Source organism: Crocodylus siamensis, chromosome 13 (assembly GCF_052110815.1).
Source record: "Crocodylus siamensis isolate JL-2025a chromosome 13, ASM5211081v1, whole genome shotgun sequence".
Lineage (NCBI taxonomy): Eukaryota > Metazoa > Chordata > Crocodylia > Crocodylidae > Crocodylus > Crocodylus siamensis.
In genome coordinates this window covers 10,926,072-10,995,716 of record NC_143407.1, presented here as the reverse complement: position 1 = coordinate 10,995,716, position 69,645 = coordinate 10,926,072, and the positions used below count along the sequence as shown (strand labels likewise).

The 69,645-nt window shown below is 50.3% G+C and overlaps 2 protein-coding genes across 5 annotated transcripts in view; both read left to right on the top strand.

Moving 5' to 3' along the window:
* Positions 1-16,291: 16,291 nt before the first annotated feature.
* AHCYL1 (adenosylhomocysteinase like 1) lies at positions 16,292-61,652 on the top strand. 4 transcript variants are annotated; one of them, XM_090025810.1, is made up of 17 exons: positions 16,292-16,567; positions 39,587-39,695; positions 43,870-44,001; positions 44,620-44,720; positions 45,072-45,174; positions 45,860-45,954; positions 47,413-47,519; positions 47,817-47,933; positions 48,190-48,253; positions 49,703-49,791; positions 50,851-50,921; positions 51,947-52,041; positions 52,240-52,338; positions 55,842-55,910; positions 57,099-57,177; positions 58,648-58,768; positions 59,140-61,652. In XM_090025810.1, the coding sequence occupies exons 1-17, from the start codon at positions 16,460-16,462 to the stop codon at positions 59,144-59,146; spliced, it is 1,566 nt and encodes a 521-aa protein (XP_089881936.1). In that variant the 5' UTR covers positions 16,292-16,459; the 3' UTR covers positions 59,147-61,652. The 4 variants fall into 4 exon arrangements, with proteins under 4 accessions (XP_089881936.1, XP_089881934.1, XP_089881935.1 ...); XM_090025808.1 differs by having other exon boundaries at positions 43,855-44,001; XM_090025809.1 differs by having other exon boundaries at positions 39,584-39,695.
* A 3,292-nt stretch (positions 61,653-64,944) lies between these two features.
* STRIP1 (striatin interacting protein 1) overlaps positions 64,945-69,645 on the top strand; it is a 17,796-nt gene continuing 13,095 nt past the window's right edge. Inside the window, exons 1-4 of the mRNA XM_090025767.1 lie at positions 64,945-65,141; positions 66,550-66,619; positions 67,212-67,286; positions 68,231-68,365. Coding sequence (XP_089881893.1) covers positions 64,965-65,141; positions 66,550-66,619; positions 67,212-67,286; positions 68,231-68,365 — 457 coding nt within the window. The 5' untranslated portion in view covers positions 64,945-64,964. The remainder of the gene's footprint in view (positions 65,142-66,549; positions 66,620-67,211; positions 67,287-68,230; positions 68,366-69,645) is intronic.

The window sequence follows — 69,645 nt, the reverse complement described above, 5'->3', positions numbered from 1 at the left end:
GGGTGGCGGGGGCGGGTTGGGAGTGAGGGACCATGCTGAGGAAATGGAGTCATGCTGAGTAAAAATTTGGGAAGCACTGGCCTAGTGGCCCTGAATCTGAAACCCCAGCTCTGTAGCCCCACAACCCTCAAGGCTCTGCTGCTCCCATGACATGCCTGTGAAGTCAAAAGCCAGAAACTGCCCTGAGGTGGATGGGGAGTCACTTGGTTGGGCTGGATTCCCCTCTCTCACCTGGAGACAGATTTACAAGCATTTCAGCCTGATCATCTACTCACTCTCCCCAGAATAAAGCCACTGGGCCTGACTCCCCTTTCAATCACCCAGGTATAAATTGAGTTGTAAAGCAGGAGTGGTTCAGTTGGGCATGATTTCCCTCCCACTTACCTAGGTGTAAATTGGGATTGGTTGAGCCTGAGTGCCCTGTATATCAATCAGAAGCATCTCTGTCGAGGTTGGTAGCCTTATCCTGTTCTGAGTTCAAGGTGTGATAACAGGCAGGGTCTGCCATGTGGTGTCAGACCTGAGATCTGATGTTTTGTGGGGTGTGTTGTGGTCTGGGCTTTCTGTTAAGAGGCAGAAGAGAAGGGGAAGCTTGTGGAACAGGGTGGAGAGAGAGAGGGAGGGAGGATGTAGAAGGAATGAAAGGAACTGGAAAAAAGAGTGGGAGGAAGAGACAGGAACAGAGCGGGGGTGGGAGGGGAAGGTGGCAGAAGGGATCTGCAAGAGGAGCAGGGAGGGGCCCTGCCCTGACACCCATAAAATTCAGCTCTACCCCTATCCCCTCCTACTGCAATTCTCCTCCTTCCCATCTCTTCTCCCCTGGCTGCCTGCTAAAAGATGTCCTTGCGCAGCTGCACGCTGGCTTAGGAATGGGGTGGGCTGGAGCTCTCCTCACAAGGTCTGGTTGTGATTAGGCCTGGCGGACAAAGGCAACTGACCTCTGGTTTTCCATTTCCTCCGTGTGCAGCCTGTAGCTCTCGCTTTCTGCTGCTCTTGGGCTCGCTGGCTGCAGAAATGACAAACCTCCTTGCAAGGGGCAGGTAAGAGGCTGCAGCTTGCAGACATAACAGTGCTTCAAACATGGTAAAAGAGGGGACTTGACTGTCTTGGAGCCTGCTGGGGGACTAGAAGCTGCCAAGTATTTGGTGAACTCTCTAAAAGGTGCACCTCTACCTTGCCTTCTATCTAACAAACCCGTGCTTCTCAATTTGGTGCTTAAGGGTTGGGCTTGCCTTGCAGGAGACAAGGAACCGGTATATTACTCTTCTGAGTCAGCGAAGATCAGAAGCAGCAGCATCCTTCCTTGGACTACAGATAAGGAGATGAGATGGTGTGTCCCTAAATGACATGTTACTAGCCCCATTCCTGGCTGTGTTCAGCCCAGCCTCTACATTGTGGACATGTGAGCATATGTGCATAGACTGACAATGCATGGCCAGCTATCTGCTGACCAAGTCTGTATGCAGCTACACAAGTGTGTACCTAAGCAAGCATGAGTCCAAAAGAGAGCTGGTATGGAGGGGAGGAGAACCTCAGTAGCTGGCTGGTCAAGACACTTCTCCAGGAAGCAGGAGACCTAAGACTACCCTGCTCTAGGTAAAAGGGGCTCTGTAATAAGTAACAGGGGCTTCTTGATGGTGCTGCCTGTGATGCAGAGCCTGTCAACAGCTCTTAGGCCTCCAAACCAACAGCTCTGTGCCTGTCTACCACAGCCCTCTGCCCACCATGTTGCAAGGTTAGACCCTGGAAGGGTGCACAGAGGAGAAGCATTGGTGAGGCCACAGCTGGAGTACGGTGTCCAGTTCTGGGCACCGCACTTCAGGAAGGATGTGGATAAGCTTGAGAAGGCACAAAGAAGGGCCACCTGTATGGTTAGGAGCCTGGACGATGGGCCCTATGAAGAGAGACTCCAGGACCTGGGTCCATTCAGTCTGAGTAAGAGAAGGCTGTGAGAGGTGCCTTGATAGCGGCCTACAGGTACATCAGGGGTGAGTGTCAAGATCTAGGGGAGCAACTCTTCAGGGAGGCACCTCAAGGCACAAGCTAATAGAGGGGAAAATTTAGGTTGGATGTCAGAGAGAACTCTTTTTTTTTTTTTTCTGTAAGGGTTACCAGAATCTGCAACACACTCCTAGCAGAGGTGGTGCAGTTGCCATCCTTGGAGGTGTTCAAGGTGAGGCTGCATAAACACCTTGTTGAGCCTAATAACTTCCTGCCTGTGGCAGGGGACCAGACTTGATGATCTTGCAGGTCCCTTCTGGCCCTTCAGTTCTATGATTCTGCTCCAGTGGGAGCAAGTAGCCAGACTAGAAGCCAGGCCCTGCAACTGCCAGGGTTGAAGCCAGCTCCCTGGGCCACAGTCCCTCCAGCATGTTCCCTTCAACTGGACCTCATATATTCTCCCTATCTAAGTTGTTTGGGGACTGGTTTAGTCAGAAAGCTGGCGAGGGCAGCTGGGTAATGTGGCCTGGTGACAAAAGCACTGTGCCAGGAAGTTGGAGAACTGCAGATTCAAAGATGCTCTGGGCAAGGGTAGGGGCTAGAACCTGATGAAGCTGAAGGCAGATGGAAGTGACCACTTGCACCTGATCTGGCTCCTGGAAGTGCCTTACAGCTATGAACAAACAGAAGTGCATGGCTGCAGAGCACTTTAAAAGGGCCCAAACCCATGAAAATCTGAAGCTGCTTTCAGTAATTCATGTGCACCACCTCCCAGCCCTGGTGCTGTTTTCAGAATGGGGGGTGGGGAGTGGAGGAAGCTCCATCTGTGGTGTTGTTTGGTTTTTTTTGTTTTTTGTTTTTGTTTTTTCTCCCAGTCTGTATGGGGGGGGGGGGTGGATGGGAGCCCCCTTCCCATTCTGAAAACAGCCCCAAGACTGGGAGGGGCATTGCTAAGGGAGAGTGGCTGCAGGCTCAATGGCCAGCAGCTGGATTCCCCAACCCTTGAGGATCCAGCAGCAAATGTCTGGTGGGTCCAAGGGACTACTGTAACTCATAGCACTTCCTGTAAAGCGCTATGAATTACAACAGGAAGCTGTTCTTCTATCTGCACCTTGTGTTTCTTGCTTCCTGGATGCTCTAACCCAGTGGCTTTCAAGGTTTTTTTTTTTTTCATTTGTGGACCCCTTGTGGAAACTTCAAATGGAGGTGCAGACCCCTTTGAACTGTAAGTGTGTGTATTCACAACATTTTGATCACAATCATCTTTTATGCCCCTTGGGCATAATCTGTGGACCCCCAGGGGTCTGCAGGCCAGAGGCTGAAAACCACTGCCCTGGCCACTCAGTTACTGGGGCTATAACATGAGGACCTCCCTGCCTCCTCTGGTGTCTGTTGCCCAGTAGTCAAGGGTTTCTGTTGAGCTGCATGCTCAGCCTGAACACACAAGCTTGTGGGTTCACAATACAGGGGTAAGAGAATCTCAACCTGTATACATGCCAAAAAGGCCTCTTGTATGGCGTTTAGATACACAAAGGTGTGTAGGACTCCATCCTATGCGACTGCCCCAAAGCCATGTGGTGTCGTAGTAAAGACGGGAATCAAACCCAGGCCCCCTGAGCCCTGTGGAGTTCTTCACCCACAAATCAAGACACTCCTATTTGTAGCATGCAGAGCTATGGATGCTCGGCAGGTATGTGCAATGCATTTCAGCAGTATTTGGCCATGTCTTTGGGCTGGGGAGTGCACTCCACAGAGCGGTCACTTCTCCTTGAACTTAAACAGCAAAGCTCCCTGAGAGCAAAATAGCTCAGATGAACTGCTGCAAGGGGTCTGGACAAGACAGCTACCTAAGACACGGCCGCAAAGATGGTGAGTACGAAGGGAAGACTGAGTTAGTAAGGGCTATGCCTAGTGCAATAATTGGAGACGGTTGGGGTATTTGCATATGTAATGAAGGGAAGGAGCTTATGGGCTTTCTTAGCTGATGTTGGCAAGCCACAGGCAAAGAGTGTCTTTGGGACCTGGAGAGTACTAAAGGAACACTTCTCAGAGTGAGAGGGGGCTCTGGAGAGCTCTCCCACCTCTGGCTTGGCTCTGCTCTGGTTGGGTGCCAGTTCCTGTGGACCCTGCTCGCATTCCCTAACCAAGAGGCTTGGACCTCCCAGGACGAAGGACCCTTCCTGCTGATATGGCTGTGGGAGCAGATTGAGTTAAAACCCCAGTTCCTTATAAAGGACCCACTTCATTGTTTTCTCCACGGAGTGAGAAATAGAGCTCAGTTTAGACAGACCTGGTTTATCCTGGGAAACCTCTGCTCTAAGCTCTTCCATAAACTCACCACAACCCCAGCCAAAATGCTGACAGGGCAAAATCCTCCCGGAAAAGGTCCAGGAGTGGGTATTTTTTCACTAACCAGAGACTTATACTTTCTCACTTCTGTTCCAGCACTGTTGGTTCAGATCTGGCCAAGATCATCAGTGGCTCTTTGGAGGCCCATGTGAAATGATTTGGTGGTTTTGAGGCCAGGTTTTGACTGGTCACAAGCTGGCATCATGACCTACTGAAGAAGCGATGCTACCTTGACCCTTGATTCTAATTCCCAAATAACAGAGTTGGCCAAGCATGTTTTTTCTGAATGAGAACCGGGTTGTTTGAACGTCCCAGACTTTAATCTGGGATGAGAAGTTTAGCTGATTAAATGAAAAAGGGGCTTTGTCAGGATATATTTCTCTGCCTCCCTGCCCTCCCCCTTTTTTTACCAAAAATATTCCTTGAAAATAAACATTAAATAATGTTTCATTGTGTTTCTTTTAACAATCAAAAAAAAATGGTAATGGGAAATGTTTAAGAAGGAAAGCTCTAAAACTTCCTGTGGAAGAATAATTGGCATTTTTCAAGCCAGTCCATTTTCCTTGGATGGCACTGACTCTGGTGTGTTTAGTGGGTCACCACTTCCTGGCTTGTGAGATGGTCTCCCTGCTTTTCCCTGTGGCAGGTTAGGGTGTTATGCCTTTCAGTTGTGTCATGGTTGACTGTGTAGTTTTGCTAATAGGCAAGGTAAGGGATTTGTGTAGGATGGTTTGGATGGGGATGATCCTGCCTCTGTCAGGGGGTTGGACTAGATAACTTCTGGAGGTGCCTTTTCTAGTGACTTCATAGTTTGTAGGGTTGGAAGGGACCTCAGCAGATCATCTAGTCTGACCCCCTGCCATGGCAGGAAAGAGTACTGGGGTCAGATGACCCCAGCAAGATGTTCATCTAACCTCCTCTTAAACACCCCCAGGGTAGGAGCCTGCACCACTTCTCTTGGAAGCCGGTTCCAGGCCCTAGCCGCCCTGACTGTGAAGTAGCACCTCCTGATATCTAACCTAAACCTGCCCTCTGCCAGCTTGTGACGGTTATTCCTGGTCACTGCTGGCGGTGCTCGGGGGAACAGGGACTCCCCCAATGCCTGCTGATCCCCCCTGACTAGTTTATAACAGGCCACAAGATCCCCCCTCAGCCTTCTCTTTTGGAGGCTGAACAGGTTCAGGTCCCATAGCCCCTCATAGGGCCTGCCCTGTCGTCCCCTGATCATGCGAGTGGCCTCCTCTGGACCCTCTCCATGCTGTCCACATCCCTCTCGAAGTGCGGCACCCAGAACTGGACGCAGTACTCCAGCTGCGGCCTGACCAGTGCCGCATAGAGGGGGAGGATCACCTCCTTGGCCCTGCTCGAGATGCATCTGTGGATGCACGACAAGGTGCGGTTGGCCTTCCTGACCGCGTCCCCACACTGCCAGCCCATGCTCATCTTGGAGTCAGTGATGACCCCAGCTCCCTTTCCGCCTCCATGCTGACAAGAGGGGAGTTCCCTAACCTGTAGGTATGGTGCCGGTTGTTCCTCCCAAGGTGCATCACCTTGCACTTGTCTGTGTTGAAACCCATCCTATTCTCGTCCACCCACCCTTGTAACCTGTCGAGTTCTGATTGTAGCCTGTTTCATCCTTCCAGTGTGCCCACGTCCCCCCACATCTTAGTGTCAGCAGCAAATTTGAACAGGGTGCTTTTTATCCCCTCGTCCAAATCACTGATGAAGATGTTGAACAGTGCGGGCCCGAGGACCGAGCCCTGGGGTACCCCGCTGCCCACATCCTTCCAGGTTGAGAAGGACCCATCTACTACCACCCTCTGGGTGCGGCCCTCCAGCCAGTTGGCGACCCATTTGACTGTGTGGGTGTCTACACCACAGCCCCCCAGTTTCTTAATGAGAACGGGGTGAGAGACAGTGTCAAAAGCCTTCCGGAAGTCCAGGAAGACGATGTCCACTGTTACCCCTGCATCTAATGATCTGGTGATCTGATCGTAAAAGGCCACCAGGCTGGTCTGACAGGACCTGCCACTGATGAACCCGTGCTGGTTGCCCCTAAGCATGCAGTCCCCTGCTGGCCCCTCCTGGATGTGTGCCAGCATAATTTTCTCGAACAGCTTGCCTAGGATTGAGGTGAGACTAACCGACCTATAGTTTCCCGGGTCCTCCTTCCTGCCTTTTTTGAAGATGGGGACCACGTTGGCCCTCTTCCAGTCCTCCGGTACCTCTCCAGAGCACCACGAGTACTCGTAAAGCTGTGCCAGGGGACTGGCAATGACCTGGGCCAGTTCCTTTAGAACTCTAGGGTGGAGATCGTCCGGGCCGGCTGACTTGAATACGTCCAACCCCTCCAGAAGCTGCCTAACTAAATCCTCGCTGACCCGTGGCCCAGGTGTGCCTCCCCCGGGGCCCGAGGGGGGCCCAGCAGGGAGGTGGCTGTTCTGGTCCCTACTTAGGAAGACAGGGCAAAGAAATCATTAAACATGTTAGCTTTGCCATCTGGTGTGACGACCAAGTTACCCATGTCGTCCTGCAAGGGCCCCACATTACCCGGGACCTTCTTTTTTCCCCCTACGTATTTAAAAAAAGACTTCTTATTGTCCTTAATGTGGGAAGCTAGTCCCAGTTCTGTCTCTGCCTTGGCCTTCCTAACTACCCCCCTACATCCCCAAGCAACTACTGAATAGTCCTCCCTAGTGATGACCCCTTCTTTCCACTGAGTATAAGCCTCCTTTTTAGCAAGGAGACATTCCCGGATGCTTTTGGTGAGCCACGGAGGCTTGTGTGCTCTCCTGCTCCCTTTGATCCTCGTTGGGATTACCTTCCTTTGGGCTTGGAGGATCGTCTCCTTAAGGAGCGACCACTCTCCTTGGACACCTGGCTCCCCTCCCCCCCGGGACCTCAGCGCTTCTCCAACTATCCTCCTTAGCTCCTTGAAGTCCGCCCTCCTAAAATCTAGGGCCGATGCCTTACTGCATGCCTTTGCCACCTTGCGCTGGATGGTGAATCCCAGCAGGCGATGATCGCTGTCACCCAGGTGGTCGAGCACCCGCAGCCCCCGCACCAGGTCATCACCCATGGCTTCTCTGATTCTGTGCTGGTCTGGGCACATGATGGCATGAGCTGCACCTATGGGGGAGGATACAGCCCTGCAGACCCTCTACTGATCCTAGCCAGGAGGCCAGTGCTTCAGTAGCCCTCTCTCTTACCCTGATCTGAGGTGTGACCTTGGTATCTCCTGTTCTCTTCGCTGTAGTGTTGGAAATCCAGCTCTTCCCTGCTCTCAAGGAAGCCCTGCCTCCAGCTCAGACTCCACTCCCATCTGGCAGCCAGGTACCCACATAGCCCTATTAGTACTGGATCCAGGAATGGGGTAATGAAGGGATGTGGCTCACCCATGTTGGTTGTGCCACCCGAGCGTAGTGAGTTCCTGAGCTCAGTACCGGGTCAGGGTGGGTGCTGATTTCCTGGGAGCTCTCCAGCTCACCAGGGTGGGGTCTGGCTGGAGCCCTGCTTTTGCATGGCTCTAGGGTGAACACGTGCTGTTCATCCTTCCCTCTGCTGGGGAGGAGCAGCACTTACCCCCTAGGCTCCAAAGCTATATGAAAGCGGGGGCTCTGGGCAGACCCAGCGTTGCCAACCCTCGTGATTTTTTTGGTGCTGTTCTTAAAGTCTGCTTCAGGAATGTGAAAAACGTAGTGCGCTCTCAAAAGTGTTTCACCTTCCTGAAGCGCAGACTTTTTAAGAGCAATGCCAAAGAATCGTGAGAGTTGGCAATACTGCAAGACCCATGGCACTGGGCCAGAGGATACTAGGCACTGGGCCAGAGGATACTAGGAACTAGCTGCATTTCCTCATCGACCTCAGGTGAAACATGGCTTTAGTTTAACAGCAGGTGGGCAGGACTGAGAGGCAGGGCTCAGTGCAGGGTTTCTGTGGCTTTTTCCTAGCTGCCTCCGAGTATCTTGGCTGTCCTGGCTGAAGGCTCCCAATCAAAGGCCCTCTTTTGAGCACAAGGGGCCCTGTCGTGTCTGCCTCCAAACAGAACAAACACAGCCTGCGCCATCCTTCCTCCTCCTGTGTGCTGCTGAAGAACAATATCCAGTTGCTGCAGCAGTACCCTCGCCTGCTGGAAGCCTCATCAGCCACCCTGGAGAGCTGTGGCATTAATAACTCCTAGGAGATTATTAACTAGGGCATTCCTGATGGTAATCTCAGGGCATTTGCATCTCTGCAAAGAGAGAGCTGAGCACTTCGCAGCATTTTGCTCTTGCCAGTAGGCTGATTCGCCACCTCTGTGGTTCGAGTGATCATGTCACGATGGCATGCCCGCTATTGCGACACGGAGCACAGCGCCACTGTCACGCTGCAGCATGTGATGTCAAGTCTTGATGTGGCATCATCACAGCGTGAGGCAGTGATGTCGCGATAAAGTATTACGTCCCCATGAGGCAGGATGGAAGGTGGTCACATGGCAACTCGACATCACAACACGGCTGTGCAGAGTGCGACAATGAAACAAAACACAATGTCTCCAGGTCAAGAAAACAACTTTATGAGCCCTATTAAAATAACCGTACCCTTCGGACATGCCTAGCTTTGATATTTGTAAAGGTCTGAAAAGCAATTAAGTCATAGCATAAGGGCCAAAGGTGGTGTTACAGATTGCTGGAATGATCATTACCTAGTAATATGTTTAGTGCTTTAGAATCTGTTTTTTAAATCTATTTGGTTATTGGATCTGGATACATCAGATATAATTTAACAGCCACCAGCTAGCCAAACAGGACACAGTAACTTGGTAGCACTTCCTTCCTCAAAGGCGGTTGGTAGTTTGCAATGATTGCTACATCAGAACTGCAGTTTGTGGATAGGCACAACTCTCAGTGCAGGGGTGTAGGGCTGAATTGTCAGAAGAGCTCAGGATAAGGGGTTCACATGGGCTACTGAACACTAAAGGAAAGTTGCCTCTTCGGGTGCTTTGTATACAGTTTTTTGTCCCAGTATAACCGTAGATCTGGGCAGATGCAACGCTTGACACTAGTTTAACTGCACTGGGGTTGCAACATCCTGAACTTTGCTTAATCTGCTGGAGAATTAGCTCTGAAACATTCAGGAGTAAAGGCATTATTGGGGTAAGTCACACTTGTAGGTGTTGTCTGTCCATGTTCCTCCTGCAGTAGCTGCAAAAGTAGTGGTTCAGTGGAAGGGTTATGGGTTCAAGCAGTGTCCAAGGGAGCAATCGGAGAAGGCTGGCCGGCTAAAGGCATGAACCTGCTCCCATGTTGCCTGTCTCTGAAGTTCAATAATAGCTACAAGCTACTGGGATAGTAGCATATCTGTCCATTCCTGTTTCAGGGACAACTTGTTATTATACAAAACCTGTGTCATATGCAGTTGCCTGCATATGTCTGTCTGTACCCTGTATCATTTAAGGATACATTGTGGTTAATTTTTTGGATCGTGCTGGTACAACTGCTAGTGTGAGTACAGTCATAGTCATAGTCATTGAAAGCTCGGGCTGAAAGGGACATCTGGAGGCCATCTAGATCAATCAGCCTTCTACTCAAGCTAGGATCATCCCTATCCAAACCACACTAGGCAAGTGTTTGTCTAACTGTGTAAGCTTTGCAAGTGCCCCTTTCTAACAGCTACCAGTCGCAGTGCCCCAAAACACTAGCCATGCCCTTTGCTTCATTTGTGGTGCATTAGGGTATTAAACTGCAATGACCTTCCAATGGGAAGCAAGCTCTTTAACATCCTGCTGCATCCTTGGCCTCTCATATCCGCCTGGGGGCTCTTTCATTTTCTGTTCTGCATGAGGTCAAGTGTGACGAATGTGATGGTCCCTTAAGAAACTGCAGGAGGGTCAAACTCCCTTAGTCCCTGAGGCTGGATCCAGACCGAGGGGTTCCTTGCAGGCTGGATCTGGAAAGCGAGGAGCCTTATGGTATGGATCTGGATCTACCTCCAGGGTGGAGTGAGCAATCATGGTATTAATCACCAAGGATTCCTAGATCACATCCACCACTCTCCCTCTGCTGCCAATACACATCCCCAGTGGGACTTTGGACTCTGGGATTTGGTAGTAGGCCCCACCCCCAAATTCCTGGTTGTTCCAAGAGCCCCTTGGGCTGGATGACATGGCTGTATGAGCTACATCCAGCCCACAGGCTGTATCCGACACCCCTAAGGTATAGGGCCATGGTTTTCAACCTTTTTTCATTTGCAGACATTTTTGAATGGAGGTGCAGACCACTTTGGAAATTTCAAATGGAGGTGCAGACCCCTGTGAATTGTAAGTGTGGGTATTCACATACTTTTCAATGATCCTAATCCTCTTATGTGGACCTCTTAGACACAATCTATGCGCCCCCCCTCCCCCAGGGGTCTGTGAACACACGTTGAAAACCACTGGTATAATGAGTCATCAAAGGTGGTCATACAAGGAAGCTCAGAGCCCAGGCACCAAGCCATCTCCATTGCCGAGGAAGAAAAGCTCGGTAGGGAACAATTTTTCCTTCTCTAATGCTGGGTGGACTCTGCAGGGGTTAAACACCTCCTTGCCATCTTCCTTTGCTTCCCTTACTGGCCTTGCAGGGTTGGGATCCTTGTCCTTGGTTGAGCTTCTCCTAAATTTGCCTTTCTGTTGTATCCAGACCGCAGACGAGATCAGTCTCTACCAGTGGCTCTTTCTCACTTTCCTTTCACTGGCTCTAGCGTTCTTGTATGGGTGCTGTAGTTTCACCCTGCTCTGTTCAGACCTTCAAGCCAAGCACATTGGCCAATGGTAGTAAAACGCTGTAAGGAGGCTGGTTTTGGTGCTAGAGGTATTGCCTGACAAGGGGCTAAGAGAGGGATGGGGATGGATTAGGAGGGTTTGACCAAGGAATATCTGGCATGGAGTTGCCATGTGGGACAAAAGTACCATGCAATAGGAGTCCGTCCTGCCCAGTATCCTGTTTTGGACTCTGCTCCATGTCCTTATGTCTCCCATGGTGCCTTCTGCAGGGAGAGGCAGCAGGGGGTCCCTGTGAGCACCTATCCCAGTTCCTGTGCTGGGCGGCATGGGACAGTATGGTGGATCCTCTGGGTGCCCCTGCAGCCCAGGCTTCCGCATGGGAATTTACCATCTTGGCTGGGTCTGTGGATGTGTAACAAAGCCAGGGACACTTGGAAGGACTGTGCAATACATCTGGGGTGAGAGCACAGCTTCTGTGGTTTGTGCTTGAGCCAATCATATGGAGGTTATATAACGTCAAGTCCTGCTCTATGGCATGCCTTGGCGGGGGCGCAGCCACCAGCCTGCTGGCTGTCGGGCACGGGGCTGGGATCAGTAGCTAGGGCTGGGGGAGCTCAGTCTGGGGGTCCAGCTGGGCCTGCCCGGTGCCACTCATCTTAAGACTGGAGCTTCTCCCACTGCAAGTCTGACCTGCCTCTCTGATGTGCAGGCACTCTGCCCCAAAGCAGTTCAAGTTTTTTGTGCACCAAGAGCTCTGGCCCCTGCAAACATAAAGGGCATGGAAAGTGCAGGGGACCAGGCTTTGGAGCTGAGGTAGGGAAGCCTCTGTAAAGCAACTGCCACTGCTCAGCCAGCTGCCCCTTCCCCACAGCCTGCTCCCTCCCATCCTGTCTCTTTTCAGAATCCCACCCCCCTACTCAGCCCCATGGTCCTGTTCCCCCATAACTGCTCCAGCCACGGGAGGGGCTGTACAACAACACCTAGGAGGTGCCTGGGGTTTGAGGAGGGTCTGGCTGCCCGTCACTCCCCCAGCTGGGGTAGATCCAGCTCCCGGGCTGGATTCGCAGCACTTCTGTGCCTGTCGAAAGCAGGACTGCACCTCCCGGTTTCTCTGCTCAGCTACTCTTTGCCAGGAATATTTGGAAGGCCTCAGCAGCCCCTCCCAGCTCCAGCCAACAAAAGGGATTCAGGCAGCCACACTTCTGCCGGTTCCCTGCTGGTGCCTCGCAACTGGGATGTGAACCAGGCCTGATGACATTAACCCCATTTGTCATGGCAGCTCTCATGCCCGTGGCATGGCTGAGGCCAGCGTGCCCTGACCCTCATGGCTACCGCTCCCTGCCTTTTTCCATCGCCCCCAGAGTTTTAACGTTCCCCCTCCCTCCGGTTCACCTGCTTGCCCCCTCTCGGCTTCCCCCCACCCCTTCTCCAGACCACTCGGTCTTGCTTTCACTCCTGAAAAAGGGAGAAAGAGAAGTGGGCTCAGGGATGGCAGCACCTGTAAAGGCAGGGACCACTTCACTGTGCACCACTTAAAACTGCCCTGTGCATCCCTCCCAATTATCTCTTGGGCTGGGATCTAGGGTAGGTCTGTCGGCTTTAGTAGGGGGTCAGGAAATAGCTTCTACTGCTGGTTACTCCACCAATTGACTGCCAAGGGGGGTTCTTGCCCCTTCATCTGAAGAGGCAGCCACTTGAAGGAGGAGGGAGAGTTAGATGGACCATGGCTGTGGTGACTCCTGCGCACTTATATTTGGTAGAGTGCTGCTCTCTCTCCCCGCAAGAAGAGACCAGGAGAGAGGCCTTTGTTTCAGCTGCAAAAGGGACTTTCCATTGAGCAGTGTTTCCAGCTGCAAATGTGCACCAGTGATGAGTCAGCCTTCCTCTCCCCTTCCCTCGCTTAAAAAAAATAGCAAATCATGGGTTTGGCTGAAAATTCATGAATTTTAAAGCAAGAGACTGGGGGCTCTTTTCATGGGCTTTCTGATTTCTGAGCATTGAGGGTCCTATTGTGCGACCCTTGCCTGCAAGCAAAAAGCGAATGAGTTCCTAAAAAAAAAAAAAAAATTGTATAATCCCATGACTCCAGGAGCTGGAGCTTTAATGAAAACCCCAGAGGGTGTGTAACTCCTCAGAGTTGGCTATACCAATATTGTGAGGATCCTGCACCGCCTAGAGACCCTGGGGATGCAGGGGATCAGGGCAGGCTGCGCAGAAAGCCTGGTGCAAAGGATAACCCAGAAGAGAGGGAGCTAACTGTGAGAAGCTGTACGCGCCTGAAGCTGTACGCACCTGACTGCCAAAGTTCCTGCGATAACTATCTGGGTAGTCTGTGGTGCACTGGTTCTGAGAACAGAGCTCAGCAAATTTTCTTTGAAGTCCCCCTGTGGCTTCACACAGACTTGTGTAGATGGAGATAAAGTGGTTTTTAAAGGAGGGTGGTATAGACACACAATGATTATTGGAAAGAGTACAGGAAGCCTGTGCACAAGTGGGGGAGATGTGGTGTGCGTGCGCCCATGCATTACTAGGATTGGGTCTGCTAGAGAGGTGTCCATGTAACACAGCTCACCAACACTTACTGCAGACTTACTGATGGATGATGAATGACTGAGCAGGCTACTGGCACTCACTTCCTTTATTTGCCCTGCGTGTGTACATGCATGCACATATGATTATGCGTGTGTGTGTATCTATGCAGAGTTAGTGTGTTTGATGACACACGTATTTGCAGTGCCTATTGTGTGTGCATACATGTCAGTGGGCTAGGGCACATGTGGGGAGGCTGTAGTTGTGCAAGATGCACTTGTGTGTGTATGTGGGGGAGGGTTTGGATGTGTAAAGGGTTTTGTGCACGTGTATGCACAAGATGTATGCCAGTGTTTGTCTCTGTCTGCAGTGCATGTGGGGAGGCATGCGTGTGTATAAGCACAAGAATTTTGTGAGCTGTGTAATGTGTGGGGGGTGGGTTGTGTGTGCATGTGTGTGGAGTGTGCATGTGTCCATGTACAAGGTGCATCTGGGCATTTGTGTCTGTTACATTCCTACTTGTTCTGGGAGAGCCGTATGCTTGTTTGCAGGCATTAACCCTCACACCTTTCTCTGGGGGGACTGTCTAGCCCGTTACCCCTGCTGCACAGGTGATGAAGCAGACTTATAACAGCTCTCTCATTCCACCACCCGAAGGAAAAACAACTCCTTTACAGAAAGTTCTGCATCTCTGGAGGCCCAAGTGAGTAACCAAGAAGACACTGCTCCCTCTGCTAGGGGTCCTACTTGCCCATGGCTGGGTGGACTGGCTTGGGAGGAAGAGCTTAGCGAGGATGGTGGGGGAGCTCAAGGCAAAATGGAGTGGAATTGAAAGGGAAGAAGGCGTTTACCAGACCAGATCAGCCCCATCATATGCGTTGACTGGTTTTTCTTTCTCCTGGAGCTGTTCATCAGCCTCAAATCCTTCCAGAATCCTACTCTGAACAGCCAGCTCCAATCTCCCCTAGTGACCTGGTGAATCGCAGCAGCCTGTCCTTCTCTGCAGCCTTGGGCCTCCCTCTCCCTCCAACACCCAGCGGTTTGGCTTCTGCTTGAAGCCCTTTAGGTCCCCAATCGCTTAGCGCTGATGACATTTCACACTGCGCCGTAGGGGCTCTGAGTAGCGTTTTTGCTTTTGCAGAACTGAAACCTGACTGATGAGGTTTTTGCAAAACCACCCCCAACCCCAGCACCTGACCCAGGTCCCAGAGCAACGCTGAGGACTGCTGCAACCCAGGCTCGGTAGCAACAGCACACCGCAAGGGAAGCTGAAGGCCGAAGGGACTGTGGATCTCAGCAGCCCGCGGTGGGTCTGGAGGAGGAGAGCCACTGATACGGGGCTGAGCGCCGGGGAGCGCTCAGCTCAGAAGCAAGACCACATGGATGCAAGACCCTGCGGGGAGAAGCCCACACATCCCAGCACAAGGATCGCCAGGGCTGGGGCTGCCCTTGTCCCCAGGCCACAGCACAGGGGTGTCTGGGCTGCAGCCACCCTGAGCACGCAGGTCTAACCCGGTGGGCCGCGCTCCCCCTGGCGCCCGGCTGGCGCTGCCTGACAGCTGGACAGCGAGGAGCAACAGTGCCACCTGGGGGCTGCCCGGGACGTGCGCCCCTCCCGGCGCTGGTATGGCACCCACCCCCCAGGCCTTGTCCCAAGCTGGATGCCGTGGGGGCAGGCCTGTTTATCGCATAGGGATGGCAGGTCCAAGCCCTCTGCAAACTATACGCCCTCTCAGTCAAATGGAGGCCACGAGGCCTGATCACTGGGGGCAACATGTGGAACTGCCGGGCCGGGAGCGAAGGCCACAGGTGGATCCCGATGGGGGCGCGGAGCAGAGTCACGGCCCAGCGCCCCAAACACATCCAAGGAGCCTGCAGATGCCACCCATCTTTTTAAAAATTAATATATAACTATATATATATATTTAGGTATATATATACATCCTTTATCATAGACTTCCATCGCACCTTTTCTTTTTAAAACTACCTTAAGAAACCCACGCACCTGTTACAATAACTGCACCCGCTCCCCTGCGCACCCACCCTCTGCCCTGTCCTAATCCAAGCACAGTCCCTTAGTCCCGGCCCCGATTTGGGGTTTCCCTTCTCAGTTCGTTCCCAGTCCTTGTCGCTGTCGCTTGCACTGCTGCTGATCCTGTTGTTGTCCTCCTCGCTGTCTTCAGGTCCAATTGCGTCGCTGTCCCCTTGGTTCTCCCTGTCCACTAACTTTTCTGGGGCGGGGACTTTGAACAGCTGGTGCCACGTGTCCCTTTTCCAGATGGAGTTGGCGGCATCCTCTCCATCCTCTCCCACTGCTTTTCTGCAGATGCCACCCTGAGATGCTGCGGGAGGGTGCTGGGCACAGGCCTTCGCTGGGTTTATCTGCAACCTGCATGTCTGGCCAGCGTCTAGACTGGCATCTCCGGGGACACGGGGACCCCTCTGTGCCACGAGCGTACACCACGCTCCTGGCACACAGTCGCCCAGTCTGGCACCCTCAGCAGTGTGGGCTCCCAGCTCCAGCATGCCTCTGAATGCCCAGGGCCCGCCAGCCCCGCCCCTCCTGCACACAGCCCTGCTGCATGCCCCACTCCTCCCCTCCAGGGGGCGCGCGGCGCCAGCCGGGCTCCGCACCACCTCCCCTTGCCAGCACTTCCCCCTCGCGTCCCTTGCCCGGCCCGTGCGTGCCGACGCTGAGCCGGCCCGTGCGTGCTGACGTAAGCGCGCCTAGCCCCGCCCCCTCCCGCGGCGTGCGGCGGCCGCAGTCCGCCTGCAGAGGTCCGGCCGGGTGGGCACGAGCTCTGCGCTGCCCCCACCACCCAGTCCCGCGGGTCCGCGGGTTCGAGTCCCTGCGCCCGGCCCGGCTCGGCCCGCTCCGGCCCGGCTTGCAGCACCAGGATGTCGGTGCCGGACGCGGCGGCCGGGGACGAAATGAAGCAGGCCAAGGAGATAGAGGACGCCGAGAAGTTCAACTTCATGGCCACCGTCACCAAAGCGCCCAAAAAGGTATCCCCTGGGGGAGGGGGGTCTGTCCTCCCCTCCCCTCCCCTGTGCGGGGCTATCCCGGGACTAACCCCTGCTGGCCTCGCCTCCCCCACCAAGGGGGCAGCAAGGGTTTATCCCGGGATAGAGCCAGGGGTGCGTGCCTGCCTTGCCCTGGGATGGCGTGGGTTATCCTGGGATAACGGCGCGGTCTGTTTGGAACGGGGGGGCAGACCCCTGTGCCTGAGCGGGGGTATGCGCTGGCACCCCCCGTGCACCAGCGCCTGCGGGGTCCCCGGCTTGGGGTTGACTGGGGGGACCGGGGTTGGGCCAGCCTCATGCATCGCCCCCTCGCCTTTCCGGCATCTCCCGGCGCCCAGGGTGCTTGCTTAACCAGCCTCCGGCTGCTGGGGATTGAGGAGCTGCGGCAGTCCCTGAGCCCAGGTGGCGTTGGCTCGGGCCTGGGCGAAGGAGCCATGCCTGCCGTTCCAGAGGTGCAGCCACAGCTGGAGCGCGGGAGCCAGGCTCCTTCCAGCTGTTCCAGTTTCCCCGGAGAGCTGCGAAGCCAACGGGAAACGGACATCGGCGCTGCCGGAGGGATACCTGGCACTTAGCGTTCCTTGGCGGGTGGTGGGAGGGTGGCGAAAGCTCTTCAGATCTGTGCTGCGGATGCTCCTCTGTCAGGCCGGGGGGTTGGGGAGTCCGTAGAGGTATTTGCTTGACATTGCAGCTGTAGGCAGAGGCTGTTTTGCAGCCGATACAAAACGGTAGGCAGGGGATCGGACTCGATCTGTCACGGACCCGCCTGACCCTCACATCTATGATCTGTGCTCGTGTTGTGCTGCTGACTTGACCTCGCTGCCCAGGATCTCGCCGTAATGCTGCCCCGAGCATTGGAGGGCATGCAGGGAGATGAGCTTTGAGGCTGATAACAACGTAACGGGTGCCAGCTCTGAAGAATGAATGCTCCAGGCCCCGCCAGGGATTGTGAAGAGTGGAGGCATTGGCAACCTCGAAAGCAGCGGTTCTCAACTTTTCTGCACCAGGACTCATTTGTAAACCTCCATGGCCAGTCCCAGCCCGCTGCCCCCAGCCCCTCAGTGTGGGGCAGCGGGTGGGTGTGGGGCAGGGGAGTCCCAAGCAGCCCCTCGCAGGCTGGACCTCTCCCAGCCTGCAAGGGAAAAGCCACGGTTTCCCACGTTTTTCTCCTTTTTTTTCAAAGTGTGTTGATCCATTTTTAAAGTTTGTTTACGACCCTTTCTTATATTCTTGTGACTCACTTTTGGGGTGCGACTCAATTGGTTGAGAAACGCTGCTCTAAAGCATCCAGTGCTGAGGGTCTGTGGCTTGTCTCGGAGCTCAAGGCATTTTCAGATTGCTTTGTATCAAAATCATAATCAGAAAAGGGCCTTATTACTTTTTGCGACCCTTCTCTTTTTTTAATGCAAGGCAGAGTGTCTTTTGTGTCTCCTTTGTGAGGTTCGAAGCTCATCGCCTTTATCTAAAAATTCCAGGAAAATAGCTGAGAGCTTCCTGCTATGGTTTCGTCAGAGGAGTGAGGTCCCTAGTAGGTATGGTATTAAAAACCCTGAAATAAACCAAACCTGGCAGGGAAGTTATCAAATCCTTGCCCTGATTGACCTCCTCTGGATAAAGGATTTTTTAAGGGGCAGGGTGCATTCAAGATCAGATGGAGGAAGTTGGGAATATCCCCAGGGCATTGGTATGGGTGCTCTCTCTTTTGTGCTAACCCTTACTGAATAGTTTTTCAAAGGGGAGGCTTATGCTTATGCTTGCTGCGAGCACCAGCGTGCAGTGAAAGTGCTGATAGGAGTGAACATCTCTCCGTGTTCATGCAGGCGAGTTGCCGGTGTGTTTAGTTTCCCAGGTGAAGCGCCCAAAGGTGGGGACCATTAATGAGGAGGTACTCGGACAGGAGCTAGACTGAGAGAAGAGCTGGTCGTGGAAGAAGCAGACATGCTCCTCGAAACAACCCCCTGTGGAAGCCTGAGCGATCCAGCTGGTAGGATCTATATGAGTTCTGCAAACCAGCCTTGAGGATCTCCTGATAAATTTTTTTTCCTCTTGTCATTAACTTGGAAAAAGGTTAAAAAGGGAAACAGCAGGAAGTAAGTGATTAAAAGCTTAAACGTGATAGACTCTGCCTTTAAGTAGAAGCCGGAGAAGCTGAGGTGAAGCGAGATTTTGGCCCTCTGTAGCAGTGCGTGGTTGTCTTTGAGACGGGGAACGATGCAGCCTAATGGAAATCTTGTCTTGTTGAGCCGAAGGACACCAGTTTTCTTCCTGGTGGAACTGCCATGTTGCAACGTGCAGCTGCATTTTCCGGTTGTCCCCACTGCTATCCTTAGATGTTACAGTGGTTGCTTCAGAAACACGGGTGGATTAGCAGCCAGAGAGTGGATCTCCCTACAGCTGTGAAATAGTGAGGAATCCACGTGGCCAGGGCAACTGTTCCTGTGACGGCTCAGGAATCGTACTCTGTTCTCAAAGGACTGAAATAATCCTCCCTCCCCACCCTATACCCAACAGGGTGTTTGGTGTTAGTAGTTTGAGCTGTTTTCCTTGGGGAATACCAGTGTCCTCGTGTCTTAATTGCCCTCTTTACGTTCAGTGAACAGGACTCTTGGGTGCTCTTGTTTATGGAAGATTTTGGTAATGGAGCCATCTTATTTTGAGGTGAGGGTGGTACCTGCTCTTTGATCTGAGTGGGGAAGTGCTCTTAAGTGGAGAAGATGAAATGCTCTGAGTTGGTAAGTTTGGCCAAGGAAGACTTCTTGCTTGGGGAGCCCATGTGATCCCTAACTGCAATGCATACTATAGCCTTAGAGTTTCTGGAGTTGATTGTAACAGCAGCATACTACTGCAGCGTCCTCCTGTACCACCACCAGGGTGCTTTGAGGCCCCTTTGATCTGCCTGGTCAGGTGGGAACTACTTTTCATCAGACTGACCAGCAGTCGGTTATTCTTATTCATGCAACAGAGTCGGGGCGCGAGATGGGCTAATGCTGTCTCGTGCTTGCTGCTTCAGCCGGCGACTGGAGCTTTGTAGCACATGCCCAAGGTTTTTACTTTCTTGGCTTGAGCAGTAGATAAATGTGATGCTCCCTCCCCCCTTCCCATGGAACCAGCTGCACTGGCTCTGTGGGTTTTGTTGCTTGTGAACCTGCGTAAGATGGCATCACTGGAATCCCACTGAGGCTGTGTACTGGAGGTGCCAAGGAGAATACTAATGCACTGCTGCAGCTTTGCTGTGGTAGAGTAAAAGCTACTGTGTATATGACAGGGGGAGAATGCAGAGAAGGGAAAATGTGGATGGGAGGTGGGCAAGGGGACACTGGCAGGAATGAAGTTGGAAGGGGTGGGGGTTGCCTTAAGATCCGGTTCTCGTATGAAGTGGATCGCACTAGAGCAGTGGTTTTCAACCTCTTTTCATTCGCTGGACCCCTTTGGAAATTTCGAATGAAGGTGCTGCCTGTAAGTGTGGGTATTCACATACTTTTGATTAATCGTAGTCCATTTTTTGTGGACCCCTTCGAAGTAGCCTGAGGACCTCCAGGTGTCCACAGACCACAGGTTGAAAACCGCTGCTCTAGACAGTACTCTGTGCCTTCCCCAGAGCCTGGTGTCTGCTACAGATTGTTTTTGAGGTCACTCTCAAGAGCTGCTCTGATGCTTCCATGGTGCTGGCTGTAGCCTTGGTGTTGAGTCTGCTCGCTCCCAGTGCGTTACTTCTTCAGTGGAAGGAGGTTAATTATGTGCCCTTCTTAGGACAGGCTTGCTATGTGCGACACAGTCGTTTGACCGAGGCGCATGCAGTGGTTCTCAGTGGTTTGAGTGACTCAGGTTTATTCCCTCCAGTATTGGATAAAAGCCCTAAAACATGTGCCAGTCTCAATATGAATGTGCCGAGTAATGGGGTTTCAGCCATTATCCCATTAGGCTGTCACAGTCTATCCTACTAGGCCATCTTATCAAAGAGCTTGTCTGAACTCATTCCGATGTCCCTTTCTTAGCGTGTTCCCAATTAAATCTCCTGGCATCCCCCATAAATCCTCCCTTGCTTTCACATACTTGGAGATGATTACCGTGTCTCCCACCTCCTCGCTTCCTCACTCCCTGCTCAGTCAAATCCTGTGCCTTTTAACTGTCATTTTTCTTCCTTATGTAATTCTCTGCAGCCTCCTGGCTCTCTCTGCTGACCTCTCTGGCTCTTGTTTGGCTGCTGACAAGGTGCCCGGGACTTGATGCTGAATTTTAGATGCTCTCTCCCCCTATAGCCGAAGAGCGGAGACTTTGTCACCTTCATGTCTATCCTGAGATGCTTCTCTTGTACAAGGCCAGGAATTATCTTACTGGTGTCTTGCACAACAGATTCACGTTTTGTTGCCATCCACCCTTAAGTCTCTTTTGCTGTTGTGGCTTTCCAGGTTTCTATATTTATTGTAGTTCTGTATTTTTGGATTATGTTTTACCATGTGCATTAACTGCACTCTTCTAAATTAAATCCCATTCTCTTAACTTCTTTCTATGTTTGACCTCACAAGGATTCTCTGTTTCTACCAACCGGTATTTGCCATCCTTTGGGGTTTAGTATTTAGTAGAGGTAAATGTCATTAAACCTCTCTTTCCAAGTTACCAACAAATGTATCTAAATTGGTCAGGATCTCACCGGTCCCCCGGTACTCTACTCTCAGCTCTGTTTGTTCTCAGGATGCTGTGCAGAGCCTTTTACCTGTCTTGAGGGGGTGTACAGTTACCTGGGCATGGTAACAGCCTTTGATCCTTTGTAAGGGAGACTTATCCCTGTGTTCTAGTAATAATACAAGAGGAAGAAGTGATATCATCAGCCTGCCTGGTCTGCAAAGGTCTTGAGGGCACTCTACAGCCCTGGGTGAGAGGGCTCTTGGCTGACGTGGAGAACCAGAATGATGAGGACCTCTGGCATCTGAGTGACACGTGTTCTTTGGAGTGAGAGGCCATATATTAAAACCACCAGTTTTGTCTGCACAGACTCCTGTGGTCAGAGTTTGCAGCCTGAGGGTGTCTCGCCTTCAGGTCCTCGAAGGGTGTTAACATTCTCCGTCGGCTTCCTGGTTCCTAGGACCTGCTCTTGCAGACCCTGTTGGAGTTGTGTTGTTTCATAGCCAGTTCCAGATGAGTAGGATCCTGCAGTTACAATGCCTCTGAAAGGTGCAGGTGTGCCCGTCTGTCCCATCCTTGTTACCTGCGAGGCTCCTTGGAGGCTCCTAGGCTGTTCCTGACGGGAAGATGGTTTAAAGGAAGATTAAAGAAGCGCATGTGGTGTTTGTTCCCAAGTATAGGAGATCCGCTGATGGCAAGGTTGGTTTATTTAAGAAGGCTGTGTTGCAGAATGGAGCAGGCTAGAACAATTTCTTCATGCTCCTGACAGTTCTTTCTTCCCCCGTTGCCCAAGCCGAGTCCAGTGGTTGAGTCTACTCTTTCCACACTGCTCGCAGTTCTTCCTCCATGTGTCCTTTGGAATCTGCTGTCCAGAGCCGGATGTGATCTGACTACTTCAGACAAGCTGTTGAAGTTTATAGGTAGATGTGCATTGTCTGTATGTTCTTGCAGGTAGCGGACCCTGGTTGACGCAGCTCCCCCCCCCCCCGCCCCCCAAAGGATTTATTAATTACTTTTGTTAAGCAAAGGTGAGCAGAACTATGTATGGCCTGATTGCCAGTCTCAGAACATTTAATAAAGGACTTGTAAATGGCTCGCTATGTATTAGTATATTTACAAAGTTTTCTGTGCATAAGATGTTACGCTTTTACGATAGGGTTGTTGCGCTTCTTTTAAGCTCTTTGATCAGTTGAGCATCTGTAGAGTCAAAGATGTAATGGCCTGAAGAGAGCAGAGGAGATCATCTAACAATGCATGATTGTTGCTTTCTAAAACAGGGGTTTAGGGGTAGCATGGGCAGCCTGCCAGCAGACCGGGGAGGGGACTGGCAGTACAGCAGCAGATATGGCGGGAAGCAGAAAGAGCAGCAAAAAAATTGAGCAGGGAGCAGAAGGCACAGCAGCAGATCAGACAGAGGAAGGTGACTGGAGTGGCACTTGAGGCATATGGGGGGCTAATGGGCTGCCAGAAAGGCTGGCCTTCCTGGTCTAAACTGTTCCAGCTAAATGTGTTTCTAACTTGCACTTAACATTTTCCAGTGCTAGAAGTTTTGCAGCCTCTGGGGCATCTGTTCCAGTGCTTCCCAGCTGCATAGTTGGTTCTTCCTAATGTCCAACTTGCATCTGTCTTGCTGCACTTCAAGCCTATTAGTACTTGTCCTGTCCCCTATAGATGTGCAAGGAGAAATTGTTAGAGACAGGATAGCCATCAACACTTCTTGTATTCAAAGGGTACTCCGTAATGGAGAGCAGAAAAACCTTAAAAACCTGTCCCAGCGCAGAGGGGTGACCCTGAGTAATTTGGATGGTGGGAAAGTACTAGCTCCATATTCGAGACCAGCATTGGGCTGGTCTGAACTATGCTAACGTTGAGAGCAGCCACCAAGCCTCTAGTCTGTAAACTGTTCCCTCATAAGCACGGCTGTGCTTCATGGAGGTTTGCCTATTCTCAGCCCATATTTAGTGAAACTTTGGTTAAGTGTTTTGAGAGGTGCCCCTTTTCCTAAATGTAGCCCAGTATGCCAGAGCTCAGCATTGCTGCTGGGCTGGCGTTGGCGTGTGCTAGCTGAGGAAGTTGAAAGCGCTGCGAGGAACCCAAGCCAAACAGAAAAGTGATTTGGGACCTGTCAGGCCGTGGGTGGGAGATTGGAGCGGGACTCGGACTGTCATCACAAATTCCACTTGAAGTGAAGGATGCTTGTGCGCCGGGAAGGCAGCTTCTGCCGCTCTGGAGTCTGGTGGGAATTGGCTTGGAGAAAGCAGGGCACGGATGTTGCAGCTATTCACGCCGCTCGGGGGCCACCCAGCAGCCCTGTCGCATCGGGTCAGTTGAACTGTGCATTTTAATTACCCTTTCTGATCAATACTGTGACCTTGGTAACGGGCTCATTGCTGCTGCAGAATCTGTTTACTTCAGGTTGGTAACAGCGAGGACTTAGCTGGCCAAGGACACAATGTTCTGATTAGTCAAATAGGCAGTATTGTAAGGCAGGCCGAGTCCTGCGGCTGCCGGGGAGGTGGACAGTGTCCGAGCGCTGCCTGCCAGTCGCCTCGAACAACCGGGCAGGTCTCACGGCCCCCCTGGCTTGTAGCAAGGTGATTGTTTAATTCATAAATGCCGGAGGAAGGCTGCAGCTGTGCAGGTCCCTGCCTGTGAATACGGGGGTTTGGCGTTCTCCCAGCCTTTTGGGATAGGGGAAATGATTAGTCTGCCTGAGAGCTGCGCGGGAGTGTCCTTTACAGCATCTCAAAAAGCTGACATTAGCTTTTTCCTTTTCTGGAGAGGCCAGGACCTGGGTGCTGTGGAAGTGTGCTACCTGCGTCTGCTTTGAGCAGTTTCCAGCAACACCCCTCCATCAAAACTCGGGATCAAAGTAGCGCACATTCTTCTCCGGCACCACAGGGAGAGGATTAATTCCAGGCTGGGCATGTCTGGAATGAGAGCATCTTGCCAGTTCCTATTGGACTCGGAGCTGGTGACTGTATACATAAAACGTGGCCTCAGTCTTCCTCTTGGTGCACTTATAGGGCCCATGTATGGCAACGGGGAGAGGATAAAATGGACACCTGATAACTCCTTCCTCTCCTGTTGAAGGGGCCTAACTGACTGAATCATCCCAGCTTGCTGTTTCCAGCAGGTGGGGAATTGCAACACATGGCTGACAGTATGCGGAGGCAAGTCGCTGTATAGGCAGGTTTAGAAGGAGGTGACGTGATGGTCTGTAAGTCTGTAATGGTGTCTTAGTAATAGTCCTAGCCAAATGGCAGCGAGCAGACTGGTGGTGCTAGAGCCTCTTAAGCGAACCACCAGACATTGTGATTAATGGCACATGCCTCAAAGGTCTAGCTGCTGACGTGGTCGGACAAATAACTTGATGGCCTGCTACAAGTAGCCTTACGCGTGACTCATAAACTGAGACTGAGTCGCACGTAAAGCTCCTCCCCATCCTGAGCAGTTGTGGTTGGAAGAGCATGTATCGAAAGAAGTCTGCCCAGCACTAAAAGCAGCTCTAGACCAGTTGCAGGGACCTCATTATTTGTGACATGGTGCCTTTCCACGTACCAGATTGAATGTTAATGACCACAGGTGCCAGCCTACACCCCTTCAGTCAGGATGGGCATTCCAGATGACTCGGAGAACAGCGTGCACGTGTCAACATAGGGTGCCCAGTTTTTCACTTTTGAAGTTCTGAACACACTAAGGAATCAAAACCCGTGGCAGAGGTGTGATGTCTTTTATTAGACCAGCTAGATGTCTGCAAAAAAGTTTCTTTATTTGCAAGCTTTTGGGCACAGGCACCCTTCATCAAGCATAGGAGATTGCAAAGATTGTAAAAGTTCTCCTAGGTGGAAATGAAAATTCATATTTCATGTTTTGATTTTCATTTCTACCTGGGAGAACTTCTGCAACCTTTGCAATCTCTTATGCCTGATGAAGGGTGCCCATGCCTGAAAGCATGCAAATAAAGACTTTTTTTGCAAATACCTAGTTGGTCTAATAACTCGTGGCAGAGGTGATATATTTTTTGATTCCCTTAGCCTCTAGACCAGTATAGCTACAACCTGGATACCTGAACACGCTAAGACATTTGATAGCAATGTGTGGGAGGTGTCAGAAACCACTTGTTCTTCCTTGAACTCTCGCTGTTCAAAGCGCTGTCCCAAAGTCTAAGGCACTGACGTAGGAGCAGTGTTTTGGGCAGGATGTGAGGGTCCTGAACTTCATCTAGGACTAAGACTTACTCTGGACTTCTTGCACTGGTTTGTTTCTTAAAGGCTCTTCTCTAATAGTGCACGTATCCTTCCCGTGGTGTTAACCTAGCGTCAGTTGATTTGACAGCAGGGGTTGGTTGGTTCCATTACTCAATTCACCCCAATGAAGCCATAAAGGGAGCAAATTCAATTTGATCTGCAGTTGGGCTTGTTTTCACTTGGTGATAGGGGAGAGGCTCTGGCTGCTATTCAAAGACATGGTGACACTGCTGGAAATTGCCCCGGGTGGATTATGTGGTTACCCCACTAGAAACTGGTATAGACAGTGTACAGTACAGTACTTCCTTGAAAGCAGAATCCAGACCAGAACAAGTAGCTGCTTTATACTACCAGTTTATGTCTGTGGCACCGAGGAGCATTGCCCTTGCTGAAGTTCCCTCTTGTCTAGTATAACCCACTGATCGACTTAGAGGCACAAGAACAGGTGTGATGAATCACTGGAAACTTGCTGCGCTGAATTAAATGGGTAAATATATTGATTTGTTCCTATAAAATGTGGTTGCTGCTTTGAGAGGGAAAGCCTAGGCTTTGTTCCAGATTCAGCAGCCTGAATGCTGGGGAAACCCACGCCAGATCCCAAGGACTAAGCAAGACGGACTCAAGCCCCCCTCGGGAGAAAAACAGGTTTGACTTCATGGTTGGTACTGGATGGTGGAGGGAGTGTCTGGGGAGCTAGTGTTCCTGCCATAATGCAGCCATGGATTGAAGTTGTCTGGGGTAGCTCTCCACAGTCGGTCAGGTGCACGGATCTGGAATTAAATGCCACTCTCTCACCCTCTGGAGCATATGGTTGGATGAGTACTCTACACTGGAGAAGGGCCTTTGCCTGAACTTTGTGCTGATGGCCTACCAGCTGGGGAGCAGCCTCAGCTTTCACCAGAGGAGCATTTAATGTCTTAGGGCGAAGTGGCTCTTCTCTTTGGGGACCACATCGCTGGAGGCTTTGAGCTTATTGTGCTGTGACAGGCTTCTGTGGGAGAGACGCTTTGTGTATGAATGAATAATGCCTTGGTTCTATCGGAGCGTGTGTATGAACGCATTGGGCGTTTATACACATGCTCCAAGAGTCACTCTAATTAAAGCGCCCATAGCGTCTCATGCATCAGCGGTCCTGCATTGAACGTGGCAGCGGCAGCACTTTAAAGCTCATCAAACGAGCTTTAGTTAAAGCGTCCCCACCACCATTTTTCAACATGGGGACACTAATACATGTGACGCTGGAGTGCGGTAATTACCACAATAGCTTGGTTAATCGAGTCTGCCCTGACATGCTGCAATTATAGTACAGGTGCCCATTAAGACGTAAATAACTAAAGCCAAGTCAGTTGTGTGTAGGGCCTTTGTCTCATTTCCCTTTCAGGTGCACATCTTTGTTCTCTTGTTGATCATGGGATAAGAGATAATACTGGAGTATTGCAAGGATCCGCTTATTGATCCCCATGCCATTCAGGTCCTACAGGATAAGTGCTCATTTCAGAGCTGTCACAGAGGTTTTTTTTGTAGGTATTTTTTTTTTTTGGTAGTGCTCTGTCTCAGAGGTGATTTCTGCTCTTATAAGGTATGAGAGAATTTTTCAGGTGAGGACTTTTTCTTAGTTCCCCTGTGTTTGTACAGCACCTAGGGCAATTAAGTCATGGTCCATAAGTGATGTTTCTAGGACTACTGCAGTGCAAAGAATAAGTCTGAAAAGTTAAAGCAAAACTTTCTACATGTCTTCCATTTAAGTTCCCCCCCCCATAACTTTGTGACCGAGCATAGCAGACACCATTACTTTAGAGAGGAAATGACTTATTCACGGTATTCCTGTCTAAGTTCTAGTGCCTAATATCACTTGGGAGAAAAGTTCTTTGTGTTAAAGATTCAGTCACCCAGGCACTTCCATTAAACCTTCAACCATCTCTCTGATTCCTTTAAGGGGAATCCTTCAACATAACTAGGGAAGCTCAGACTCAATGTGCTGGATCTCCAAGCAGAAAAAACTTTGAAAAGTAACCAAAAAATGATAACGTGGTAGCCAGAAAGGGCCTCGACTAAGTTTTAATCTCCTCCAGCAGTGACTTTTAAGGACACTCCCTACTTAGGTGCCGATCTGCAGTATTCTGGTCTCATTCCAAACTGCCATCGCCATCCAGCCTGAATAAAAATCATAGTGAACGCGGTGCAGCAGGTTTGGCAGCCTTAGGCAAATGATCCTCAAAGCTGTCCTAAATGAAATACTTAAAATTGCATTAATGCTACTTTCATAAAATTTGCCGCCCAGAGGTCAGCATTCAGTAACTGTTGCAACAGCTAACTTAACTCAGTCTCTTTGAGTAACTGCAGGGCTGTGTATTGAGGCAAGGGACTGGGATTTGGGAGTCCTGAGTAGCGGTGTGACTTTGAGCAAGTCTCTTAAGCTTGTTGCAGCTGTTTCCCTAGTCTGGAAGGTGCACTGATGCAACCAAATACATGCATGGTGCAGTGGAAATGGCTGGGGAAAATACCTCCCTTTGGTAGAGAGCAAGCATGACCTCTTCAGCTCAGATACAGAAAGACCTCAGCCCCCCATTGCTGGTGCTTGGAGCACACTTTCTTGGCCCCCTTTATCTTGAAGGTTGCTCTGAAGCATAAAATCAGTGGGGAACAGGAATAAAACTTCTGTGGCTTGTTCGACATCAGAGCAGCGACTTAAATCCTTTAAGTCCCTTACTTGACATTACTTCGCTCTCAGCATTAGTGCATAAGGGCCGATACTTTCAAATGTGGGTTTCTAAAGAAAGGCACCTAAATAGTTCATACATGCCGGGGTGCTGAAATCTCTCCTTCCACTGGTTTCGGTGGCACATGTTTCTTTGAGAGCAGGCTGTTTTGGTTAGGCCTGGGATCTTGAAAAGATCCAAAGGGACGTGTTCAACTCCCACTGAAATTCAACTGCCTCCGGCCTTTGACTATGGACTCATGTACCTTAGTGGAAAATCCAGCTTAGTTAAAGAGAATGCACTCAGAGCCTGTCTAAAATCAGATGAGGAATAGCCCCAGGCTTGCACTTAGTTAACTAAACCACTTTAAATGAGTGCTGTTAATTAACCCCTTTCTTTGAATGTAGACAGGGGCTTAGTCTCCTTTGAATATCTCAGCCTGGGAGTCTAACTTCGGAGGCCCAAGCCTTAAAAATATTAGGTGCCTCTGCCTGCTAGAAGGTGCAGTCCCCTGCTTTAAAGTCTGGCCCGCAGGCCAGGGGCTGGGTGTGTGCTCTCGCCAAAGCTTTGCCCTTGTGCTCCTTGGGAGGGAGTTGCCACCTTTGACCCCAAGGTATTTATGTGGCTGTAGTTACTGTTCCCAGTTACTATTTAACAGCCAGACCCATAACATTGCATTTATTTTATTTAATGTTGTGTTCTGTTTGTTTTTCCCTTAACCAACCCTTCATGGGATCCTTGCACGACAACTACTAACCAGAGGCTTTTTCTATCCCATTAACCTTTGTAACCTGCCTGCTCCTTTCAAAAGGCTGCTTCTTTGCTGCATTCAGTTTCTTGTGAAGGTCCTTGCCCTCGTTGTGAAGCCAGCAAGGACTTTAGTGTTTTTACCAGTTCCCTCTTACCTTGAGGAATCCAGATACGCTTTAGCATTTGATCAGGTTTATGTTATCAGGATATTAAAGCCTTTTATTTCCTGGTTGGGAATTGTGTTAAGATCTCAGCGAAGTTCTAACAACGTGCCTGAATTCCTGCCCTGGATCCAGTGCCCCGCGTCTTGCAGACAGTAATGAAGGTCTTCGTTTTGGCTACAGCGATAATTAGTAGCCTCAAAGAAAGGAGACCTTGGGCTAAACATCTGGATCTCACAAATAGCTGCTATAGCACTTGTACCTTAGGGCTAGCACTTCTGCTGCTCTTGTGTAGGGCAACTAGACCCTTGATTGCAAACCCTGCTGTCCAGAGTCGCTCACTTTGGCTACAGTGCTTGCGTTTGAACAGAGCATTCCCAGACACCAAAAAAGACTGGCCAGTTCCTCCCTTTGGGAAAACGGGAGCAGCTAACCCCAGCAGCAGAAGTGGGGCAGAGTTGGTCTGAGGGCACACGCAAGCAGCCTAAAGCTTTCTAACGAACTGGAGCCCTCCTGAGAGATTTGGAGGGGAGGGAAAGGGGGGCAGTGAAGCAGTGCTGGAAACAGGGTTGGTAAGGAACAGCCCTGGCACAGCAAAGCAAAGCAACATCTCATGTACTTGCTGTTCTTCCACTAAACCACCTTTGTGGATGCTGAATAGAGTTGCCATCCATTCACATCTCCCTCCAGCACGGACAAAAGGGGGGTCAGCTGGAGTTCCTGTTCCTGATGCCAGCAGTCCTGGAAGAGCTAGACGTTGAACTTTATTAAGTAGTGGTGCCATGGCAGGGTACCACTGAGGCATCGGTTTAGGATGTTGCAGCTGCGCAAAGCTACTGGTCCCTTATGCGGCCTGTATGCAATGTTATAATATGCAGATGCTTCTGAGGACTGGGCAAGAGGCAGGGGGCTCACCTGTGTGCCTCTGCTTTGCAGTGGGCTCTGTTCTTTAATGAATTGCTTTGGACATGAGGGGTTCTCTGGCATGGGTAGGCATTACGGAGGAACAGCTATAGCCTGAGCTGCTGAGCTTTGCCTGGCATAGAGGAGGACATGCCAGGACTTTCTTTCGTAAAGTGCCAGTTTAAATGGGCCATCATTAGACACGGAGTTAGGGTGGTTTCAGATCTGCAGTCTGAGTAACAGTCACTCTGGTGTACAGGCAGTCCTCGCTTTACAATGTTTCGAGTTGCAACATTTCACACTTGCAACGTTTATAAATTGACACCAGTTTTGACTTTCTGACGTCAGTTTTGACTTGGCAACGCTCGACCCGCTGCGACGCCACGCCAGCGAGCGAGTTTGCTGCGTCGCCCACCTCCCTGGAGAACATCTGGCCAAACGTCCTTGGACGCTTTCTTTAAGAAAGCAGACAAGACTCCAGAAAAACCCGCAGCCAAGAGTCCTGACAAGAGCCCTTCAAAAAGGCCTGCAGTCACCTCAAAGAAGTCCTTCCAAATCAATATGTTTACTATTTACAATATAAATACATTAATGTAGCTATATTACTCATCTATAATTGATTGAGTACAAAATTCTGGGGTATCTTTGGTGAAAATAGGGTGTTGGGCCCTGGTTCAGGAACTCATCCCCCATCTATAACATTGTTTCTTGTGGGACAATTGGTTCCTAGTTACAGTGTTTCCACTTAAGATGCAGTTTTCAGGAACCAATTGTGTCCTAAGTCGGAGGACTGCCTGGCTTGACCCATCTCCCTGGGTGGAGGGAACTGGCCATGAATTAACCTGCTAGGCAGCTCCTGGTTTTGACCTAGAAAAAAGCTGCCCGCTGATCTCAGCCTGCGAGAGGACTCTTCAGGAGCCTGAATGTTTCTTCCCTCCCTGCTTGCAGCTATGTTTAATAAACACTATGACCGGCTTCCAAAAATAAGTGAATTAAAACAATTGTGGTTTAAAAATGCCTGAGCTCACAAGCGTGGCGGGAGCCGGCTGCTTATGAGAAAACAATTCCAGCCTCCCAGGAGGAAGTCCTGCTGGGGAAGCTGTCTTTTTTTGTGGAATAATTGATCACTGACGGTAGCAGTAGTTTTTCATGACTGATTCTCCAGGCCTGTGAGAATCGGTGCTCGTAAATATGAATTGCATCATTGGATCTGCATTTTTCTAATCTCATGGCTGGACTTGGTGTCAGCAAAGAAGACAAATGTAGTTTGGGGTTTTTTTTAGTCTGTTACAAGCCCTGTTTTGGAGTGAGAAAGCACCAAGTTTTAAAAGAGCAGGTTGCAGCTTTGAAGGAGAAGGGTAGTCACTATGGATATGGCCAGAAGAGCAGAGTGTTACCGAGAGCCCCTAGAGTCACTGTAAGGGAGAGGACACTAAATGAAGGGAACAGGTTGCTCGGAGCAGGTCTAATCTCCCCGCTGCCTGGTTTCTGCCATCTCCAGAGGATCAGGCTTGCACTCTTGGTTACTTCTTTTTCCTCTGTTGGGACAGGAGGTCGTGGAGTTGTATGTTCAACATGTTGCATTGCTTCCTCCCAGTGAAGTGTCTGGTTTTCAGGCAGTGAGAGAGCTCTCTTGGGAAGGTGTGCTCTGTTTTTGGTGGGGACACCGGCAATCTTCCTGCTCCCGGTATACAGAGCGCTCCTGTTGCGACTACAGGCTGACAGGTGGTTCAGTAAGACATCTTTGAAGTTCCACGTTTGCATCTGAATCGCTTGATCTCTATTCCCCAGTCAAAAAGGAGTCATTTCTCGTTCTCATCCCGGGATCTAACCGCTAAATTGGTCTGTGTAGAATTGCTGGTGACAAAGATTTTGGTTGCCAGATTTGGTCCATAAACCTCGCCCTCATCGGGAAGCATAAAGCTTTTCGCCACATGGTAAAATCCCCTGGCTTTTTAGATTTTTTTTCATGTTAACATTTTGAAGGAAACCTTTCTTTCCCCGTTGGTGCTTATCTGGACCATCCGGCATGCAACAACAAAACAATCTGTGCGTGCGCTGTGGGGTGGTACTGCATATTGGTTGTTTAAAAAGCATCTTTTTGTGGTATGGCTGCACACTGGCAAATGGAGGGCAGGGCAGTATTTTAAATGTTGAAGATTAGACAGCCATTTTGAAAGCATGCGAGTCAAATGAATCCAAGCCCCCCTCTCTGTAGCTCTTCCGGCCCTGAAGGGCTGATGAGTGAGAAGCAGGGGACTTTTTCTTGCTGCATTGAGCAGGAACACCTCGCTGCCCCAGGGCAAAGCTTGAGTAGGGAGGCATTAGTGTTACGCTTCCTGCTTTCAGCTGTTGTGGGTTTGGGCCTGCTGGGATTCCTGTTCTGGTTTGTTAACTGCAAAGGAGCCGGGTTAGTTGGGGAGTGCATGGAAGAAATGCACTCTGGACTGCATGGCCGTAGTTTTTTGTTCAGCTACTAATACAGCCCAGCATGATGCAGTTTGTTTTGTGCATAGGAAGTAGGTATTAAAGGATGTTCCCTGCTCAAAGACTGGCCCCGTCGTCCCCTCTTGCACTCCCCCCCTCCCATTTCCTGCCAACTCTCCTCTTAGCAAGTGCTTTTGGAAATTTCTAACATGGCGCTGGACACAGGCCAGGTGTTTTCCCCTACAGTGAGGTCATCCAGCAGTTTTTCTCCCTTGTGAACTGAAACTGCTGGTTATTAGGCATTAAGAACTGAAGAATGGTTTTTGCTTGAATTGATGCTTTCAGGGATGTGTTTGGATTTTTTCTCAAGTTCCAGAGTATTCAGGGGCCATGGGCAACCTGGGTGCCCCCTGCCATTCCTAAGCACTGTGGGCCCAGAAGCTACAAAGAACAGCTCATGTGAGGGGCATCTCTTTCCTGAATCCCCATAATGTCCCTCATACCTTTAGGGAAATGTCAAACTCAGCTGTGAATTGGGGCAAAATCCAGATGCCTTTGTATCCCATGCAGGCTTTTACTCTAGATCAGTGGTTCTCAGCCTGTGGGTCATGGCCCAAAAGTGGGTCGCAAGAATATTTCAGAGGGTTGTGAGCAAGTGCCAGAAAAACGTGCGAAAGTTTGGGTTCCCCCTTGCAGGCTGGAAAGGTTGTGGGAGCAGCCCCAGCAATTGGATGAAGGTAAGCGTATTGGGGGGCAGGGGTTGGAAGGGCAGGGCTTGGGGGGACTGTCGGGGTGGGGGGAGCAATGTGTGTGTGTGTGTGTAGGGGGTGGGGGGAACGGGACAGGTGCCTGCTGGCACTGGGGGAATGTGGCCAGATGGCCAGGCACCAAGGCTGCAGCAGGGCAGGGGCAGGGGCAGGGGACTGGGTTGGGCACTGGCCATTGATCTTTGCAAATGGGTCCTGGTACGACAAAGGTTGAGAACCGCTGCTCTAGATTGTGTTGCTGGAAGAATGGGTTCTGTATGTGGCATGAGTCACTGTTCAATTAGTGCAGTCATGTGAAACTGCTAGGGGAGCTTACCAGTCCAGGTATAGAAGTTACTTGCATTGCTTTTGCTATATTTATTAAAGACTAATGACATATTACTCACTATGGGCGTGTCACCGATTGCAGTGCTGGTTGAATGACCCCCAGGCTGTGGGCCATCCATGCAGGGGAAGCTATGTATTAAGTGTGCATTTGAGCTGGCTCTATATGAGAGCTAGAGCACAGCTGACTTGGATTTTCTTTAATGGCTGGGTGGGTCATCTTGACTTTGCAGTCCTTCTTAGGATACAATTCTGCATCAGCAGAGGTCACAGTGTCTTTGATTTCTCTCCTACCACTGCATGAGCAAGCTAAATGCCACACACGTTGTTTGACTTACAAGTAGGTAGCTGTTACTGGGAAGCAGTGGGACTGCTTGAAATTACAGTGAGGTCACACTAATTCTCTTGGAGATTATGTCCCATTCATTTGACAAGCATAACTGAAGTGAAAGGCCCTACTTCTGCATTTGAATCTGCCGGTGGTGGTTGCAGGCCCAGGAATGTTGTTGGACTTCTGAATGCCTCGTGGGAACCATGGTTAGTACAGCACAAAGTCCCAAGTACATCCTGTTTCAGCCTTAGCCATTCCAAATACTGCCAGAAATAATGACCCAGTGAGGGTATTGTTCAGTGGGCTACACAACTGGACTGTAATTGGAAGTGTAGGTGCTAGCTCTGATTCTGCCACTGACTTGCTGAGGAACTTCCCCTCTCCCTGCCTCAGTTTCTCTCTTGCAATGTGAAGGCAACCCTAACCTTCATTTGTCAAGAGCTGCCTGGGCGCTCCTTGTAGGAAGGTTTGTGCAAAAGCAAGGTATTGGGCTGCTCTGCGTACTTGTGCATCGAAGCGCTGGGATCAAAAATATTTTTCTTTGCTATGAAATGATTTGCTCCACCCAAGTGGAAAAGCCACTTCCAGCAGGGTGAAGTTTTTGGCTCCCAGTAAAAGATGACTTTTTAATGATTGCTTTTGGCCTTGGATTCTCAGTGCTGGTCACCCTAGCGATAAGGTGAATAGCTCTTGTTCCCAACCTTTCCTGGGAAAAGCTAGACTAGCTGGCTGCGAGCTGTATTAGGTAACCTAGCCCATCCAAGGGAAACTGTCTGGGTGGTTGCATTCCACAGCCGTGCAGGGCAGGGAGGGACCCTGCAGTCAGTATGTAATTGGAGTTTGAGGGATTACAACAAGGATTTTCTCCTTAATGCCAGCTAGAGAGCCCAGCACATCAACAAAGTTGAATGGATGGTATTAAGTGGAGGACATCACTGAGCATGCAGTTAGATTGGTCCCTTGCCCTGGTTTGGGTAGACTGTTTTTCCCCTCCCTTCTTAGCTAGTCTGGATATCCTGTTAGTTTGTTGCAGGCTGGGTTTGAAGGAGGTTTAATGCTGGAATCATTCATTTGATTAGTAAGCTGCTTGCAGGGTTTGATAATATTTTTAGACAGGGCAGATTTTGCTAAGCTGCAGAGTTCAGATGAGCTGCGTTAAAGCTGGCGCAGGGATTACTGTGGTTAATTCAGCACTTGGTTTCTTTAGCAACCAATTTTGCCTGGATCCAAACTCCCCTTTATAGAACTGAAAAAAATTCTTGATGCAAGTGTCACATTTATTCTCCAAGGGGTTTGTGTCTTGGCATTTGCTCAGGACCCAGCTGAAAGAGTTGCCAGTGAGGGCAGTGCAAGGAATGACCAGAGGGTGGTCATCATCCAGGTAATGGTGGCATTGAAAAGGATTTGGGTGAGTTAGTGAGAGTCCATCTCCTGCCCTGCCACCAGTTGACTCCAGAGCAAGTTTTCATCAAGAGACCGTTTGTTCAGAAGAAGGTTTGATTTAAAATAGTCTCGGAGTAGGAGGATTTGCCCTGGCTGCGTATGTTCCCATGCCACAGTTCCAGCGAGCTCAGAGGATATTTGGGCAAACACTTTGGGACACCGTGGTCAAGGACCAGCTAGGCCGCGACTAGTGAAATAAAGCAGTTGCCTATCCTTTCCACAGAGTTCGCGTTTTTATTTTCTCCTCCATGTTTCCAGCCCTGAAAGCCTCCCCCACCTTTAACTTGCTCTAAGAAAATTCCTAAGCTAACATTTGAAAATTGTTTTAATAGCATTGGGTGCCATGTACACACCCTCCTTCTTTGAACATGGGAGGAAGTGGGGACCTGGAATTTCTAAAGCTGCTAATCTTTTCTTGAGAAGATACGTCAACAGTGCTTTATGTGAATACCACTCCGGTCACCTGCCAATCTTCCTTGAAGGTGTGCGGTTTTCTTGAGGTGATTGGAGGAAAATTGTTACAGGCAACAGGCCATGAACAGAGTCCAGAAATTGTTCTTGGGCTGGAGATTGAGTGTATGCATCAACATCTGATTGTTAGCGTGCCAGCGGGCCTGACCTGGACCCGGAGTAAACTGATTCTGCCTGCTTGTTATCTTTCAGTAACCATATACTATAGGACTTTGTAGTTTGCCATAGCCTCTTGATGGTTTTTCCACCTACATAAAAGTGTAAAACGGTTGCAAAACTATACCTGTGAATTGTATGTAACCACTTGAGTAAACCAGATTCATTTTGCTGCAATACATATCACATGGTGTGCCCGGAAGTCTTTTCTGGAAACAAGATACCAAGCTATAACAAAGCTGATAAGGAAGAGCAGACAGAAGAAAGAACTACCCTTGCAATCATAGCTTTAAAGCAGGCTCGGTTGGACAGTTGGCCCTGGCACTTCAAGTAGACATGTACTTCATGTGAATATAAGCCCTGTCCACCAACACTGAAGCTGGGACTATGTTAGGAAAAACAGTTGCTGTGGTTAATACGCCTGTGTTTGTCACAGCTCCTGAGTGCATGTGTGCAGTGTAGGTTAAAAACTTGCAGGGATAACTGTAGACCTGATGATTGGGGGGGGGGGGGAGGGGGCGGCAGAAGTGGCAGATGAGGTGTGCTAATTTTTTCTGCACGACTGACCTTGGAGATTGATCTAGACTAAGGCACTTATGTGGTTACCCTTGGTGTAATGTATGTAATCTTACTAGTACTTGGCCTTTTGTGCCTTTTTCTGGTTTTTAAATTGGGGGCGTTAGCAAATCCCAGTTGCACATGGGCTGTGGGACAAACTGATTGAAAACTGGTGTTTATACACTGTGCTCATGGGAACCAGGGATGGTGCACACTTCTGACATGTGTTCATGACTGGTAAGGAAGGGCATTATCAGTGCTGTACAGATAAGGGCTGTGAGACAAGGCTGAAGGTCCCATCTCAAGGTCATTCAGGTGACAGAGACCAGAGATGTGGGCCAGGTTTCTCAAGTTTCAGGTTAGTCCGTAACTGCTGGACCATCCTTCTCTTGAACAATAGGTTCCAGCCTCTAAGTTCCCTTTAGGGGCGATGGAGAGGATTAGTCACAAATGACCTAGAGAGTATTTCAGCCATTTGGATCATGCTGTGGTTCTCAGCAGCCCTTGATACCACCCAACGATGTGTCATTGCTTCAGTGAATGAGGCATGTTGTTAATGTCTATGGAAAACCTCCAGTTATGCCTGCAGTACAGGAGCTGGTTGGCTTGAAACAATTGTTGTCACTGAGGGATTTGAAACTCAGCCTCCCTCAGAGGGCAATTCTGTCTTGCTGGAGATGAGGGGTCCTAAAGCAGTTCTCTCGAGTGTCAGTGATATGTATCAGGTGCTTTGTTGCCAGCTTTGTGGACCTCAGCAACTTTGGTCTTTTGTTTCAAGAGCCAGCTTGGGTGGTATTGCCAGCAAATGTGTCAGAAGATCTGCCTTTCTCTGAAGCTGGGAAGAACAAACCTGGCTGGGGGATTTCATCCTCACTATGATAGTCCTACTTGTAAAAGGGTCCCACGTGGCCATGATGCCCCTGGAGCCCCCTCAGTCCTTGTCAACTTCACTTTTTGGGGCAATCCCCCGTCCTCTCGCCTGCCATGCCTTGATGTATTTATCATTTAGAAAAAGGGAGTCTGCCCCAGGGCTTCCCAAACCTGATCGCTCACTCCTGAGCTCAGATGCCTCCACTCTCTGCCTTAAGGGCTAGTTGTGTGGGCTCCATCCTCCCCAGTCTCCACACCCATGCCTTGCAGATGTCACACATAGTAATCAAGTCATAACTACAGCAATGGACTCCAGGCTCTGTTCTTCCTTTTACCAGCTCCTCTCTGGGCTATGGGCACTCTGGTCCCATTGGTCTTTAGCAGTGGCCCTCCTGGCCTTCAGTCCTTAGACCCTGGACCCACTCCTAGGCCAGTTAAAGCCCTTGCGCTCTCCAGCCCCACCAGTCTCTGGCTATGGCCCTTCTTGGCCTTTGGCCCCTCCTGAGCTCTAGCTCCACTCTTAGGCCAGTGAGACCTATGGGCACCCTGGCCCTACCTGCTCCCCAGGCCCTCTGTTCTCTCTCTGGGCCTTCTGGCCCCTTGCTCCCTGGGCCAGCTGGGACTTCTTTACCTCCCCTTAGTCCCTGCCACAAACCACGAGAGTTGCTTACCACAGCTCAGATGTTAATTAGGAGCCCTGCTGAATCATTTAGCCACAAACCTTTCAACAGCAGCATGTACCATTGCTGCTATTGTCAGTAGTTTCCAGGCTCTTGATATACTTATGCCATGCACATTGTGGGGTTATCTGAACTCTTGAGATGTCTATCTGCCATCCCCTGGCTAAAATGGTTGTAAACTCAGTTTAGCAGTATTTCCTGGGATTTTTTTCCACTGGTGGTGGCGACGCAGCTGCCCACTAGTCTGAACAGCCATGATAGCGTAATAGCCATCCAGCATGGGGACTCAGTGGTGCACAGACTTGTTCTGGGTTGAGTCACCTTGGATGAAGTACTCCTTCAACTGTTGATTTCTTCAGGGCTCTCTCCTGACTGGACTCTGCCCTGGGTTGCTGGGCTTGCATTTTAACTCAGTACTGGGGATTTTAAATGGTGTGATTAAATCCTGTGCTGCAAAGATGAAAACAAAACCAGAGCAGCTTTTTGCTGGTTGGGAGCTTTATCTTTTATGTGCAACTGCTTTGTAACATGTAGAAGTGGAAAACTGGCTTTAAAGTTGCAGTAAACAGTAGCTTTATTTTCCATTTTTAGATGGTTTTCAAACACTTCCCCAAAGCTGCATTGGTTTCCATTTCACGCCTCTCGTGCTCCTTACACAGAGATGATAAGGGTGTTCTCCAGCTGATTATGCAGTAGGTCCATAAGAATGAAAAAGTTTGGGACTCTACTCCTGACTTTTCTCCCTTCAGCCTTACCCCTTGGATTTATAAAACTGCAGTGGCAAGCAGTAGAGTCCTGAGCTGCATCTTGCCGCTAGGCGCAGTGGAAAGAGAGACTGGAGGAGAGAGCTTGTGTTACAGGTGAAACATCTGCAGGAGCAGAAGGGACTGGAAACGAGCACAGCGGCAACTGTGTTTTGATGAGACATTTTGTTTTCCACCTCCTGCTTTCATGATGGGGGCCCTCCTTAGAAATAATTTTTAGCTCCCTGGGGACTTTGCTGCTGGGGTGAAGGCTTTTCTGAGGCATGAACGATACTATTCCATGTGGTGCTGTCTTTTCACCTGCATCTGGTTTGCTTTCACACCTTCACTTGTTACCCAACCAAGGCAAATCAGCTCACAGGGTGAAGTTTCTGTTTCCATGACCAGCTTCCTTGAGTGTCACGCTTGCTGCCTTTGTTGCCCTGTGGCTTGGCTTTAGGGGCGATTGCCCAGAGTCCCATGTTTTAAGGGTTGATCCAAGATTCGTCCTGAGAACAGCTGGGGAGGCGGGGTAGGATTAAAGGTGTTTCATGGGAGCAGGCTGAGGGCTCGTTCACCACTTGCCATCCCGGGTTAAATCTGCATTCATCTTGTTGAAGAAATAACCGAAGGGAGAAGAAACATTGAGCGAAGGAGTCAGGGGCTGGAATTGTAACTCTGGCTCCTTGTGAAGCCTGGTTGTAAGTTCCATTAACCACCTAGCAGGGGACTGTTCAGTAACGTAACTCCCGCTACCATAGTAGGTGCCCCGTGATGGAGCAGAAGGGATGATGGTGTTTCCAGTGAATGTGTGCCGGTAACTCTTCTTGCTTTGTATCTTTCAGCAGATCCAGTTTGCAGATGACATGCAGGAATTCACCAAGTTTCCAACCAAGTCTGGCCGCAGGTCCCTGTCCCGCTCCATCTCTCAGTCTTCCACAGACAGCTACAGCTCTGGTACGGGTGGTAGGGCTCCTCTCCTCCGAATCCCCACTTAGTCTCTTGTTAATCGTTTGTGACTTGTTCCTCTGATTAATCGGTTTCTCAGCTGATGGGAAGATAGAGGTTTTACTTGATTTCTTCTGCATCACCCTTAAATATACCCTGGGGAATTATGTAGGAAAAATTCAAAATTATGCACAGTTAATTACTTTTATTATTATTTTTTTTATCTGTGCAAAAACCCCATCTGGGTGGGTGTGGGGTTTGTGGGTGGGTGTGGGCCCCCTCACCACACATCCGTTCGTCTGTCCCCCATGGCGCCAGCAGCAGAAGCAGGCATTGTCCCTTAGGGTACTCATGGCTGCAGCAGGCAGAGCCCCTCGGCAGTGCATGACTCTGGCTGAGTCCCGGGAATTGCATGTGGAGGCATGGAGCTGGCCTAGGATAACCTGCTGGCGCATACCTTCAGACCAGACTGGGCTGGCTTCACGCCAGCCCATGAGACTCCTGGCACTGCAGGAGGGAGCTACACACCATCAGGCCAGGCAGGCTGCATGCCTCCCCACATGTGGCTTCCCACTGGAGCGCTGGAAGCTCCATGTGGAGGCATTGAGCTGGCGGCCCAGCCCGATGGCACGTGGCTCCTGCCTGTAGTGCCGTGAGCCCCATGTGCTGGCACAGAGTCAGTTCAGTCCAGCTCGAAGGCATGTGTCAGTGGGCTGGGCCAGGCAGGCTTCCTGCCCCCCTGTGAAGCCCCTGGGACTCAGCTGGAGACGCCTGCTGCTGGCGGTGGGAACAGGGTCTGCGCACCATGGGGGGTGAGGGGAGAGAGTGTGGCAGGGGGGCCCCATGCACCCCCATTCCCACCCACAAAACCCGTGCCCATCCCCACCTCCTGCAGGCAGGAGCTCTCCTCCCCACTCACCAGCCATCCAGTTGTGTGCCATGCATTCGGTGCCTCCACATGGGGCTCCTGGCTGGAGTGCCAGGAGCCCCGCAGAAGTGGAGGCATAAAGGTGGAGGTGTGGGGGGGTAAACTATGCAGAATTATGCATGGTCATATGTTTTATGTGCAAAATTGCACAGGCACATAATTGCATAATTCATAGCTAGTAGGGTCGGAAGGGACCTGAGCAGATCATCGAGTCCGACCCCCTGCCATGGGCAGGAAAGAGTACTGGGGTCAAATAACCCCAGCAAGGTGTTCATCCAGCCTCCTCTTAAAGACCCCCAGGGTAGGAGCCAGCACCACTTCTCTTGGAAGTTGGTTCCTGATCCTAGCTGCCCTGACCGTGAAGTTGCACCTCCTGATGCCTAATCTGAATCTACCTCTGCCAGCTTGTGACCGTTATTTCTAGTCACTCCTGGCAGTGCTTGGGGGAACAGGGACTCCCCCAATGCCTGCTGGTCCCCTCTGACTAGTTTGTAACAGGCCACTAGATCCCCCCTCAGTCTTCTCTTGTGGAGGCTGAACAGGTTCAGGTCCCGTCGCCTCTCCTCATAGGGTCAGCTCTGCTGCCCCCTGATCATGCGAGTGGTCCTCCTCTGGACCTTCTCTATGTTGTCCACATCCATCTTGAAGTGCGGTGCTCAGAACTGGATGCGGTACTCCCGCTGTGGCCTGACCAGTGCTGCATAGAGGGGGAGGATCACCTCTTTGGACCTGTGGATGCATGACAAGGTGCGGTTGGCCTTCCTGACTGCATCCCCACACTGCCGGCCCATGTTCATCTTGGCATCTATGATGACTCCAAGATCCTTTTCTGTCTTTGCGCTGACGAGAAGGGAGTCCCCCAGCCAGTAGGTATGGTGCTGGTTCTTCCTCCCCAGGTGCAGCACCTTGCACTTGTCAGTGTTGAATCCCATCCTGTTCTCATCCGCCCACCCCTGTAACCTGTCCAGGTCCAATTGTAGCCTATTCCTCTCTTCTAGCATACCCACTTCCCCCCACATCTTAGTGTCATCTGCAAATTTGAACAGGATGCTTTTTACCCCCTCGTCCAAGTCACTGATGAAGATGTTGAACAGTGCGGGCCCGAGGACCGAGCCCTGGGGGCCCCCACTGCCCACATCCCTCCAGGTCGAGAATGACCCATCCACCACCACTCTCTGGGTGCAGCCCTCCAGCCAGCTGGTGACCCATTTGACTACGTAGGTGTTGGCACCGCAGCCCCCAGTTTCTTAATGAGAATGGGGTGAGAGACAGTATCAGAGGCCTTCCTGAAGTCTAGAAAGACTCTGTCCACTGCTACCCCTGCCTCTAAGGATTTGGTGACCTGGTCGTAGAAGGCCACCAGGTTGGTCTGACAGGACCTGCTGCTCATGAACCCATGTTGGTTGCCCCTAAGCATAACCTCCCCCCACTGGCCCCTCGTGGACATGTGCCAGGATAATTCTCTCAAAAAGCTTACCCAGGATTGAGGTAAGACTAACCGGCCTATAGTTCCTTGGGTCCTCCTTCCTCCCCTTTTCAAAAATGGGAACCACGTTGGCCCTCTTCCAGTCCTCTGGCACCACCAGAGCATCACAAGTGCTCGTAAAGTTGTGCCAGGGGTCCCGCAATGACCTCAGCTAATTCCCTCAGCACCCAGGGGCGGAGATCGTCTGGACCAGCTGATTTAAATGCATCCAGTCCCTCCAGACGTTCCCTGACTAGATCCTCCCCAACTCTTGGCCTAGGTGCGCCTCCCCTGAGGCCTGTGGGGTCCCGGGGGGGGGGGTGTTACTTGGTCCCTGCTCGGGAAAATGGAGGCAAAGAAGACATTAAATAGGTTAGCTTTGTCATCTGGTGTGACGACCAGATTTCTTGGTGTGTCCTGCAGAGGCCACACGTTACCGGGTACCTTCTTTTTGCCCCTTGTGTATTTAAAAAAGGACTTCTTGCTGTCCTTTGATCTGGGAAGCTAGTGCCAGTCCCATCTCCACCTTGGCCTTCCTGACTGCCCCCCTGGAGCCCCGAGCAACCGCAGTGTAGTCCTCCCTGGGGATGGCCCCTCCCTGCCATCGGGTGTGCGCCTCCCTTTTAGCTAGGAGACGTTCCCAGATGCTTTTGGTGAGCCATGGGGGCTTTTGCGCCCTCTTTCCCCCTTTGATCCGTGTTGGGATTATCTCCCTTTGGGCTTGGAGGATCGTCTCTGTAAGGAACAACCACTCTTCTTGGACACCTGGCTCCCCTCCCCTCTGGGACCTCAGTGCCTCCCCGACTAGTCTCCTTAGCTCGGTGAAGTCCGCCCTCCTGAAATCTAGGGCTGCTGCCTTGCTGCAGGCCTTTGCCACCTTGCACTGGATGGTGAATCCCAGCAGGCGATGATAGCTGTCGCCCACGTGGTCGAGCACCCGCAGCCCCCCACCAGGTCGTCACCCGTGGCTAGCACGAGGTCCAACAAGGCATCTCCCCTGGTGAGGCTGCGCACCTCCTGGGTTAGATGGAGGTCCTGCATTTGGGCTAGGAACCTACGTGAGCTATCAGACCTGGCTGACTGCTCTTCCCAGCAGATGTCTGGAAAGTTCAGGTCCCCCACAATGACCACGTCCTTTGACCTAACTAGCTCCGTGAGCTGACTTAAGAATTCCTGGTCTAGCTCTTCCCCGTGGTTGGGTGGTCTGTAGTAGACCCCCACCGTTAAGTCTCTTTCCCCTCGACTACCCTGTATTCTAACCCAGACCACTTCCGTGTGCCCCCCCTGAGCCTGTGCCACTCACTGAGGATACGTATTCCTCCTTGATGGAGAGTGCCACACCTCTGCTTTTCCTCCCTGTCCTATTCCTTCTGTACAGCCTATAGCCCTTGATATTTCCTCAGGGTATACTTAAAACCCTGCTCCAACGTTACTATGACCAACTGCAGATGTATGTGAAATTTCTAGCTAAAAGCCTCCGCTTCCAGAGGGATTTATGATGTGATGAAACCTAAACTGCCCTGGCCATGCTGGCACTTATTTGAATTTTGTAAAGGCATCTGTTGACTTTTTTTTTTTTTTTAATTGCTAACTTGTTAACTAGAGTTTAACAATATTTCTGGATATTGGCTTTCCCTTGTACTGTTTTCACTTTAAACTGTCCAGCCCCATGCCGGGTGGAAAGTAAAGCCAACTAGAAATACAGCTGCAAAGAGGCAATTGATCTGTTGGTCCTTTGAGGCCCTCATGCCTTTTGCCTACTATTTCTCATTTAGCTGCATCTTACACAGACAGCTCTGATGATGAAGAAGGCACCCCACGGGAGAAGCATCAGACCAACTCCAAGGGCAGCAGCAACTTCTGCGTGAAGAACATCAAGCAAGCGGAGTTTGGACGCCGGGAGATTGAGATTGCTGAGCAAGGTAAAGGAAGGAAGGGGCTGCTGAGTCATCCAGGCCTCCTGGGTGGAGTGTGTTCCCTTGTGGTACCATAAACCTAACAAGGTCACTTTCTGGTTTGCAAATACCTTGGAAATCCTCTTCAGGAATCAGGAAGGACCAAACTCCAGCAGACAGTATGGTAATGGTGCAGGGTGCGTGGCTTTAGGGATCTGGCCACAGCTGCTATGAAGCCCTTACTGTTGTAACAGACTTCCCTATGAATGTTCAGTACTTGAAGTTTTTAGAACAGTATTTGGAGCATGGCCCTGGCAGCTCCCTTTTATTTAGAGCTTATAAAATCTGTGGCATTCATTTTAAATTGCGATTTGTTGGGGATTGGCTAGAAAGGACTCTGCCTTCAGATTCCACCTACACGCTAACCAAGCCATGGGGGATAGAGCCGATCCAGCAGGGTCTCTGCAGGGCACGCATCACAGTGAACTCTTTGCTTTGAAATGCCATTCCTGGGTGTATGCTGTGCAGGGAGTTGGTGCAGTGCAAATGCAGCAGAGCAAGGAGCTGGCTAGGAGGCCTTTGTGGGGCATACCACCAGGTGGGTGGCACACAGACATTGTTAAAATCCCTCTGTTCCTTTCACAGACATGTCTGCTCTGATTTCACTCAGGAAACGGGCCCAGGGGGAGAAGCCTTTGGCAGGAGCTAAAATAGTGGGCTGTACACACATTACAGCACAGACTGCGGTGAGTACTCCCTGACTCAGGGTTCTGTGGGGCAAGGGAAGACACTTTTCCTTCTCACCGTTATTTGCAGTCATCTCAGGAACTTTTTCAGCCGTGGGGAATAAGAGGGTGCACCTTTATGCATAATTGCTCCCCATCAGATTATCCCCATTCATTCTTGCATTTCCTAGCTTGGTTTTCTGCATGTATTCTTCCCAGTGTGACTGCTCCCAGATTCACGTCACTGGGTGTGTCCATTGCAGATTTGCCTATGACTGAGTCACTGTGATTTACCTTTCTGTGCTGAAAATCTCTGCACTCAGATTCCCATTACTGCTTCCTCCTGGCTGACTGCCTTGTCTTTGTCCTCAGGTGTTAATTGAGACACTGTGTGCGCTGGGAGCTCAGTGCCGCTGGTCTGCTTGTAACATCTACTCCACTCAGAATGAGGTGGCTGCCGCCTTGGCTGAGGCTGGTGAGTAACGTGTAGGCCCCCAGAAACCCAACAGGAGGAGTGGGGAGATGGTAAACGACAGGCGGCCTCCCTGGGAGTCTGTACACACCGTTCTCACCCATGCCCATCTGCTGCTTCCCAGCCACTTCTGCAGGAATGTTTCAGGGAGTCTCAGTCCCTCCAGGCCAGCATCAGTGAGACCTGATTACCTTTAAACAATGAGCTTCAGTAACTTAGCTCCTGAATACTCTGCAGCAGGGGTGAGTTAGCCAGGCGGCTGTGGCAACTTCATGCTACAGTCATGCAATGCCCTTAGAAGGACTTCAAACCCCTCTGCAGAGTCTGCATCCACCAAACCCCTCATAGAGTCTGTATCCACCACATCCCTATGCTCGGTTGTAGGAGAGGTGCCTGTGGCATTCAAGACTGCACTGTAGCAGGAGTTGAGAGGGGGCTGATCATAACTATTGTGGCATGTAGGGAACCGTTCTGGTAGCCCAGAGGAGACCCATTCCAAGCCTGGAGCACAGGCTCCTGGAAACAAAGCTCTGGTTCAGCAGCGGGTGATTGCCATGGTGGGCCCGAAGGGATTGGGGAACAGTTGTGGATCTGTATGAAGTCCAGGCCTCATTTCCTGCTGGGAGTCTGCTGCTGGCCTTCAGGTCCCTCCGATCAGAGCCGTAGCTGGGTTTTTCTTCCTCCCTAGGTGTTGCTGTGTTTTCCTGGAAGGGAGAGTCGGAGGATGACTTCTGGTGGTGTATTGACCGTTGTGTTAACATGGATGGCTGGCAGCCCAACATGGTAATGGAGCCATTTCCATGCCTCTCCTCCCATGTGCAGCAGTTCTTTTTTCTGTTCCTAGTGCCACTTGGGTCTCCTAGAATTGTTAATAAATGGAAAACCTTTTGGGTTACACTGTGGCTCTTGTTCACAGTTGGGTTGTCCTCTTGCACAACAAGACTTTTTGTGGAAGTTGTCCTTCTACTCTGAATGCAGCTGAATGGCAATGAGTTGTGTAGTTCTTGTGCTGTGTTTAGTCCCTGAGACAAGACAGCTAGTCTCTTTGGGACACTAGCCTCTCACACCTGGATTGGGTTTAGTAGAGAACTCCTTCTTCACCCATAGTTTTGTTTCTGACCAAAACTGTGCGTCTAAGCCAACCCTCATTACCTCTGGGTTGTTTTTCCTTCTGATCTTGGCACAGGCTTCTTGACTGTCAGCAGCAGTCGGATGCTAGTGCTTTTACTAGCGTTTCTGTGGCAGAAAATTTGAAGCAGTAGACAAACAGCCCCCCTTATCATCACCATAAAGTAGAAGAAGTATCATCCCTGTTTTACAGAAGGGGAAAGTGAGTCACAAGTTGGGTACCCCACCAGTCTGCCTAGGGAAGTGTGGACTCTCCATCACTGGAGGTGTTCAAGAGGTTGGACAACCACTGGTCTAGGATGATCTAGGCAAAGCTATGCCTATGTTCTACTATGGGTATTTCCTATGCTTCTGAGCTTTATTGGTTGTCCCTTTCCCCCACTTCCTGCTACATGTCAAGGGTGTTTTTAAGTCTTCCTCAGAGGCATTGGGTGTCAGCTGCAGCTAAGGCTGGGGATTTTGTCTGAGGTGTGCCAGTGCTCCTACTGGGATTTATAGCGGGAGGTTCTTGCCTTAGAGGGTCTTGCCTCTCTGCTCAGAGTCAGACTAATCACCAGATTTGGGGTCAAGAAGGAATTTTACCCCATGGTCAGATTGGTATGGACTGTAGGGTTTTTACCTTCCTCTGGGGGGAGGGGGCACAGCCTTTTAGCTGGGATCTCTTGTGTGTATAACAGCCTTTTATAGAAGCAGGACATTGGCTGCCATGAGTCCCTTGCTTTACCTGTGGCAGGTTAGGTGTTATGACTTGTGGTGCATCAGGGTGTGTGGTAATTTTGCAGAGAGTTTAGATTATGGATTGGATAGAGATAATCCTGTCTTGGGCAGGGGGTTGGACTAGATGACCTTTGGAGATCCCTTCTAGCCCAACCGCTCTATAATTCTATGAACCACCATATCATGGACAGCTGGGGGTTGAATCTGGAAGTCCCTATGCAAGTACAAACTGCTCCCATGTGACTAAGAAGTCAAACAGTGGAAGAATCCCTCTGATCACTTCCTTCTTACTGGAAGATTACTGCAATTGGCTGTGACCAGGTTTTCTGGCAGTGGAAAGGAGACTGACTGCTTTCCACCCCCCACCCCCCCTTTTCTTCTCTTCATGTTCTCTAGATCTTGGATGACGGTGGAGATCTGACCCATTGGGTTTATAAGAAATACCCCAACGTGTTCAAGAAGATCAGAGGTATCGTAGAGGAGAGCGTGACTGGTGTGCACAGGTAATGAATCCAGGAGCTGCTGTAGCTCTAGCTCCTTTAGGGCAGTCGGCTTCTGCTGTTGGTTTCCCATTGTCTGTTGCATGGAGGCCAGAAGAGACTGCCCATCAGTATGCTTTGTTTTGGTATGTAAGGATGGTCCATTCAGATTCCCCTAGACTCACTGGTGCTCAGCCAGGGGGTCTGGTGGTCCTGTCTTATTCATTGGCTTTTTTAACCACGTTTGCTTTGTTGCCTGCAGATCTCTCTTTAGTTTGTCCAAAGGAGATGGTAGCTGAGACCTCTTTTCTTTCCTTGCAGGTTGTACCAGCTCTCCAAGGCTGGGAAGTTGTGTGTCCCAGCCATGAATGTCAACGACTCAGTCACCAAACAGAAATTTGATAACCTGTACTGTTGCCGAGAATCCATCTTGGATGGGTGAGTCTGACCTCTCAGGACACTGTGGGGCTTGTTCGTGGGACGTATGGCTGTTGTGAGATGGATTCTTAATGCTGTGGATGTTGCACACCTCCTCTACCTTGCACTAATAGATCTGTCTGTATTTTGTCGTCATTGAATGTTGCAGTCTCTGGGCATGTGATCTGTCACATTGGAGCATTGTCCTGTGCAGGCAGCTCTGTCCAGAACACTTTGTGACTCTGATCCCAACACAGGTTTCTTTTCTATCCCGTAGCTTAAAGAGGACCACGGATGTGATGTTTGGAGGAAAGCAAGTGGTGGTGTGTGGCTATGGTGAGGTAAGTTATGTGGATAAGTGTGTGGCAGCAGAGCTGGGTTTCAGCATCTCTGAGGCAGAAGGAAGGCCTGTGCCTTCCCTTCAAGCTGTTCATTTACCTCCTGTTAGTAGTAGCTGTTTGTCCTTGCTAATAAGGGAACATGAAGAAATAAAACGTAACAAGGAAGTGCTGGATCTCTAGACAGTATCCCATATGTGACTGGCTAATTAATTAGCTGAACTGAGAGAGAGTTGAGTCTTCAGAGCATGAGAAGATGGACCCTTCCCACTGTGTGCTACTGCAGTAAAACTTTGCCAGAACTTAGTGAGATGCTATCTACAGCATCGCTTTCCCAGCTGGCCAGCAGGTTTGCTTTAGGAATTGCCATTCAGCTCAGGTGTTGCTGCTCTGGATTGCCATATGGGGCCCTACATGGGCAGGGACAGTGAGACTGGAGACTTATTGGTGTTGAATATAGGCTGATTGCATCCAGCACTGCTTTCTGAAGGAGGTCAATTAACAGAGGACTCTCAAGTCCTTTGGAGCTCTCTATTTAACAGACCCCCTGGATTATGCCAGGTGGGGTTGTGGGGAATGGGGATTTGTGCATCTTTCTTCTGAGTCATTGGAGAAGAGGTACCACAAAGCAGGAAGCTGAACGTATGGTATCTGTGTGCGTATTTATCTTAAAGGCTGTGTCCAGCATAGTTGGGGCACTAGCAGTAGCGGTCAGTGCTCTTTTCCCCTGGAATATGCTTGTTAGCTTGTTTTTGCACCAAAGGAGCCCGAACTTTGCCTAACTAAGAAGCCACGCTGGCAATCTGGCAACAGCCCACACGTTGCATGTAATTTGCCTGTCTGCTCAGAACAAGCTGCCACATTGCATGCTGGGATCTGTAGTCTCATCAGCCTGTTTTGCCATATTAAACATGAGATGCCAGAGGCTGGAGAGTGGAGCCATCCTGTCCACCCCATGTACGTGCTGGAGCGTTACAAATTCACCGCTGCTATTTTATCTTATTTTATTTTTTAAGGAAGAACGTTTGGAGGTTCACACAGATCCCGGTCTGAACGTATTTACTTTCAAAATAAAAGTGAGATGGGATCCCTGTGGCTTTAATGTCTGTTTTGACAGCTTAATGTGTTCCTCCTGGAACCCTTCTGTCTGCTGGATGTTATTCCAAAGGCAGGAGCTCCAAGCAGGTGGTCTTGGAAAGATGTTTAGATGAGGGGAAGATCTGGGTTCTAAAGAGCAAGTGCCTATGGGCAAGTATGTTGTAAAGCTGTTGCAGCACGCCTCTGCTCCTGAGCTGGGGTTTGAGCTGGTTCTTGGCAATTGGCAGGTATCTGATTAGAATCTTGCTCAGATCACAGACACCTATAATTATAACACGAGTGCCTGTGTGGCCTGTCAGTGGGCACCTAGTAGTTCCTGTGTTTTGAGGCTTTTTCACGTCGTTTGTGTTGCAGGTTGGAAAGGGTTGCTGTGCAGCCCTGAAGGCCCTAGGAGCCATAGTCTACATCACCGAGATCGACCCTATCTGTGCTCTCCAAGCCTGGTAAGAGGTGGAGTGTTAAATGCTGCTGAGTGAGAATCTCTCACTGTCTGTCTGGCCTCTTAAGCTTTGTCTCCACTTTTTAAAGTTGAATCTGAAATCCATTTTCTTAGCCCAAGATGCACGAGGTTCCTCTGCATTACCTCATGGGGCGATCACTCAGACTCAGATGGAAACAATAGTGAGCACACTGATTCTTAGAAGGGCTGTACACAAGGAAGCTTCCTCTTCCTCAAATAAAGCCATTCTGAGAATCAGCTGGCTGACTGTGTGTTTCAGCTTTTGTGCTTGGCTCTAATTACAGGCATTTGAGAGAGCCAGCAGTGTACAGGGAGTTGTGGGATCACTGTTGACAGCTTTCGTCAGCCATGCCCTGTACAGCTTGGGCGGATTTTGAACGCACTGCGTGGGTGGAGCAGACCAGGGGAAGCTTGACCTTGCTCAGGATTGCATCTGGGGGTGAGCTAAAGGGGCTTTTAATATGGATTCGGTCTCAAGAGATCAATCCTAAGTGCAAGACTGGGTAGCCATTGAGACCAGCCCTTTGATCAAGCTCTAAGGAGAAGTGAAACTAGCTTGCTCAGGAAGGTTCCTTCTTCGCCCAGAGCCTCATAACCCATGGGTTAGACTTCTAGGAGGCTGGAAATCTTGTGGTAGACTTTCGTAGCCTTTGAGTTCCTGTATCCTTCGCTCAGATCAATCAACAGGGTCTACATAAAATGATTGCTAGGTGCCTTCAAGCTAGCTAGTGAGAAGGATGGCTTGAGAATCCATTGCTTTCCGATATTCCAACCTGGATGTGAGCATCACAGATTTCTTTAGTTGCCCCATGACATCCGTAACTGTGGGTTTTACAAAAGATCCTTTCTACAGAGTTCACCATGCAATAATGTACTCTGGTTATTTTCTTGCCTTCCCAAAAGGGCATGGATGGGAAGTCTGCAACAGTTATGTAACCAGAGCAGACCTTGCAGTGCTGTTGCATTTCTTCCTGGCTTCAGCTTTCCAGGGAAGTGGAGTGCATCATTTTCTCGTCTCACTCTCCCCTTTTCCTTTTGCCAGCATGGACGGCTTCCGGGTGGTGAAACTCAATGAAGTCATCCGTCAGGTGGATGTTGTTATAACCTGCACAGGTAGGACATGTGGGAGGAAAGGTGGTGGCTGATGCTTGCTTCAGGTAAAAGAAACTTCTGAGGAATTGTTTTGCATCCATGTACAAGGTGATGATTATCTCCACTGGTATCTGGAAGGATCCCCATATGCTCATTCTTCTGATGTGTTACAAATGCAGCCTTCCTTTCTTTTTCATATCCTAGCAACAAGGTATTTAGCAGAATTTGCAGATCCATTGGCATTTGATAGGCCAGGCCATGAATGCTTCTGCTGTGGCCTTGAATTTGTGACCTCTGAGCTGTCAACCATGTGTGTTAGCACCTGTTCCACCTCAGCTCTCACATGTGGCCTGAGGAGTAGCAATTGTGACTCCTGAAATCACCTGCCTCTGGGTGGTGAGCTGCAGAACCAGCTCCACTAGTTCAGCTGCTAGCAGGAGGTAATCAAACTAGTCCAGGTCCCCCATGGCAGTTAGTACAGGGCAAAGTGAGGGAAAAGTTGGATCCATTGCTGTGTCTTGGTGTAAAAAATGTGAGCTATGTTTGCTAGGGGGCAGGGTGCATCAGGGTGACTCCTGGGTTCACTGGGAAGAAACAGAGGTCATCCCTAAGCATATGTATTTCCCCTGTCGTTTGGGGGTCATTATTGCCTGGGGAACTTTACCATCCAGAGCCACTGGTGTGGATCCCTAAAAAGAATCTCTCAGTGCCATAGCCAGCTAAGCTGGCAGAGGTCATGCCTATGCTTACATTAATCAGCAGGAAGTAACCCCAAGATCAGTCTTCATCTGGGGCTGCTGCTGCTCCTCCTTTTCTCCCTTGTCTCTTTCCCTTCCCATCTTTATAGCGGTGTGTGTCAGCCAGCCTGCCCTGCTAGACTGTCAGGGTGATCACCCTGGCTGGACTGTTCGCTCGTTCTGTTTGAGGCTTGCAATCTTTGTGAGACTTGAGGCTGCAATCTTCAGCCCATCAAATGGAGGGAGGTGTTGGTAGATGTCCTTGTAGTCACTTTGGGTTTACGTTAGCTGCTGCTTTTTTCCCTGCAGGAAACAAGAATGTGGTGACCAGGGAACATCTGGATCGAATGAAGAACAGCTGCATTGTGTGTAACATGGGCCATTCCAACACAGAAATTGATGTGGTGAGTAGCTGCAGCATCTGTCTTGGTTGGTTCTTGAGCCACAACTTCATTGCTGAGTTCAGACCAACCCACTGGTGATGATCCCCTGCCTTCTTACTTCCTCACTTCGGGAGCTAGCTTCTGTCCCTTTCCACAGTGATCTACGGAAGGCAGTCAGTAAGTGATAACTCTGGCTTGTTTCTCTCTCTTCCTGTGCAGACTAGTCTCCGTACCCCAGAGCTGACTTGGGAACGTGTACGCTCACAGGTGGACCACGTCATCTGGCCAGATGGCAAGCGGGTGGTGCTGCTGGCTGAGGTATGTCCTTGAAGATGGGCTATGGATGCGGCAGCAGTGTCAGTGTTGAGGCATTACATTGTATGGAGACCCTGTACAGGGACAGGATAGGAAAGAGAGGTGGGGGAGTGGTGCTCTATATTAAGGAGGAATACACATTCTTGTCAATTAGCAAGGAGTCAGGGGAGGGGCACCCTGAAGTGCTTTGGGTTAGAGTACAAGGCAGTTGAGGGGAAAGGGACTTAACGGTGGGGGTCTACTACAGACCTCCCAACCAGGGAGAAGAGCTTGACCAGGATTTCTTGGGTCAGCTCACAGAGGTAGTGAAGGCTAAGGATGTGGTAGTCATGGGGGACCTGAATTTCCCGGACATCTGCTGGGAAGAAGAGTCAGCCAGGTCTGACCGCTCACGTAGGTCCTTGGCCAGAGTGCAGGACCTCCATCTAACCCAGGAGGGGCACAGCCCCACCAGGGGGGACGCCTTGTTGGACCTAGTGCTGGCCACGGGTGATGACCTGGTGAGGGGGCTGCGGGTGCTCAACCACCTGGGCGACAGCGAACATCGCCTGCTGGGATTCACCATCCAGCGCAAGGTGGCAAGGCATGCAGTAAGGCAGCGGCCCTAGATTTTAGGAGGGCGGACTTCAAGGAGTTAAGGAGGATAGTTGGAGAAGAGCTGAGGTCCCGGAGGGGACGGGAGCCGGGTGTCCAAGGAGAGTGGTCACTCCTTAAGGAGACGATCCTCCAAGCCCAAAGGAAGGTAATCCCAATGAGGATCAAAGGGAGCAGGAGAGCACACAAGCCTCCGTGGCTCACCAAAAGCATCCGGGAATGTCTCCTTGCTAAAAAGGAGGCTTACACCCAATGGAAAGAAGGGGTCATCACCAGGGAGGACTATTCAGTAGTTACTTGGGGATGTAGGGGGGTAGTTAGGAAGGCCAAGGCGGAGATGGAACTGGGACTAGCTTCCCACATTAAGGACAGTAAGAAGTCCTTTTTTAAATACATAGGGGGTAAAAAGAAGGTCCCGGGTAATGTGGGGCCCTTGCAGGACGCGATGGGAAACTTAATCGTCACACCAGATGGCAAAGCTAACATGCTTAATGATTTCTTTGCCTCTGTCTTCCTAAGTAGGAACCAGAACAGCCACCTCCCTGCTGGGCTCCCCTTGGGCCCCGGGGGAGGCACACCTGGGCCACGGGTTAGCGAGGATTTAGTTAGGCAGCTTCTGGAGGGTTTGGACTTATTCAAGTCAGCCAGCCCGGACGATCTCCACCCTAGAGTTCTAAAGGAACTGGCCGAGGTCATTGCAGGACCCCTGGCACGGCTTTATGAGCACTCATGGTGCTCTGGAGAGGTACCGGAGGACTGGAAGAGGGCCAGTGTGGTCCCCATCTTCAAAAAAGGCAGGAAGGAGGACCCGGGAAGCTATAGGCCAGTTAGTCTTACCTTGATCCTAGGCAAGCTGTTTGAGAAAATTATTCTGGCGCACATCCAGGAGAGGCCAGCAGGTGACTGCATGCTTAGGGGCAACCAACACGGGTTCATCAGTGGCAGGTCCTGTCAGACCAACCTGGTGGCCTTCTACGATCAGATCACCAGATCATTAGATGCAGGGGTAGCAGTGGACATCGTCTTCCTGGACTTCCGGAAGGCTTTTGACACTGTCTCTCACCCCGTTCTCATTAAGAAACCGGGGGGCTGTGGTGTAGACACCCACACAGTCAAATGGGTCGCCAACTGGCTGGAGGGCCGCACCCAGAGGGTGGTAGTGGATGGGTCCTTCTCAACCTGGAGGGACGTGGGCAGCGGGGTCCCCCAGGGCTCGGTCCTCAGGCCCGCACTGTTCAACATCTTCATCAGTGATTTGGATGAGGGGGTAAAAAGCACCCTGTTCAAATTTGCTGATGACACTAAGATGTGGGGGGACGTGGCCACACTGGAAGGATGCAACAGGCTACAATCAGACCTAGACAGGTTACAAGGGTGGGCGGACGAGAATAGGATGGGTTTCAACACAGACAAGTGCAAGGTGATGCACCTCGGGAGGAACAACCGGCACCATACCTACAGGTTAGGGAACTCCCCTCTTGTCAGCACGGAGGCGGAAAAGGATCTGGGGGTTGTCATTGCCTCCAAGATGAACATGGGCCGGCAGTGTGGGGACGCGGTCAGGAAGGCCAACCGCACCTTGTTGTGCATCCACAGATGCTTCTCGAGCAGGTCCAGGGAGGTGATCCTCCCCCTCTATGCGGCACTGGTCAGGCCGCAGCTGGAGTACTGCGTCCAGTTCTGGGCGCCGCACTTCAAGAGGGATGTGGACAGCATGGAGAGGGTCCAGAGGAGGCCGCTCGCATGATCAGGGGGCAACAGGGCAGGGCCTATGAGGGGGGGCTGTGGGACCTGAACCTGTTCAGCCTCCAAAAGAGAAGGCTGAGGGGGGATCTTGTGGCCTGTTACAAACTAGTCAGGGGGGATCAGCAGGCATTGGGGGAGTCACTGTTTCCCCGAGCACCGCCAGGAGTGACCAGGAATAACCGTCACAAGCTGGCAGAGGGTAGGTTTAGGCTAGATATCAGGAGGCGCTACTTCACGGTCAGGGCGGCTAGGGTCTGGAACCAGCTTCCAAGGGAAGTGGTGCTGGCTCCTACCCTGGGGGTGTTTAAGAGGAGGCTGGATGAACACCTTGCTGGGGTTGTTTGACCCCAGTACTCTTTCCTGCCACGGCAGGGGGTCGGATTAGATGATCTGCTCAGGTGCCTTCCGACCCTAGAAACTATGAAACATCTGTTTCTGCATCCCAGGAGAAAGTTGTAGGCAGATTTGGAGTTGGAAATTGGCTAGATACCAAGCTATGGTATAATAACTAAGACCAGTATCTGTGGTGGAAGTGTCTTGGCTTGTGAGGCAGAAGATTATGGCCATAGAACTAGTATAGTCACAAGGTTTCTTGGCTTGAGTTTTCTCAAAGGGGTAGGCAGGACCTATGAACACAATGGTGTCTTGATAGCCAGTTACCTGCAGGCTTATTCTTAACAACCAGGGTTTATGCCTACCAATTAAATCAATGCAGACTATATCTTGATTTAGGAAGGACCAATAAGCTATTAAATGGGTCATTTTTTTCCTTCCTGTTCAATCAATCAGTCTTAATTCTCTGGGCATAGCACAGATTTGCTGCTGGAATCGTAGGCGCCAACTTTTATTTTTGCTGGGGGAGGTGGGGGGGGTGAGGGCTAAGATGATGGACCTGTGGCCCCAGCTCCCCAGTGTGTGGGCAGGAGGGTTGTGGGCACAGGTGATGCATGGGGGGTAGGAGGGGGGCACAGGCGATCCTAGGGGTGGGGGACAGCAGGACCTGCCTCCAAGGAATGAATCCAAATGGGGAACGTGAGTGAGTCTGGGCTGATTGATGCCATGGACTGGCAGCTTTAATAAGTGTGAAGAATCGTGGCTGAGAGGGCAGTGGGGATTCTGAGCTTCCAGTGCACTGAGTTTGGCCTTCATCCTGTTGTCCTTTTCAGGGTCGTCTTCTCAACCTGAGCTGTTCGACGGTTCCCACCTTTGTTTTGTCCATCACTGCCACCACTCAGGTTTGTTCAAGAAACATTTCATCACCTGGCCCGCCCAGCGCTCCCTTTACACATGGGGGAGTTAGCAGTCCATGGCCTCCTGTGGTCTTGGTGTTGAGAGAGAGCCCTTGGGCAGCAAGTGCTTTCACTGACTTGCAAGGCTTCAGCTGCTTGTGGTTTTTTAGAACTGTTATTTCTTGGAACTGGGCTTGGATGAAATAGTGTTCAAGTGGCTTTTGGCCACCTCAGTGTCACCTCAGATGGGTGCCCATCACCGTGGCCACTTGTATTTTTCATTATGGGTCCAACTTTATAAGCTCTGCTCTTGCAAATTTGATGGAGAGCTGACTGCACTTGGCCTTGTGCAACAGGTAGCCAAGATTATCTCGGCCCTGGTGTAAGCCAAAGAAATGGGCACAATGGGAAATCCAGTTGTAGCAAATGGACAAACTTCATCTAAAGTAAAGCTTGCTGAGTACGGCAGAAGGGAGTTGTAGGGGAATTGTTATGTGAATTGCTGTTTCTGGCAGCCGTAGGATTTTTAAGAGAATGTTATCATTGGTTTACTTCTCTACCATATCTGCAGTTCACTTATACCAAGCAAACAGGTTGAACCAGTGGTGCTCAGCCTTTCATCACTGGGTCAAATGAGGAGCATGGGGCTGAGCAGGCTGGATAAAAACCTGTGTGCCAGGATTGGGCCCCGCACCACCTCTGCCCACTAGGATTGGGCTCTGAGGGCCCCTTGCTGGCCCCATTCAATCCCGTACGTGGGGCCCAGGCTGTAGTGGCCCCATGCCACCCCACATGCCCAACCTGGCATGCAGGTTCATGCCCTGCGAGCTTCCCTATGGACTCATAAGGAGTCCTGCAGGCTGGGTGACACAGTGCCAGGGGCTAGAGATTGAGCAGCCTTGGTTTGGGCAATTAAAAGGGGCTGCTCACTTTCCCTCTCCAGTTCTAAAGCAGCAGCACTTAAAATGCGGGTGCAAGGACAGAAACGTTTCCCCTCAATCAGAACCATTTAATTGCTGATGGGTTTTGTAGGAGGCAGAACTGTGGGCCAAGACTGATTTCACACTGTCCCTCTAACTCACAGCTGATGAATTGTTCTTGTGGCTGCATGGCAGAAACCATGGGTAGCTCTTCTTTTGTTAATGCTGTTGCACTCCGTTTCCATGACTGACTGACTCTGTATGATCCCTGTAGGCTCTGGCTTTGATTGAGCTCTACAATGCTCCTGAGGGACGTTACAAACAAGACGTGTATCTGCTGCCTAAGAAAATGGGTGAGTAAAGGGAACTGCTTGATCTTGAATGACATTACAAGGGGTCTGTAGAGTCCTGTAGGCTTTGATCAGAACCCTGCTAGGTTGTTAGCAATCACAATCTTGCCATACTTTTTCAGTGCTCTCTGGTTCATTTCTTGCTCCTTATAGGAAAGGGAACCTGGCGTCCAAAGGGACAGTGCAAGATTGTTCAGCAGAGGTTGCCAAAGCATATGGGGGTTGGGGGGCCTTGCTGTTTGTGGTGACAATGTGTGTGCGCCTTTAGTGAGCTGGTGCTCTCTGCTGACCAGCTTGTTTGGATTTGTCTTTGTTCTTGAACGTTTCCTCTGCCTTCTCAAAGAGTGAAAGGGGCTTATTCTGCCTGACAGGGCTCTAAGCCACAGTTTTCTTCCCTGCCCAGTTTGCATCAGTTTGCTCTTCTCTCTGTGCTGGGAGATCAGGAAGATTATTTTAAATATTAAGACTAAGGTTTGAAGCAGAAATATGTAGCTGGTGTGAAGGCCATGTTACCATTAGTGGTAGCTTTTGTGGCAACTAAGAGGAGTGGCAGCTCAGCTTCAGATACAGCATGTTGGGAGCTGTAGCCTAACTTAGCTTGAGTGAGTGCAGTCAGTCAACATCAGTGTTAACCATATTTACATGAAATCTAGGAAGGTGGGTTAAAAGCAGTTATCTTTTGTAGCAGGCCTCTGCACACTGCTGCTTGGCGCATTGGTGCTTTTTGATCTTAACGGGGTACTTCTTACACAATGGAAAGCCTAGAGGTGACTCTTGATAAAGCACGGCACCTCTAAGCAAGTAGCCTTACCTTGCACTTTACACATTTGAACTTTGGCCAATCGCATTGTTTGTCTAACAACAGCCTGGAAGTGCCCCATCAACCGTTTAAATATCTGCTTATGCCATTAGCACATACTAATGCTGGGTGGCGACAAGGCTTTTTAGAGCCGTTAACATGCATCACCTCAAGCATGGGGCTTGTTGTTTTGGAACAAACTGATCAATCTGCTTTGATGCATCGGAGAAAGATAAGTCCTATAACTGCAAGGCCATCCCGTGGGGTGATTTCTTCCTGACTTGACACTGGCAATCCTTCTGCCCTGAAATATGAAGCTTGGGCATCCTTGTAACTCCCAGCTCATTCAGCCTGTAATCTTATATCCCTTCTCAGTGCCCTTCCTCCACCTAATCTATGCAGTTTTTCGTAGCCTGAGACCTACAATGCAAAATGTTCTTCTGTCGTAAATGGGATCTAGTCTATCAATTTCTTGAGACACAACTTTTTATTAGGTTTATCTGGCACTCTAATCCCATCCACTGTATTCTGAATCAGTTCATCTACTGCACTTATCCAAAAAGTGTGGGTGCCATAGAGTAGTATGTCATCACACTGTCAGTCCTGTAGAGTGTGCTTAGAAGAGTAAGTTCACCTAACCTAATTTCCTCTGGTTTCATCTTTACTCTGCTCAGATGAATATGTTGCCAGCTTGCACCTGCCTTCTTTTGATGCCCATCTGACGGAGCTATCGGACGATCAAGCAAAATATATGGGACTCAACAAAAACGGGCCTTTCAAACCCAACTATTATAGGTAACTTTTGTGTTTGGGGGGATTAAAGAATCTGTCTGATATCTTCTGATGCTCCTTTTCAGTGGTAGGATCATGGGATGAGCCTCTATTGTGAGCCAGCATGCTTTGGGTTGGGTTATTTTCTCCTAGTGCTGTCTAGCTGACTGGGACACAGACCAGAATCCTCCTAGCTCTGGAGAGGTTTGGATAATTAGCTAAGATGAAGGTGTGGAGCTGATGCTTCGGTCGGTTGGGAAATTGCCATTGGAGGGGACAAGAACTCTGATACATGGAGGGGAAACGGTTCTTTGCAGTTGCAAGGTTTTGCTTTGATGTTGGTCCCCAGACAGTACTCAGTGCCTGACTGGTCTCCCCCTTTCCTTCCATTACAGATACTGATGGACCATAATGGTGAAGGACCAGACCACACGAGACAATTTAGAGATTATTTTTAAAGATCATTTTATTTTGTTTTACTCCTTTTCTTTTCTTTTTTTAAGCTGTTTTTATTTTTCTTTTATCTGCGTGATTTTAATGTTGCTTTTTTGTTTGACTTTTTTCATGTGATCGCATCTTTCTCTGTCTGATCCTGGCAGAAAACCTGGGATTTGCTTTACTGCTTCATGGCCAAAACCAGCATGGTTTCAGGCTTTCACTCATGGAAGGGTTTCCTTTCCTGATCATGAAGAGCGATTAATTCCTGCGGTGGTTTTTACCTTTTCCAGTGCACCTTAGCTGGGATACCTGAAAATACTGATATACTGTACTATATGTTTTTTTTTCTGTGCAGGATTATCTGCAACTTCTAAATTGCCTTAACGAGCCCAGTTTTTAGCTGCTAGTTCAGTGCATTGGAGCAGAGCGGCACCTAATGGCCAGCTAGGGAATTGGTGAATAACCCCAGACCAAATTTCCTATGTGGAGGTGGTTTGGAGCCTGGTAAGGGTAAGCCTCAGTGGGTGTTATCTATTCTGTTTCAGGTGCTAATCTGAATTTGAATGGGGATTGGTAACCAGCATAATCCTCATTTTCCTAGGTATTTTTTTTTTTTAGCCAAACTGCACCTTATTTGAGTTTAAAAAATCATTTTTTCCTTTCATTTTTGAGCCTAAAATGTTTTAATGGAAGTGTTTCTGAGCGGAAACACTGTAGATCTGTTGGGGGCAGCTAAGAACATGCTGCTGCCCATCCAGCTAAGGGCAGTTCCTGTTGGAGGGCTCCAGTGTGCGTTGGAGCCTCCCATGAACTCCCTAGGCTTCTAAGCAGAAGTGAGTTTAGACACGGAGATGGCCCTTCCTGCTCCTGTCCCCTGCTTAACATGGGAGACATTTGATGATGTAGCACCTTTTTCTGTCAGCTTTTCTAGCGGCGTAGCTCTCATGCTGAAGTCTAAATCCTGTGGCTGATGGACCGTTCTGCAAAGCACTTAGCTCCATCTTCAGGCTCTGTTCATAGCAACTGAACGTTGGAGGCAGAATCCTTGGCCAACTGCACTGCTGTTTTCTAAAGCCTTTCAGCTGCTTTAATCAGCTCTTCCCTCCCTAGCCCCTTAGGTGGCAGGTTGTCCTATTTTACTTGGTTCAACATATTCCGGCTCCGTGCAAAAGGGCCAAAATGCCTCTGTGGTTTTTCAGCCCTTGGCCCCAAACTTAATGTGACAAAAATTACAGCACAAAATGTACAGCCTTGATTTTAGTTCAGTGCTCAGTGAATGTACAAATGAAAGAGCTCCAGGGACCCAGCTCACAAAGGGATTTCTGCTGAGCATGTGGCATTGGTCCAGGTACTTCCAATTCTGCTAGAATCTGCTGGTACAAAGACAATCAAGGTGCTACAGTGGACCGCAGCCATCACCTCTTGTGCTCCCTTGCTATCAGAAGTCACTTTCTGGCCAATCTTGCCCACATACAGAGGATGCATTCCTAGTGCTCTCTTTAAGAAACCTACTTCTGCTTGTTTGTGGGTGATGCTGGCTGCTTGCTCTGTCTAGGAGATAAAAGCTCTTAGTTGATCAGAACAGAGGCTAAGTTAAGATTAAAAGGGGTAGCTCACTTTCCCAAAACCATGCAGTGCCTCCAGTGGCTAGTCTCTTATTTCCCCACTCTCTTCTTTACAGTCCAGCACAGCCCCTTGGTCATCTTTTCTGCCCCTTCTCTGAGATGCACGTAGCTGCTTCGCTGACTCATTGCTGCCTTTGGCTGCCTCTGACTGCCAGACCGGCTTCCAAAGGACCATGCCTTGAGTATAAGGATTGCTGTAGTCTGCCCATGTACCCCTTCCTCCGCAGCCTGGATTTCCACTGAACCAACAAGTCTGTGATCTCTTGTGGGCGGGGGCTGGGGGTCTTGCTCTCCTTTTCTCTCGCCCAGTGAAGAAGATACGGCTGGGAGCATGGGGAAGCTCTCTTAATTGTTGATGCAATCCAGAGGGTTTGCCATGTACCAGGACTCTCTGGTTTGCGCTTTCCCTCCTCGCTTTGTACACGCATAGGAAGCTCCTGTAATCGCAGCCCTGGATCTCAGAGCAGACTTGGTCTCCCACTCAACCAAGTAGAGCCCACATATGTTCCTAAATGTTTGCCCTTGTGACTGTCGGGGGGGGTGGGATCCTGGCCAGTTCCAGAGTCCAGACCCCTCTGTTCCATTTGTCTGTCTCAGTGTTAGTGTCAAAAGGAATCTTAGCTTAAGGGCTTCATCTCTGTATAAGCCATGTAACAAAAGGACACAATGGAACAAATGGTCCCATGTCTAGGGAAACCTTGATTCTGTCAGAGGGAGCATGTTCTCATCGACCTGGGAGGGATAGGTTTATTTTGTATATGAATGATTTTTAATGAATGCAATATTAATCCTTGCAGATGAGCAATAAATCATTACAGTCTAATTAAAAATGATTAGAAAAACCACATCTCTTGCCTGGGAGGCTTCTTTTAAAGACGTAGCCTGGCACCGTCTCATCAGCAGGTCAGCTGTTGCCGTTTTGGGCATGGGAACAGAGCTGTTGGTTGTCCCTTTTAATCAGGACCTGCTCAAACAAACACATGGTGGCACACACTTCATCCTCGGCAGCATAACTGAGCGGGTGGTGGGGAGAAGGAGTACAAAAGTAGCCATTGCCACAGTGGAGGTTGATCATGCCTGCACTGTGCGACGGCTCCAGGTGTAGAGTTGCACTGCCTCTGTTCATCCTCCTGATGAGGTGGTCAGACCTTAAATGAAGGGCTGTGACCAGAGTAACCAGTAGGTTTCTTATGGATGCAAAGCAATGACCTTGGAGATGCAAGTCTTTCATCTGCATTTACTAGGTTCATTCAGACACACTGGACTCCTTCTGTACAGCCCCGCTGACATGGGCTCTGCTACTGAGCTGTGTTATACTGGCGTAGGATACTGATGCGTCAGGCTCCTGTTATGACCAGCAAATTCTGAAGCAAATTACTAAAGGAATCTGCCTGCTCATACAGATGTCACCTAGTGTTTGTTTAACTAATGTCCCTTCAAGGTCCCTTTACAAGATGCCTACAAGCCTGCTGATGTTCAACACAGTCCTGTGGATGAGGTTTTAGAGCAGCAATTCCCACCCTTTTTAGACAGTGGACCGGCAAACTGTGGGCCAGTATATTGCAGTCTGGAAGCGATGGGCATAGTGCAGACTGGCAGCCAACCCTTTTTTATATACGCAGTATAAAAAAGGGTTGGCTGCTGGTCGGCAGCATGCCAGTCACTTGGATTTCCGGTCCGGCAGCCAAGCCTTCGCGGACATGGCCCTGGGGTTGGGAACCTGTTTTGGAGGATGGGAACTGTGAGTCAAAACACTTGATGACCACCCACTCTGATTTTTTTCCCCCTTCAGTCCTTGCTGCTCCCTGGAGGTGCAGTGCAGATATATTTGATGACAAGGTGCTTAGCCCTGCTTGGGGGCTCCCTGAAGAAATCAGGTTTAAAATTGAACACCCTTCCTCTCAGGGCTGGGATGCCTAAAATGGTTCAGATTCCAATGTAACCAGTTTGCCAGCCTTGTTACTACTGACACAGCATGTCCAGGGTTAGCGTCTGCCAAGGATACACTGGGTGGGGAAATCTAGAGATGTGGATCCTATTTGTGGCTTCAATTTCTTCACATAAACACTAGTGCTGATCTTTTTCCCTTTGGGCGAAGCACTGACGCCTCTAAGTGAAAAGCACCAGGGAAGCAAGAAGATGAAACAACCAGGCTCAGACTGGAGTTCCTTCCCCTGCTTTTTTTTTAAAACATTTTTCTTTATCACTGAGGTCGGCTGAGGTGCATGACTGCAGTTCAAAGTCAGCTGAGCAACCTTCATGAAGCTTTGTTGCAGACAAGTGCTGGTGCCATGTTTCCCCTCCATCTGCCCGCTCTATTTTGCGTTGCCAGGGTTGGTAACAAAATCCTGCTCGGTTAGTGGTGTGGGGAGGAGGAACTTTGCCAGTGTCAATATGCCTACTTTTCTGAACAAAGCTGCTTGGGGCCACTGTGGCCTTTTGGAGCCTGTGTACTGGGAGCTGTTTGGACCCCCAGGTCTCTTATTAGCCTGGTTGCTGGTATTTTAATAACCACTTGATATCAAGAGAATGGGAACACCTTAAGCCACTTTTAAAACAGGGCAGTGGGCATAGACCCTAGGAGGTAGCCTCACTTGGGCTTGGACCCTCATAATCGAGCTAAGCAGGAGCTGGTTACATATGAGCAACCTCCTACCGCCCGTCTGCTCTAGAGCCTGCTGTGAGCTGCCTGCCACCTTATGCCAAAGCTGCTTGCGTGGATGAACGTGCATGCCCTGAGCAAGCAATGCAAAGAAGGGTGTTGCTATTTCTGCCCCTGGTGCCCCCAGGACTTCCAACTGTTGGCTTGCAGCTTACAAGGCTACACGGCTCCAAGCGGGCATTGTGGCACTTGCTGTTCTACCAGGCCAAACTCTGGTGCTGTCCGGTCCCCTTCTTTTCAGAGCCAGACTAAAAACACCAAATGGGTGACTGGGCTCTGCCTGTGAAGCTGCACGTAGCCCACGCTGCAGAGAGCCAAACCAATGGCAGAGACCACTGCTGCTGCTGGACTTGGGATAGGTTGGGGGGGGTTTGGAAAATTTTTCATGTCCCAAGTCAAATCAGCCAAATCCATTCCAAATCTGTGAGTCTCTCAAGAGTCAGATGTGGCCCTGCTATTGGCAAGCATCCTCCACCCCACCTGGGGCTTCAGAGGTTTGTAATGTCTTTAGTAGGCATCCTATGTGCAGGCCCAAGCCCGGAGGCTTGGGATTCGGATGCCCCCGAGTTTTGCTTGCCTTCAGCCATATGGCCGCAAGAGCAAGCGAGGGAGGAGTCCCCTACTTCCATAAAGCTGGCCTGTATCTGAGATCTTCCCACTGGAAGTGAAAGTGGGAGGCCAGTGAGAAAGCCACCTTCATGCTCATGGTGTTTCTCCTACGAGGACAGGTCCTTAATGCTACCAGAGTCCCTTGTGAAGAGAAGAATACAGACCTCTTGGTTCACAAACGATACCTTTTATTAGCCCAACTAAGAAATTGCCTGATGACGAATATGGCTACCAAATATATTCTCAAACCATTAATACAGGGACTTGTTTTTCCCAGTGGAACCAATTGTGGGGGCTAGAGGTCCCCCGGGGAAGCTGCCTCGAGGCTTTGGCACTGGCCAGGGCCCGGACACAAGCAGGGTCCCTTCCCCTGCCACTTGTTTCCTGTTCAGGCTTGGGTGTGTCACTTCCTCCATTTTGTGCCTCAGTTTCCCCAGCTTTAATGACGGTACTTTGGCAGCTGTGGCCAGGCCATGACGCCTTCAGGCCTCAGCTGGGCTCGGGGTTGATTTTAAATCGCTTGCTCTAGTCTAGCTTGAGATGGCCACACCTAACATGGCCGCCCGGGCGGGGCGCAGGGGGAGGGGCAGACTCTCCTTGATAGCCACACCTAGCATGGCCGCGCGGGGGGGGCCCTATCAGCGGTGGTCACATCCAGCATGGCCGCTGGGGGGGTGGAGCTATGTCCCATTGGTAGCCGGGGGAGGGCACAGCTATGTCCCATTGGTAGCCACAAACAGCATGGCGGCGGGGGGCGGGGCTTGGCGAGGCATCGAGCATAGAGGAGGCTGCTCGGCTTTCCCTGCAGTTCTCGCGAGAATAGCAGGTGAGAGCTCGCGAGATGTGGGCTTGGAGTGGAGGGGGCGGGGGGTGAGGCGGTGCCAAGATGGAGCCCGGCGGCTTCGTGGGGCCGGGGCTGCTGGCCGGCAACAACAAGCCGCGCGGCGGCCCAGGATCGGCGCCGGGGCCTGGGCCTGTCCCAGGCCCAGGCCCGGGGCAAGCCCCGGGCCTGGTAGGCGGGAAGGGCCGCGAGTTCAACCGCAACCAGCGCAAGGACTCGGAGGTCAGCGGCGGGGGTTGGGGTTAGATGGGCATGGAGCGGGGGTTGTACCCCAGGTCTCACATGTGTTGACACCCCCACGGAGCCCCCCCGTCCCCTGTGGGGCAGGCTGAGGGGTTTGGTCGGGTCGGGTCGGCGGGGGGCTGGACGAGATGTCCCCTCCCAGCCCCACTTTGCGGTTTTGGTCATCCCGTGAGACGCAGAGGGGATGCGGGGTGATGGCGGCAGGCCTCCAGGAAACAGCCCTCGATGTCAAGAGCCGGAGCTGTGCCGTGTTTGGAGGGAGAGCGTCCTTCCTTTGGAGTGGAGGAGAGAGCAAGCGGAGGAAGGAGAGAAATGCCGCGCTCTTCCCCGCAGAAAGACCTGCAACTCCTGTGGCTGGGTTTGTGGCTCGACTTGGCTCGAGACTCATCAGCAAGCCCCGGCGGAGATCGTCCTTGAGCTGAGGGATTGCTGCTGCCGAGGACTGAGTTGCATCCAAGCGAGAACAGCAGGAACCAGGGTGGCGCAGTACAGACAGGTCGTTTCCAAGTAGTGTCTGCTGTGCTGCTTGGGACATGGATAACCGTTTTTAAAAGAAGAAAATGCCGCCTCCTTCTCAGGAGCTGATGGAGAAGAAGGAGCTCCCAGCGGTGGGGGTGCAACGGGTCACTGGAGGAGCCAGGGTCTCAAAGCGGAGGCTTGCCTGTTGCGAAGCTCAGTTAGGGCTGGCCGAAGGGGCCCTCCTCAGGAGAAGGAGATCGATTAAGGCTGTTTCTTGAGGAAGTCCTGAGAAAGATCTTTCCCTTTCCCCTCGGAAAGGGGCAGGGTGATCCTTTCTTCTTGTGACAGGTGGTTTAAAGCGACTCCTATGTCTCGCTGGCTTGTTATTTTTTCCCCTGCACTCCGTCACTTTTCCTGTGTTCTTGGACTTCTTGTTTTTGTCTGTTTCTTACTTAGCACAGAGGGCCCTCCTGCAAGTGAAATCCTGATGACACATTTCTGCAGGGGTTCATGCTGTCGGACATCAGTAAGATCTCTGAGGCCTCTGTGGTCAAGACCTTTAACGCTAGGACTAAACGAGAGCTTCTGTCTGTTTTACACAATGATTTTCACTTGAAGATCCCCACCTCCCAAGTTGTCTTGAGGCCAGTTGTGTGTAGACATCACGTATGGCTGCGTGCAGCAGCGCAACAGCAGTGCAGAACAAGGTTACACAAGAGAGTGATCAGTATTACGTCAGCTCAGAAGGCGGGGGATAGCACAGCAGGTTGCCTCAGAAACATTTAAGATCCGCTGGTAAATGCCAGGTGATAGGCTGAAGGTGCAGCATGAGCCTGCAAGGGGTTAATTTTGAACGTTCTGACTGATTTATTGGTGCTTTTTAATGAAATGTGCTTTGTTTAAAAGTGAATTTTCCTTCTATCACCAGGGCTATTCTGAATCTCCAGACTTGGAGTTTGAATATGCAGATACCGATAAGTGGGCTGCAGAGTTATCGGGTAAGGGAATTTAATCCCTTTTGATCTCTAAAGAAAAGCTGTATTTTGCTATGCACTCTTCTTCAGCTGCATTTCAGTGTTGCGTTTAGTAAAGCTAATGCTATTTTGAACCATAGTTTTTGCTATATGCTGTGGGGGCGTTTTTCGAGTCGGACAACAGAAATAGGTGGTTCCATTTGAGTGTATCCTTTTTTTTTTTTTTAAATTGGGTTTTTGGTTGTCATCCTAACAGTTGCTTTGCTATTTGGATTACAAGTACTTCTAGACAAAAATATCTCTTAATTTAAAGACATCTTTAGTTTGGAAATAATAGTTTTAACCATCAAAAGTTTTCACGTTAAATTTCACTTGCATAAAGCTTTGGGTTTTTTTTATTGTTTTAAACTCTTGATTATGTGAACTGTGAGTGGTGGGGACCTTAACAAACAAACAAAAAACCAAAACACATCTGATTGTCAGGAGCCTTAGGACTGAGGTCTGGTCTGTGCCTGTTTGTTACATGACTACTGTGGGCAGTCTTTGGAAATACTGTTTGGGGGGATGCTGAAAGAAAACTGACAACCACTAGACACGGTTTATGGTATGTTGGCAGAACTGTACAGCTACACCGAAGGCCCAGAATTCCAGCTGAACCGAAAGTGCTTTGAAGAAGATTTTAGGGTCCATGGTAAGAGAAGTTTATTCTTCCCTCCTTGCCCCTGTTCATAGGTTTTAGGATTGCCTGTAGAACATTCACGAGGAGATGCAAGTACAGATGTGTTATCCCTGCGTCAGGGCAGACGCTGACTACAAACATCTCTTACTTGGTTTACAACTTAGAGTATTTGCTGGCAAATATTGTCTCTGAGGGACACCTTGCTAATGTACCTCACCCATGAGCGCATTGTTTCTAGCTTATTCAGTACTTTATCTCTCTAAATGCGGTGGACAGTTAATGCCAACTGTGACTGTGGAAGGCACTATGAACAATCAGCTTATTTTACCTATGCCTTTGGGTCTCAAACGGGGATACATGCATCTTACAGGGCATGTGCCAAACTCCTAGAGGGCATGTGAAGGGAGGAATGGGCAAGCAGAAAAAGGAAAAGGGAAATGTAAACAGGGAAAAAGGAAGACTGATTCTGTGGTTTCTCTTAGGTTGTTGGATAGCTGATGTTAAGGGCAGCAGTAATGACCTAGTATTACCTTTTTATTATCCATGCTATGGTACAAGACCCAGACAGTTTGGAAAGCCCTGACCTGCTGATGACCAGCCATTAGACTTTACTGGTTTCTGGTTGTCGCTGATGTGTATTTCAAAGGATGAGTCTCATTAATCTGATCTTGCAGTTGGTGGCATTAGTGAGTCCCCTCAGTGTGACCTCTAGCAGATCAGATATGCTTATATTCTGTTCCAGGGCTGTGATGAGCATCTTACCTAGATTGACAGTTTGTCTTAATGTCAATACTGGATGCCCTGAATTTTTGGCCATGTAATCTGCATCTTTACATAGGAACAGGAGCTTCAGCTGCTCCACTGTGTTGTGGCTTTTAGGGAGGTATATAAATAGCTAGTCCTTCCAGCTCTGGGGGAGAAACATTTCACCAGAGTGATCATTCTTGGTTTTTCAGTGCATGATAAGAAATGGACCGAGCTGGACAACAATCAGCACCGGACTCATGCCATGCGGCTCCTCGATGGGCTGGAGGTTACTGCCAGGGAGAAGAGGCTCAAGGTAGCCCGGGCCATCCTCTATGTTGCACAAGGTAGGGGACTATGTCAGCTAAGTGGATTTGACCCTCCTGAAATCACCCTGCCCCTTGCTTTTTCTGTGCTGAACCTGTAAGGGGTGTTGGTTTAAAAAAGAGAGAGAGTTGAAATCAGTTTCCTTTGTGTCCCTGCAGCTGTCTCAAGCTGCTTCCAAATGTTATTTCTGTAGTGCCACCACCCTCAGGGGGTCTCTTCGCACCTGTTGCCCAACTGGTCCTGGCATGGGTCCGGCCAGTGTGCCAGGCTCCTGGGCTACAAGTTCTAGAATGTTTAAAGGGGTTCCTGTAGCATCGGAATCGGGCACCCCAGGGTGCTGGTCTGCAAGTGCTCCAGGATGTTTAAAGGGCAAGGGAGTAGGTTGGGAGAGCAGAGAGTACCAGTTTTCCCACCTGGGCAGCCCCTGCTGATAGCAGCCTTATTTCTGTCTCTGCTCTGCAACAATGGGATAGGGCAGCCTGCAAGTCTACCTGACAGATCACTCTGTGCTTTGTCTGCTAGCCAGCTATCTGCTAGTCTGGTAGCTTTGGAGTGGGGGGAAAGAGAGTAGAGCACTGTGGGACAGTGGGGGTTCTATATACCTGGCCAGATGTTAAATTTGTGTTGGCGTTAAGTTCCTATTTAAACAGCAACTTCTTTGTCACAGATTAGCCACCTCTTTGCTGGGACAAATTCCATTAATGTCTGGCATGGTGTCATTTCCCGTGGGGAAACTTGCCCATTTCCTGTGACATGTATATTGCCTGGAGGGGACCTGAAATTCCCCTCCCCCCCAGTCTTCCTGCCTCTTTACTAGTGTGTATCGCTCAGTTTTCAGCAGCGAAACAGACAGACCGTTCTCATCCCGCATCCTAGCTGGGTCTGCATTTTGGGGCTGGGTACTGAAGCCCAGGACACGCAAGTGATTGGAGCAGAGATGGTTTTGAGTGTCAGAGCTATGCTTTTCGGAAGTGCTTCTGATTAACATATTTAAGCTGTCTTTGGGCTCTCTGTGTTCTTCCTATACTGGTATCTGAGGAGGTTCCAGTGTAAGTCAGAGCTGTCTGGGGCCTTGCAGCAGCCTTCCTACTGCTGCCAGTAGGACACTCCCCATAGTCTAGCTTGTGCTGCTGAATGCTCCAGCCACTCGGCATCAAGCCCACTGTTTGTTTTGTGGGAAGCCTGAGGCTATGGAGAGAGGCCTTTCACAGATGCTGCAGCCTCTGAATTTTTCCCCTCTAGCTTCTGTGCCCCTTTTTTATGGTTGCCATCCCCAGGCCAGGGCTCAGGCTGGACACCG

Excerpts from the sequence above, each read along its gene's own strand:
- AHCYL1 (XM_090025807.1), top strand. The coding sequence starts at position 16,460 with ATGTCGGTGCCGGACGCGGCGGCCGGGGACGAAATGAAGCAGGCCAAG. Across the intron at positions 47,520-47,816 it reads AGCGTGACTGGTGTGCACAG|GTTGTACCAGCTCTCCAAGG; the intron begins GTAATGAATCCA and ends CTTTCCTTGCAG. Across the intron at positions 47,934-48,189 it reads CGAGAATCCATCTTGGATGG|CTTAAAGAGGACCACGGATG; the intron begins GTGAGTCTGACC and ends TCTATCCCGTAG.